Raw genomic sequence first — 72,089 nt, 5'->3', positions numbered from 1 at the left:
CGGTACGATTAGGTGAAGGCATTCCCAAATCCTGAAGAGGTTTATTTGCCTTACATATGCACAAATCTTCTATAATAACTAAAGTGTAGTTATAAATTTCTGATGTAAAATCAAAAGTCATATCTGACGTTTCTAACCGTTTCCGATGGAGTATATCTTCGGACATTTTCGATTTATATTTTCCCCATAACTCTGTAGGAGCTGAAGGAGAGCAAGTTGTTAGAATGATTCCAAACAATGCACGAATTTGACTTTGAGTTGACGTTTAGCACGCGTAATTGATGCAGTATAACAGTGTTGGTCATTCTTCAATAAATTCAGAGCTTGGCATGCACTACGGTAAGTATCATGTATAGTACCGTTTACAGTTCTCAAATGCTCAAAAGACGTCGGACCGGGTACATTCACCAAAAGCAGGCGTAGAAAGAAGCATTCATGTTGATTGGGGAGAACGGTGTAGAGTCTTCCTATCGTTGGCCGTCGACTGACTTAACCTGTTTTCGACGTCCACGTGTAATACGAAGGCACTTCTATATACAGCAGTTTTTTTGCAAAAGAATCATTTTTGCATAGCGAAAAGAAAGCAGTTATCTTTGTATCCGGTGGGTTCAGGGCTCTTTGTTGCACATTGGATTCCGAAAAATTAACACGTTGACCATTCTGTAAATGTACCGCTAAGTGAACAACAGCTGGACTACGTTCATGTATCGGAAATGAAAGAATTTGCCAATCAGCTTCATTACTGCTTATGTATCTTCCAGCCTGATATTGCACAATTTCGTAGATATCTTTGATTTCGGACTGCAAGCCAAAAACTGCCATATCACTGCCTTTGTTGACGTATTTACATATGTATTTGATTGCCTTTACGGAGTTACAGTATTCAACCTTTATGTGTGCATTAAATGTTTTTGATAATAATGGGAAATATGGAACAACCCACTGGTTATCTACTTCGATGGTGGTACCGTTACGCTTTATTATTGCTGTTTTACCGCCATCTTCAGTAGATCTTCTTCTATATTGTGGGTAACCATCATTGCCAGTAATTGTGTTGGGTACTAAAAGTCGAGGATATTGCTTTGTGAATTTCGTTAGAAGTGATTTTATAATGTAGCCAGGTTAGTATATGTGCGTGTGGCAATCCTCGTTTTTGCCATTCCACTGAGTACATCCAGCATCGCACTGACCCAGGTTGCTCTTGTGATTCCTCGGCACGCTTTCTTTTGGTGATTTCTCTTTGAGACACAAGCCTAATTTCACACTGTTGTTGTGATATCTAGGCACGCTATCTTTTCTTACTTTCTCTATCAGCCGCAAGCCTGTTTTCTTGCTGTTCTTGTGCAGACAAAGACAGATGCAGAGACAAGCAAACTAACAGGCATAGTGAGAGAGAAAGATAAAAAACACACAAAAATACACAGAGTTAGACATACAAGGACACAGAGATAGACACAGAGACAGGCACATACACAGGCAGGGTGAGAGAGACAAAACCATACACAAACACGCACAGGGTCAAACACACAAACACACAAAGATAGACACAGAGACAGGCAAAAACACAGGCACAGAGGCATGGTGAGAGAGAGAGACAAAACAAAACAATCAAACACACAGAGTCAGACACACAAACACCTGAAAATAGACACAGAGACAGGCAAGTGCGTCAACATTTGTAAAAACAGTGAATTATCAGAAAAACAATCATATAGAAGAGACAAAACCATGACTGAAAAAACAATACCCCAAGCAGGAATATATATCTATCTATATATATATGTATATATATATATATATATATATATATATATATATATATATATATATATATATATATATATATATATATATATATATATATATGTATATATATATATATATATATAAACATATATATATATATATATATAAACATATATATATATATATATATATATATATATGTTTATATATATATATATATATATATATATATATATATATATATATATATATATATAAACATATATATATATATATATATATATATATATATATATATATATATATATATATATATATATATATATTTATATATATATATATATATATATATATATATATATATATATATATAAACATATATATATATATATATATATATATATATATATATATATATATATATATATATATATATATATATAAACATATATATATATATATATATATATATATATATATATATATATTTATATACATATATATATATATATATATATATATTTATTTATATATATATATATATATATATATATATATATATATATATATATATATATATATATATATATATATATATATATATATATATATATATATAAATTCTCTTTAGATGGCTATACCGTTGGAGACGTCGTCATGTTTTGGCGAGACACCCCAGTTTTTGGCGTAGAAGAAGCAGAACTCCCTCAATTTACCATTGTCGGCTATAACGCAAACGATAGAAAAGAGCGATTGGCAACTGGTGAATACCAACGTCTATCCTTGTCCTTCAAACTGGAAAGGAATATTGGTTATTTTGTTTTTCAAACCTACTTGCCATCGATTTTGATTGTGATGCTGTCATGGGTTTCTTTCTGGATCAACCATGAAGCAACTTCTGCAAGAGTTGCCTTAGGTTTGTATTTGTAAGCTTGTACTAGTCATGGTTCTTCAATTTATTATCATTTTTTTAATCAATTAGACAGTTTGTATTTTTTTGAGAAGAGGAGCACAACTTAAGAAATTGTCCAAAATATCTTTACAAATTTTTTACAAAGTTTTTCTAATAATAATTTTCCTTAAGATAGAATGGAAATCTTCGGGCCGGGTTGGAATTTTTTTGTGAGTGTTTACCTTGTGCACAGCATCTCTTGTGGTTCTTATCGGCTGGTTTTGAATTGTGGTTGACAGTTTCTCATCCGAATATAATTATAGAATATAATCAGTCCTTAATTTATTTTCATGTCTTGGTTTAGTTGTGTAGTTACTGCCTTTGTATGTCCAGGGCATAGAATCTGTTTTGGGGCGAGAAGTGTGAATTGCGATTTTTTGTGTTTTGACAATAGATTCATTGATTGAAAGACTGACTTACCTTGAAATTTAAGTGTAATAGTTCTCAGAGAAAGTTCCTTTTAGTTTAAATATTTTGACCCAACATTCAAATCAATTATAAAAGTTTGCGATTTGTTTTTTACCAAAATTGGCCAATTTTATGCCTCTCCAGAAGGCTCGAGTGTGTGGCTGCATATTTTGATCACTCTTCAAGTTGGCTCTGCTAAAGATTCTGAGCAAAGGAATGGGCATGAAATGGGCTAAGCACTAGCTTTTTGCGTTGTTGGTCTTATATGTATTCACAGAAGGAAGAATTTCTGGGCGTGAGAATTACCAAAATCATGCTTTTATGCCCCCCCCCCCTTGTTGCCTTAAACATGTTTAACTACAGTAAAATTGATATAGATCTCACTTCTAGGTCCAGGATCACTGATGCAACTAGGATCAAACATTTTTCTTCTTCCCCAATGATAAATCGTGCACACACAAACAATGGGCACATTGCTTCAACTATTTCCCTGGGGGCTGGTGGGGATGTAATAGCCTAATAGGGAGAGTTATTAGACCCGTTGACTATTTTTAAAAGTGGCCGTTTCAGAATCTTTATTCTTTTAAAAGAATATTTAGTGGCTCGTTTCAGTATTGAGAAGAGGGCATCTAAAGAGTACAAGCGGGGCTTTTAACCTTCAAGCACTGTTCAATGTGGCCTGAAAGTTTCAGTTTAATACCCTCAGCTGTTCCTGAGATATTGCTGATGCACCCTTTTGACAATAAGCATACAACTAGCGTGTTTTGATTTTTTTTTTTTTTTTTTTTTCATCATCCCCCTCAGAATTTCTTAAAAGTAGTCATAAGTAGAATTAGTCGAAGTCGGAATTAAGTCGTAGTTGCATTCAATCAGATTTGCTACCATAGTAGAAGCATTGGCCCTGAAATTTTATAGCTAATACCCTTAGCCATTCCTAATTGTATTGCAGATTCCTTTTCTTGCTGGCCTGGATGCACACATTGTCTTTTGATTCAGCCCAGAATCCCCCAAGACAGTCCCCAAAGTTTCACCTTATCGCCCTTAGCTTTTTTGGACACATCTACGATCAAATATTCTGCCTTTCTCAATAATAAATCCTGTATATAAACAATGGACAATGACTATTTTGAATAAAATGCTGTGTTTTTCAAAATTGTGATCAGTTTTGGAGAAGAGGCGTCTAAACAGGGTAAGTTGGGAGGTGCCGGCAGCCCTTGAATCACTTTCAAGAATTCCCCGGACACACCGTAAAAGTTGCATCGTAATACCTTTAGCCATCCCTGAAATATTGCTGATACACCTTTTTGACAACCAGCATGTATATAGTATGTTTTAATTTTGTCCAGTATCCCCCTCGAAATTCCCCGAAAGCAGTTTCAAGTTAAAGCAGTCGCGGTCACAAGTAGTTGCACTCACATTCACGAGCAGTCACAGTCGCAAGTTTTTGTAATCAAAGTTGCATGTTGTAACCGTTGGAAATAACCGTAGTAAGCCTATAATAACCGTAAGCCTTGTCGCAAGTAGTCGCAGTAGCTTTTGGAAGTAGTTGCAGTTGCAGTCATAGTAGCAGTTGTAATGGCCATGAAAGCTTTCCGCTAATACCCCTACCCGTTCTTATATTATTGTAGATACGTCTTTTTGATGAAGTCGATACACATATTGTCTTTTGGTATAGCTTAATATACTCCTCAATATTCCCCAAATTTCGTTTCAATGCTCTAAGACTTTTCGGACACCCCTGAAAAGGCCGTGTCCAGGGGGGAGGGGTTACCAATTTGAGCCCTCAAGGTTGACCTAGCATATTGCATATAAATAAGTTTGTGAAGTGTTTTTTTATGTAAATACCCCCCCCCCAAAAAAAATCCTAGATGCACTCCTTGCCTAGAGGCCTGTGGGGGTATGGTTTCTCTGGAGGAAAAAACTTTAGTCCTTTTGATTTTTTTTTAGCTTCTGTCAGTGTCGAGGGGGAGGGGTCTTCTGAAAGGGCAATGGGAGAAGTTGGGTACCCTTCGATCACCTTTTTAAGTGCTCTTCAACATGCCATGAAACTTAATAGCTTCCGCGTTTCCTTAGATGTTACTGCTACGCCCTTTTCACAACCAACCTGAATATAGTTTGTCTTGATTTTGTTCGACATCCCCCAAACCTTTTTTGAAAGTTTTCCCTTCTGATCCTTTTTGGAGATCAAGGATCAAGCATGATCCTTTTTTCCAATGTTCAGCCTTATATATAATCAGTGGGCAACTTGCATAACTTAAAACCCTTGTCCCTCGATTCTGAGAGGGGGGGGTGTTTCATTCTCATATGCATAGTTATTCAACGTTTAGACTATTTTGAACAAGATAAATATTTCAGAATTTTGATCGGATATTTTCGGGTGGAGGGTAGCTAAAAATGCATTAGAGAGGGTGCTGGTAGCCCTCTGACTTTATTTCAACATCCCCTAAAGTCCTGAAAGTTTCAGCTTCAATTTCCTTAGCCGCTCTTAGTATATTCCAGATCTGCCTTTGTGATAAACTGGATGCAGAGTGTTTTTCGATTTAGTTTAACGCACCCCTCAACATTTCTGAAAGCTTCAAATTAGTACCCTTATCCTTTTAGGGCATACCTAGAATCAAACATTCCCTATTTTGCCCGTGATTAATCTTGCATGTAAACACTGGGCAATTTTTAAAATTTACAACCCTTGCCCCTGGGCTGTAGGGGGGAATGATATCCCTGGCGGTGTGGCTATTGGACCTTCTGAATGTTTTGTGTAAAATCAATATCTCAAAGTTTCGGTCGGTTTTGAGGAGTGGTAGTACCAAAAATGGAAATGGGGTGGTGGTGGTTGACCTCTAGTCACCCTTCAACTTCCCCCAATCCTTCCTAGAAAGTTCCAAATTAATATCCCCAGTCATTCCGTAGGTATTACTGATACGCTCTTTTGGGATCCAACATACACATTCTATGTTTTGATTGTGTACGACATCAATCTTAACATTTCCTGAAAGCATTTCCTGAAACAAAGTATTTTTGCAAATGTTTGTTTGTTGCTTGTTTATTTACTTTTACTAATATATGACTTTAGTAATAAAATATTATTGACAACATTTATTGGATAATACAGTTTGCTTAGAATCTGTGGTTAAGAAACTGTTTTTGCTTACTTTTTTTGAAGGAAAAAATTCTTTTCGATTTATTTTTTTGAAAATATTTACTGTCGCCTTCTAATTTTCGTCCTATCTCATTCTCTTGGTGTTTCCCAAAGTTTTTGAAAGACCTATGAAGAATTAACTCGAATACAAGTTGTAATAAAATACAAGCTGGTCCGTATCACTTTTTTATGATTTCATTATTTTACCTTTAAACAGGAAAGTAATTGTAAGCCTTCTTGGAGACCCACTGGAAAACATTCCCCCTTTTCTAAATGTAAATCTTAAAGGTTAACAATTTGCAATTTGTATAACTTGAAGCCAGGAGAATGGAGTTTACGTCAACCCCGTAGACATAGTTATTTGACGTTTGGACTATTTTAGACAAAATGGCTATCAAAATGCCTTTTTTAAGTTACCAAAACATTGGAGGGCACCTAGGCCCCCTCCCACGCTCATTTTTCCTAAAGTCAGCGGATCAAAATTTTGAGATATCCATTTTGCTCGGCATAGTCTAAAGCCATAATAACTATGTCTTTGGGATGACTTACTCCCCCACACTCCCCGGGCGAGGGGCTGCAAGTTACAAACTTTGAACAGTGTGTACATACAGTAATGGCTATTGGGAAGTGTACAGACGTTTTTCAGGGGGTTATTTTGGTTTGGGGGGTGGGATTGGTGGGAGGGGGCTAGATGGGAGGATCTTTCCCTGGAGGAATATTTCACGGGGGAAGAGAAATTCAATGAAGGGGGCGCAGGATTTTCTAGCATTATTATAAAAAAAAACAAGAAAAAATTAATATGAAAAAGATTTTTCAACTGAAAGTAAGGAGCAGCATTAAAACTTAAAACGACAGAGATTATTACGCATATGAGGGGCTCATCTCCTCCTAAATACCTCGCTCTTTACGCTGAAATATTTTTAGGAATCTCAACTATTTTTTACGGCCGTTTTGATTCAGGCTTTAAGTGTAAAGTTAAGGCTTTAAGTTTAAGTGTAAAGTTTAATTTCAGCTTTAGTGTAAAGATTGAGGTATTAACGAGGAGACAAACCCCCTCATATACTAGACAAAAATATAAGAATATAAAAGTTCGTTATGCAAGTTAATTCTTAAGTTACGTGTATTTTTACTAATAAAAACGTTCGTTTAAAATCAAAAGTTCTAGTTGCCTTTTCAAGTAACCAAAAACTTGGAGGGTAACTAGACTTCCGCCCCCACCCTTTTTTTTCAAAATCGTCTGATCAAAACTAAGAGAAAGCGATTTAGCCAAAAAAAAGAATTAATATGCAAATTTCATTTTAATAATTTATGTGCGGAGGGCCAAAATCAAACGTTCAGAAATTAAATAATAAAAAACTAGTTTTTTAATTGAAAGTAAGGAGCGACATTAAAACTTAAAACGAACAGAAATTACTCCGTGTATGAAAGGGGCTGTTCCCTTCTCAGCGCCCCGCTCTTTACGCTAAAGTGTTTTACTGATTAATAAAGTAGAACTGAGAAAAAGAGTCAAACTTTGGCGTAAAGAGCGGGGCGTTGAGAAGGGAACAGCCCTTTCATATACGGAGTAATTTATGTTCGTTTTATGTTTTAATGTCGCTCCTTACTTTCAGTTAACAAAACTAGTTTTTTTATTTAATAATAATAATATACTAACGCCTTACTGTTCTTCATTGTAAGCAATGCTAGAGCGTTGCCTCTGATATATAATTGTATATAAAATCATCATAACTGCTTTTATTTGACAAATTTTACTGTTTTTTTCTCTTTTTCCGCTATTTCTATTTCTATTTGCCTAAAATTCGTATATTTAACAGGCATAACCACTGTCCTCACGATGACAACTATAAGTACCGGTGTAAGATCAGCTCTACCTCGGATATCGTATGTTAAAGCAATAGACATTTATCTAGTGATGTGTTTTGTATTTGTTTTTGCCGCGCTGCTTGAATATGCAGCTGTCAACTACACGTATTGGGGTGGCAGGGCAAAAAAGGTAAGAATTATAGAATTTGTTCTATTAACTAGTATATAAGAGTCACCAGAATAGTGCTAACATGAACCAGTCTTAAAAATAATTAATTTCCTGTTTTTCGGAAAAATTTTGTTTTTTTAAATAAACGTTAAGAGCTAAATTAAAAACTAAAAGGATCATAAACGACACCATAGGCAGCGCAATAGCTCTGCCTAGATAAAGAGTGATGTGGGCACAATGGATTTTTTTGTGAACGAGTCACTTCGTATAGAAGGAATTGTCGTAGAAACTTCAAAAGGAGACAATTTGATTTAAAATTGAAAGTTCTAGTGCCCATTTTAAAATTCAAAAGCAATTGGAGCGCAACTAGCTCCTCGTCCCCCACACCCATCATTTCCCCAAACATATTCAAGCAAAACTTTGAGAGACGGAGGCCCCCTAACAACCCTCAGGGAAAGTATTAGAGGGAAAGTTATACTAGTCGCCAATTACTAGAATATAAGTTTTTTATGGAAGAAGTAAAAACCTCGGACGTGGTTCATTCGATCGAAAATCAGAAATTCTAGTGTCCTTTTCAGAGTCAAAATTTATTTTAGGGCAACTAGCCCTAAATACATCTCATCGACATTTTTGAATAGCCATTTTGTTCAAAATAGTTTAAAGATCATATAACAAGGTCTCTGGGGATGACACAACCCCCTATAGCCTGACATCTAAATTACAACTTCCTGGTGTTTCACGACCCTTTATGGCAGTGTTAAAAAGTCAAATTTATGTAAAGCTGTTAGTTATAGAAATTCTTCCTCAGATAAATCCATATGAAACTCGCTATGATGTTCCAGTGCCCCACTAGCTGCTGAGAATAAAAAAGAAAGCAAGAAGAAACAACGTTAGTGCTTTCCTTGTAAAAAGTGACTTTTCTGGTTGTTCTAGCTGGAGGGCCTTACGTTTCCTTTATGTAACTTTCAAAAATAGATGTTGGAATGGCGTACTTTTTATGGCATTTGGTATTAACCAAGTGACATATAGCGATTGAAAATTTCTGTCGGTCTGTCGGTGTGTCTGTCTGTTGATACCGGTTTTGCTTGTTTAGGCACTTTCAGATAAGCTAGCACGATGAAGTTTGGCAGGTTTATCAGGGACCAGATTATGCTAAACTAGAAATAGTTGTTTTCCCGATTCGACCATCCGGGGGTGGGGAGTGGGGGGACGGTTAATTCGGAGAAATTAGAAAAATTGAGGTATTTTTAACTTACGAACGGATGATCAGATCCTAATGAAATTTGATATTTAGAAGTATATTGTGGTTCGGAGCTCTTATTTTAAATCCCGATCGGAGCCAGTGACATTGGGGGGAGTTGGAGGGAGAAACCTAAAATCTTGGAAAACACTTAGAGTGGAGGGATTGGGATGAAACTTGGTGGAAAAACTAAACACAAGTTCTAGATACGTGATTAACATAGTCAGAACGGATCCGCCCTCTTTGAGGGAGTTGGGGGGAGGGTTAATTCTAAAAATTAGAAAAAATGAGGCATTTTTAACTTAAGAAAGAGTGATCGGATCTTAATGGAATTTCATATTTAGAAGGACCTCGTAACTCAGACCTCTTAATTTAAATCCCGACCGGATCCAGTGTCATTGGGGGAGTTGGTGGGGGGAGGGGTCGTAAATCTTGGAAAAGGCTTAGAGTGGAGGGATCGGGATGAAAGTTGGTGGGAAAAGTAAGCACAAATCCGAAATACGTGATCGACATAACCGGAACAGATCCGCTCTCATTGGGGGATTTGGGAGGAGGGTTAATTCTGAAAAATTGAAAACAATGAGGTATTTTAACTTACGAAGGAATGATCGGATCTTAATGATATTTCATATTTAGAAGGACCTCATAACTGAGATCTCTTATTTTAATTCTCGACCGGATCCAGTGTCATTGGGGGGAGTTTGGTGGGGAGCGTCGGAAATCCTGGAAAACGCTTAGAGTGGAGAGATCAGGATGGAACTTGGCGGGAAGAATAATCACAAGTCCAAGATATGTGACTGACAAAATCGTACCGCATTCGCTCTCTTTGGGGGATGGGGGGCTGGTAATTGACAAAAAGTAGAAAATATGAGGCATTTGTAACTTACGAAGGGGTGATCAGATCTTCATGAAATTTTATATTTAGAAGGATCTTGTGCTTCAGAGCCGTTTAAATCACGACCAAATCCAGTGAAATTGGGGGGGGGGTAGTTGGAGGGTGAAACTCGAAATCTTGGAAAACTTGAAAATTGAGGTTTCTTTATCTTACGAACGGGTGATCAGATCTTAATGAAACTTGATATATAGAAAGATCTTATTTATCAGATGCTCCATTTTCAATTCAAATCTGATCTGAGGACATAGGGGCTGGAGGGGGGAAAACAGAAATCTTGGAAACCGGAAATCTTGGAAAAAACTTGGAGTGGAGAGATCGGGATGAATCTTGATGGAAAGAATAAGCACAAATTCTAGATATGTGATTGACATAATTGGAAGGGATCCACTCTCTTTGGAGGAGTTGGGGGGAGGAGTGTTAGTTGGAAAAAAAATAGAAAATTTGATATATTTTTGACAGAACGATTGGCCAGATCTTAATGAAATTTGATATTTAGAAGGAACTCGTGTCTCAGAGCTCTTATTTTAAATCCCCACCAGATCTGGTGAAATTGGGGGAAGTTGGAGGGGGAAACCGGAAATCTTGGAAAAGGCATAGAGTAGAGAGATCGGGATGAAACATGGTGGGTAGAATAAGTAAATGTCGTAGGTACGTGTTTGACTTAACCGGACTGGATCCACTCTCTTTGGGGGAATTAGGGGGTCCAGTGCTTTGGCGAGTTTGGTACTTCTGGATGTGCTAGGACGATGAAAATTGGTAGGCGTGTCAGGGACCTGCACAAATTGACTTGATAAAGTCATTTTCCCCGATTCGACCATCTGGGGTGCTGAAAGGAGAGGAAAAATTAGAAAAAATGAGGTATTTTTGACTTACGAGTGGATGATCGGATCTTAATGAGTTCTGATATTTAGAAGGAGCTTGTGTCTCAGAGCTCTTATTTTAAATCCCAACCGGCATTAAGCTTCTGATTTTCCTTTTAAATCAATCTATTGATTCTTAGAATTTAGCTACAGCTCATCCAATATGTGCTCTTGGCTCTTCGCTCTTCCGACCTCGTCACAAGGGCCATATGAGCTCTTAGCTCTTGTTTTTATTTGCAAGCATTTTGAAGGATATTAAGCTATTTTCCGACATGGCTTTTTATTCAAAAGTAAACTTTATAATCAAGATTAATCGACATGGTAACTATCATTACTGAATAAACAACAAATGATAGTTTTTTTTCACTTTAAAGTATCTTTTTAATCGCGTTTTTAAATAATGGCTACGATGAAACTTGGTTCATTCTTTACTAAGTTACATCTATCTTTCCAGCTTTGAAAATTTCTGTCTGATTGTAAAAAATAATTAGTTATCCTAGAATGATGCCAGGTGTAATCCTTTATAAATACTCAAGAATATTAAAATATCCTTTGCGTATACAACGGCACCAATTCTTGTTCTTGATTTTGGGAAAAAAACTTTTCGGGGATATGTTTTATTGAAAACGTCTTTTTTAGTATTTTCATTGAAAATGTCCGAAAAAAATGTAGCCTGCTTCCCTAGATTTTGAAAAATACTTCTCCCCATCTCCGAAAATTCTCATGAATTGACGCCATTGATAGCCAGAACACAATAAAAATGCTGCTTGTTTTAGCCCACATAAAAACACTTTACTTGTCGAGGAGGACCTAAAATTAAGTAAACTTTATCTTAAAGCAATTAGAATCAGTCCAAGATAATCCCCGAAACTACACAGTTTTTTTTTTGTAAATTTAAGCAAAGAACAATCCATCCTCACTTACACTCTTAAGTGGAAGATAAGTAAGGTGTAATCCTAAATGGAAAATTTTTCCAGCTAGGACCTATTGCTGTAATGAACTAGAGGTGCTTCGAAGCGCTTTTTTTGATTATTTTAGGTTATGTAACGACTTTTTATATAAGAATTTCTAAACTTTGCGCCTAGATTCTGTTTTAATCTTTCCTGGAATTGGCAGTTCTTTGGTAAATTCTGTGTCGTGTAAAAGCATTTTCGATCAAAATAGCGGAATCAGGGCAATAACAGGATTAAAACTAAATTTCTGTCATAATCTCTTTTACTCCTACTGAGAAGTTCTTTAATGCTATAAAGTTTTCCCTATGGGATACCACAATTTTTGAAAAAGGACTTATCTGTTTATTCATTTTATTTTCTGCTCTATAATTACGTTTCCTCGAAAATCAAATTAAGTTTTGCTTAGATGAATGCCAATAAAAATACTTGGAGTGATATGAATGAAATATAAGCGTTTTCATTTATATTTTTTTTTGCTGTTCTTGCAAGTTTCTTGACTCGTCAAAATAGGAAAAAATAGAGATTTAGAACTGGGTGGATAGTTTTGTTACTTTGGATGCGTATCACTATTTAATTAGTATTGTTTATTGCTGAGTTAAATGTGACAAATTATACTACTACTACTGACTAGTAATTGCAGCATCTATCTCCCTGCGGACTGTAGAGCTGTACATACTCCTCTCCAAAGTGATGTTAATTTGGAGGGAACAAAGGTGAGGTGGAGGAGGAATTGACCCTACAAAATAACTTTTTGCCCTCTTCTTGTGTTTTAAAAAGTGTTCTTTTTTTCGGAATCAAACAGTAGTTTTTTGTAGTTAATGTACCACGTCACGTTTGACTCGGGTTGCTGGTGTTCCTTGACTCATGGGGTTCGGTTTAATGCTTTTAAGATGATTTTTTGTGATGAATATTTATGTGATATGTATCCAGGAACTAAATTAAAGTATTATGGAAAGGTTGTGATCCATTAAGTCTTGGGAGATGGCAAGCTTAGGAATAAATAATGTTAACTTCTGTTTTATCTTCAGATCAAAATACTAACTGGATCAAAACCCTCAGTAAAATTTAGATATAAACTCAACTTAGCAATTCACAAGATTTTATGTAACTTTCTTTTAGATAACTTCCTTTTTTAGATACCTAAAGGTATCTACAAGTTTCTAATTTCTGTAAACTGTTCTATTTCTCATTCTCTTGGATATAAGATGGTAGGAAAATGGAAGTATCAATGTCAATGTTTTTTTCGGACGTGATTGTTTTTAAGTAAACAATTAAAATTGTAAAACGGATTTTAATAGAAATTGAAAAACCAAAAATATATTTTCAAGTTTTTTCGCTCTACTGTAGAATTTATGCAATATTGTGTGACCACCTTCTGAGCAGCAACTGCCAAGCTATAGAGCAAATAATCTGGCTAAAAAATCTAAGGCCGAACTGACCAACCATAACAAAACCAAAGAAGTAAATCTTGAGAACTGAGGGTGTGAGACCAGCATAAAAACTATGAATTCCAAAATTCAAAAAGGAAGTACTCGATGTAAAAACAACGGAAATAGAATAGACATGAAGTAGCTATTTCATATTTTGCTTTGATTTTTTCATTTTCTGTTTTTTTTAAGATTTCTTGTTTTTTGAATTTAGTTTTATTGCTTTAATTTTATCGAATTTTTTTCAGTACCATTCTTTTTATAAAATATTATTTTCCTTGTCAGTGCTGAGAATGCCTTGTTTTCATTCAGGCAAAGCGATCGTTTGGCTGTATGTGTTTTTCTTTTTCTTGCTACTTCCCATAGACTCATTGTTATCCAAATTTACTTTTAGTAGTCCTATTTATTTAGACCCTATAAATTTAGTTTATTAGTCCTATTCCTTACAAATTTTATTTCGCTTTTTGAGGAAGTAATAATTTTACTTCCATATATTTTAATATTTCAGGCTAAGAAGAGAGACATCCGAGAAGCTGCCGATGGTTGTCAAACACAGGATTGCAAAGAACCCCCCAAAGACCTCGGAATAATTGAGCTTCATGATTTAGCAATGTCTCCAATAGCATCATTGCGTCATAGACAAGGAAAAAGTTACAAGGATCCTCCTATAGCCCTCCCTAGTTTCAGGATACATCGTCCTTGCAACCCAGTTCGTTCAAAATCATCCAATTTGTTAAATAATATACCTAAATCAAATCAACGGTTTCTCCAGTCTTTAAAACGAACGCCATTGAAAATAAGCTTTCCCAGAGTAAAAGATGTGAACATTATTGATAAATATTCTCGATTAGTATTCCCTATTTCATTTCTATTGTTCAATGTGACATATTGGTGCTATTATATATTGTAAATGAATGCGCTTTACTGCAGTCTGTTTTGAGCCAAACATACTCAAAGTATGTTCTCAAATGATGAGAGAAGAATTCGGAGAGGATAAAAAAATGACAACCATGGAAAGAAGTAAAGAGGGGAGTTCTGAGTATACAGTGTTGGAGGAAGAGCTTGCATAGATTTTTGTGCCTAAGGCGACTTAATTCAGTGAGGAATCATCAGTAACAGTAAAAGTAGTCGAATCTACAGTACAGGGTAAAGATAAATAGCCAAAACCTATACTTTTTGAAATATTTAGTTATATTTTTTGGCAACAATATTCTATTTTTAAGTTTAGCTGTGATAAGATATTGAATCAGTTTCTAATTGGCGCAATGAAAATATCGACTTTATTTATTAGCTTCCTTGTGTTTTTTTTTCTATTATTCAGAATAAAGATTTAGCTAGGTAGATATAGCGCTCTTAAACCCGTAATCGCCTTTGCGTAAACAGAAAAGGACCTTGTTTGACGAATATTAGCAATAAGATAATACTTATTATTAAGTGTATAAGCTTTCTAGAGTTTTTTTCTATTATTCAGAATAAAAATTTTGCTATCTTAAACCCTTAATCGCCTCTGCGTGAACAGAAAAGGACCTTGTTTGTCGAAAATCAGCAATAAACTAAAGGTACGTTATTGACAAATGACTGTCACAAGTAAAAAAAAAAAAGTTTAAGTTGTGTTTCAAGTCAAATGATGTCAAAATCAAAGCATAGATGATAAGTATAAAACGAATGAAAAATCAGTATTGAGTCCAACAGCATTTAGAGACTATTGAAACAAAGAAATACAATTTCTTGTGTTGAAGAACAGAAAATCAAAACTTAAAACAAAAAATGGTGTCGCAATGAAGGAAGTATAGAAAACAAGTTTAAAATCAGGAATATTGTGTGAAGTGACAATTATTATTATGACAGTATACTGAAAGTAAAAATAAACATAGAGACTGTTTCTATTTCAGGACAGATATCCAAGACATAGTAAGGTACTCCGTAGTAAAGGGAATGAAACTCTTTCTAAGTAATGCGGTCTGAGCAAATGTTTTTCAAAGGAAAGAAATGAGCCACAAAACTTAAGACGAGAAGAAACAAATAAATATAATAAATAAACTTATAACAACCATCACTTTATTAAGAACTAGCTGCAGCTAATCAGTTTGAACTTGTATCTCTCATCGGTTGTATAAAGTCTCTTGCTCATCTCTTTCACTGGCCGGGTCATACCTTTTTCCCAACACTTTCTTTCTCCTGCTTTTTTCCTCTGATCTTATAAACGAAATCTAAAAGCTCTTAAGATAAACGATTTGTTGATTTTATTAAAGCCTTTTCAGATAAAAGTGCTGGGCTTTAGCAAAAGTTTTTGACCAAATCACATGACATGGTTAATTCCCAAATGTAGAAAACGCATGGTCTGAAAATTCCTCCCCTTTCCTTGAAAAATATATGTATACTTCTTATTAACAAATGCTAAACGTAAACAACGGGTAAATTTACTAATTAACAGCCCTTTCCTCAGGGTATGTGGAAGTTTTGTTATCCCAAAAGGCATAGTTATTGAACCTTCAAACTATGCTGAATCGAAGAGTTAGTTCCAAATGGTCAATGGTTAAGGTCAAATGGTCAATGGGAAGACTAGCCGTCTTCTAATCCTTTTGGCTACTTACAAAGGGAACTAGAACTTCCGATATCTGATCAAATGAGCCCTCTCTCTATCTTCTAGAAACGCTGGTTCGACGTAATCACCCCTGGAAAGAAAGCAACAACAAATAAACACAAATCCATTATCTTTTTTTCTCGCAAAAATGCAAACGTCCACGTTATTGTATATTGGAGCTTGCAGCATTGACGGCAACCTAATGAAAAACAAATCTTAATCAATGGTGACCCGGAATTCAAAAATACTTTTTGAAATAGTCTGAAAACCCTTAAAAATAGTGTCGCACCGGGAGGAAAACTGAACCATTAGAATCGTCATTATCATAAATCCCTGACTGGAAAACTTATAGCCCCTACTTTTAACAAAACGGAAATCACCTTTAACCATGGGCTGCACCGATGTGCCACCTACTTTGTTTTTTTTTCGCCTCTAAAGAGGCTCTGGAAAAATATAGAAAGTTATTTAAGGGCTCTAGTACCTTTTGTAAGTATTAAGAATATACAAACAAAACAAAATACAATTTTGACGGTGAAAGAATGCCTTAGTATTTATGCTTAATAAATTTGCTTCTTTTTAGTAACTCAATTTTAGTAGAACTTCTCTTTGTCCAATATTTCAAATACAAACCGGCTATCCTGGTTAGCCAGTAATTTTCAAGGTAAAACTTCACAATGCCTTCGCTTTTTATATCCACCTTTATAAATTATCAAGTTTTAAATGCAATGACATCTCTTTGTTTCAAAGAATAGCATCTATTGAAACATTTAAACCGTAATAAATAATTTAAGACTCAATTCTGACGAGTTTTGTAAATTACTAAAAAATATATCGTGAGATCTTACGACATTGTAAGTTTTTAAAAGCATAAAAGCAAGACCCAAAAATACAGGGAAAAAACTACTTATTTATAAGAAGCTAGGGATTGCCTAAAATTTAGAGGGGGGGAAGACAAAACTAGTCTCTGGACAAATCACAATGAGGCACTAAGTAAAGAAAAGATAGGGGGTTGGAGAAGATTTGGATTGTCTTGTTAGTTAGCAAGGAAAGGAACTTTTGGTAAGTAGCCTTTCTTAAACGAATTACGGCAACCACCTCCTTGTCTGAATTTCTTCGAATGTATAGTCAAAAAAATAATTTAAAACCTTTTCGTCACTTTGTTTGAGCCGAGATATTCTATTTTTGTGTTGAATTAAGTTGTCATTTTAATCTTCTGAGTTCCTTTTGTCCCTAACTTTGGTCAGAGCTGTATCTTCCATTTTTTTGAGAATTTACCCATTTGGTTTATTAGAGTATTGAGTCTCTCGGATAATTTGAAGTAGCCTTTGGATTTAATCTGATTGATTAAGAAATTTTATAAAAGTCTATTCTGATCACGGCAGAAGGCTAGGATTGCCCTTTAAATTACTCAAAAGTCTTGTTAGATTTTACTTTGATTTGGGTGCGAGTTTTCTAATTTTCTTTTGTTCCTTCTAATTTTTAAGGCTGGGTCAAGTCTAAAACAGCATTACTGAAACATAGCTTAATCTAAATACTGTTTACTTTTAAGATTTTTCCGTTTCCTAAAATTACTGCTAATTAAGCAAGAGTGAGAGCTAATTTGGAATAACCCAGGGGTAACATAGGGTAACTCACAACAAGGGTTTAAATGCTAATTGAATCATACCCCTTTTTTATTCTTACCCTAGTGTCTCTTGGAACTTAGGCCCAGTATTTATAATAAATCTTACACATATAAACTGAAATTTCCCTGGACTCTGGGTGTTGCCTCCTAGATCCACTCTCTGGTGTCTATACGATGAGATTAGATGGGGGTTTCTTTTTCTAGCTCGTTTTTTACCTCCCCAGTCCTTTCTCTTCTGTCTATACACCTAGGTAGCGGTAGACGTTAAAAAATGAATATCGCATCGACATTTTGACTGACGAATTCAGACGGTTTGAACTGGATTTATTAGGAGTTTCAGAAACTCATATCCCAGGGATAGGAAGCATGAAATTAGGTGACATAGAATTTGTTTACTCAGGCAGGAAGGATGGGGTACATAGACAGGGAGTAGGGCTCATGATGAATAAGAAAGCTGCTAAGTCTTGTTTAGGCTGGGAGGGTATTAATAATAGAATACTAATTGTTCATTTTATAACTAAAAAGTTTAGGGTATCAGTTATAGTAGTATATACCCCCATTGAACCAACTGATGGAGATACTAGTGACTCAGATGAATTTTACTTACAGTTACAGGAGCAAATAGACAGGGTACCAGGTAGAAATATGGTGTTTTTGCTAAGAGATTTAAATGACCAGGTTGGTAGAAATAGGGATAGATGGTATCCTAGCCTAGGTAAATTTGGTGTAGGAAAAGAAAACAGTAATGGCTAGAGGCTTTTGCAATTTTGTAGGTATAACAACCTAGTTATAACCAATACGGTGTTTGGTCACAAAATGACCCATAAGTTGACATGGTATTCACGTGATGGTAAGACAGCAAACCTTATTGATTATGTTATTGTAAACAGAAGACTAGCAGGATCAATACAAGATACTAGGGTGTATAGGAGTGCCCATATTGATGTTAAAAGTAAAGATCACCATCTAGTAGTGTTTAAGGTTAATTTACAACTGAAATTTCGGAAGGGTAACTCCCTCCCGGAAAGTTATGATGTTGGTAGACTTCAGGATGAAAATTTGAGAAAAAAAAATTCCTGGAACAGTTGATTACTAAACTTCAGAGTTTAAAATTTGACAATGTGGAAGATGGATGGAATAATTTCAGAAAAACAATTTGTGAAGTTGCTGATGGTGTCCTAGGGGGCACTCTAGGACAGCGCTAAGACTGCAACTAGGAATATTAGTGAAAAAGCTTTAGGTTTAATAGAGAGTAGAAGGGGTTTGTATAAGAACTATCTGAGTGATAGGTCGTATGAAAACAAAAGGAATGTAAAGAAAGTGGAGAAAGCATTAAGATATGAACTAAGGAGATGTGAAGTGAAGGCGATGGATAAAATTGCTGAGGATCTGGAAGATGCGTCTAGACGGCATAATAGTAAAATATTATACTGGCATGTTAATAAATTGAAAGGGAGTAGCCAATCCGGACTAGTCCCAGTTAAAGATAGAAATGGGGCCACAATTAGTGATAAGGAAAAAGTTAAAGAAAGATGGATGGAACATTTTGAGAATCTGCTAAACCGAGATACAGTTGCAGGAAAAGATATAGATGAAAATGAAAAAGTTTGTGATACCTTGGATGTGAAGGAAGATTTGTTTAGTGAGGAAGAATTAGCGACATTACTAAAAGGATTAAAAAATAATAAGGCCCCAGGTGCTGATAGTATGATTAATGAGTTTCTTAAATATGGTGGCTCTGAGGTTAGGAATAAGCTACTGAAGATTATGAGCATGATTTTTGAAAAAGGGGAAGTACATAATGATTTTAGGAAAATCTTAATTAAACCACTGTATAAGAAAGGTGACAAAAGTGAGTGTCGTAATTATCGAGGCATTAGTCTGGTCTTTGTCGGTAGCAAATTACTGAGTAATATGATACTTTTTAGACTGAGACATGCTGTAGACAAAGTTTTAAGGGAAGAACAATGCGGTTTTAGAAAAGGTAGAGGGTGTGTCGACCATGTTTTCACTCTTAATTTAATAATTGAGAAGTCCCTTCGTTGTCAAACACCTTTGGTCCTCAGTTTTATCGATTATGAGCAAGCTTTCGATTCTGTTGATAGAACAGCGTTAACAAAGGTCTTATCGTTATATGGTATACCTGAAAAATACATTAAAGTGATTTGCACTATGTACGAGAATAACACTGCTGCCGTTAAGGTAGGAAATGAGGTTAGCAACTGGTTTTTTATTAAATCAGGAGTTAAGCAGGGTTGTGTTCTATCCCCCTTTATATGGACCATTTTGATGGACTTCGTCTTAAGGAGCACAGGAAAGGCAATTGGAGACCATGGAATCAAATGGGGAGGAAGAACGCTCCTGGACTTAGATTATGCTGATGATTTAAGCATATTAGATGAAAGTGTGAGCAAAATGAATGAATTTTTAGAGGTTTTACGAGTTCAGTGTGCCAAAATAGGCTTGAAAATTAATGTTAAGGAGACTAACTCACTAAGGCTAGGAATAAGTGAAGATGAACAGGTGACATTAGGTAACGAAAAGAATGATCAGGTTGGGAGCTTCAGTTACCTTGGTAGTATTATTAGTAAAGATGGTGGGAGCAGTGAAGATGTTAAAAGTAGAATAGCTAAGGCCCAGGGTGTTTTTTTACAGTTAAAAAAGTTTGGAAGAATAGAAAGATAAGTCTACAAACCAAGATTAGAATATTGGAAGCTACAGTGATGACAGTGGTCAAATATGGCTCTGAAGCATGGGCACTCCGAAAAGCAGATGAAAATTTAATAAACGTTTTCCAGAGAAATTGCCTACGGATTGTTTTGGGTACCCGGCTGACTGACCGTATTTCAAACAGTAGGTTGTACGAAAAGTGTGGTTCAATCCCGCTTTCTGGGGCTATAATGAAAGAAAGGTTGAGATGGCTAGGCCACGTTCTACGGATGAAGGATGACAGATTACCGAAGATTGTCCTTTTTGGCCAACCGTCTGGGGCTACACGGAAAGCAGGTCGTCCTTTTCTGGATTGGGAGGATGTCATAAATAAAGATTTAAAGGAAATGGGAACTTCCTGGGAGGGTGTAAATAGGGAGGCTTCAAATATATTAGGTTGGAGGAGGAGCGTGCGTAGCTGTGTTGGCCTCAGGCGGCTTGGTGCTGCAGTGAGTTATTAGTAGTAGTAGTAGTAGGGTAAAGGGAAGTGTTAATAGACGAGCTAAGAATTTAAAGTTCTTTCCAGTCAAGGAAAATTCAGTCAAGGGTCTTCCTTGTTGAAGTTAAGGTTTACCTAAGGTTCAAGGAATATGCATTCTTGTTAAAAAAGAAGGTAAATTTGTGTCTAATCAATAAATGTTATTCCAGGCTCGTAGCTTACCTTAAAAGCATTAATTTACTCTCTTATTCTATTTGAAATATGTGAACAGATCTAATAAAACTTGTAAAAGTAGAACCAAGATCTCTAATCTAATCAGCAGAAATTACCTAATTTGATAATTTGGACTACGATCCGAGGCTTAACCAGTTATTCCAGTGTGTTCTATTAGAAATATTCATTAGTCATAAGCTTTACGATATATCTTTTCTTCTCAGTGGTGACGATTAGGCAATAGAGACAACCTCCTTGGAGTTGTTGGAACTACAGACACACACCAGACCACACCAATAAAATCCGAAGAAAACCGTTGGGGAAGGTTTATTTAGTAACACAACGTTTTCTCCTCCTTTTTTACTCTTATCAAATCTAACAATCTTGTGCTTTTACCTCCTCTGTCCTTTCTCTACTGTCTATACAGCTAGGCTAGCCGTTATGTTAATACAGAGGGGCTAGGGAGAGGGGCTTGCTATTAGTTGAGCTAAGGATACTTAGAGAATTTAAAGATATCACCACAACCTAGGGGAATTCAATTGAGGTCTTCCTTGTTGAAGTTATAATCCCTCTAAGGTCCAAGCAAAACTTCTTCTTACTAAGAGAAATAATTGGAACTATGTTTCGAGTTGAACGGATTAATTTGTATCTAATCATTTATGGTTATTTGGAGTTCTTAGCTCACTTTTGAAGCCTTTAAATTCACTTTCTCACAACCCATTTGAACCCTTTTGACTGATCAAATAAAATTTAAAATAATAGTGGCCCCATTCCCGACCCAACTAGTGGAATTTACCTGATCAGGTAATTTAGATTGAAAGATTATAATACCACAGACTCGAGCCTTAACTAATTGTTCAAGTGTATTCAATCAGAAACATACAGTAGTCCTAGATTTTACCAACAATCCTTTCTTTTCTTGGTGACGACATTTGGTAAATAGAGACGATCTCCTTGGATAACTGCAGCACATGCCATACCACATCAATCAATTCCAACGAAAACCATTGGGGAATATCTATTCAATAGCACGGAATTCAACCTTTTCTTCTCCTTTTATTCTTATCAAATTTAACATTAAAATAAAGTTTTCTCCGAATTTTTAAATACCGATACGAATATATGGCCTCAATTAAGTGCTGCCAAAGTTTAGTTGCTTCCTCGGAGCCATTTGGTAAATTTATAGATTAAATTCAATATGTTAAGGAAGATCATTTAGTAAGGCAAGTTACCCAAAGTCTGCTTAAGGCAACAACTATAACTTAGAAAAGATGAAGGAACAAACCTCCTATATACCTCTTTACCTTTCTAGTCCTCAGAGGAGGACAGCCTTAATTGTGAAATTTTAACTGTGAAAAAACACCCTGAGCCTTGGCTATTCTACTTTAACATGTTTTACTGCTTCCGTCGTCTTTACTAATAATACTACCAAGGTAAGTGAAGCTGCTCACCTGATTAATCTTTAAGTTACGCAGCGTCACCATTTCGTCTTCACTTATTCCTAGCCTTTGTGACTCAGTCCTTTTAACATTAATTTTCAAACCTATTCTAGAACCCTGAACCCGAAAAACCTCCAAAAGTTAATTTGTTTTGTTAACACTTTCGTTAGGATGCTTAAATCATCAACATAGTCTAAGTGAAGAATAGTCCCCACCTCTTTAATTCCGTGATGTCCTTTGCTCCTTTGCGTCCTTTCATGGACGAAGTCCATCAAAATGATCTATATAAAGGGATATAGAGCAGAACCTTGTTTAACTTGTGATTTATTACAAAACCAGCTACTAACCTTATTTCCTTGTTTTAATCGCAGCCGTTTTATTCTTCTACATAGTATTAATCACTTTAATGCATTTGTCTGGCATAACATGCAAGGATAAGACCTTTTCTAAATCTCTTCAATCAACAGAATAGAACGCTTACTCATAATCTATATAACTGAGGACCAAAGGTGTTTGCCACCGAAGACACTTCTCAATTATTAACCTGAGAGTGAGAATTTGGTCGACGTATTCTTTACCTTTTCTAAAACCATACCGTTCTTCTCTTGAAACTTTTTCTACATCATCTCTCAGTCTCAAAGTATTATATTACTAAGTAATCTGCTACCTATAGAGACCAGATTAATGCCTCGATAATTAAGACAGTCACCCTTATTAGCTTTCTTATACAGTGGTTTAGATAAGGTTTTCCTAAAATCGTGAGGTACTTCCCTTTTTTAAAGCATCATATTCATAATCTTCAGTAACTTTCTAACCTCAGAACCACCATATTTAAGAAACACATATACCATACTATAAGCACCTAGAACATCATAATTTTTTAATCCTTATAGTACTGTTGCTAATCCTTCCTCACAAAACAAATATTCCTTCGCTTCCGAGGTATCACAAACTTTTTCATTTTACTCTATATCTTTTCGTGCATATGTATCACGGTTTAGCATATTTACATAATATTCATCATCTCTCTTTAACTCATCTCTCTTTAACTCTTTCCTTATCATTAATTATGGTCCCGTTCCTATCTTTAACTGGAAAAAGTCCAGATTAACTAGACCCTTTCAATCTATTAATATGCCAGCACAAGCTTCCAGATCTGCATCTTCCTGATTCTCTGCAATTTTATGCATGGCCTTTACTTCACACCTCCTTAACTCATGTTTTAGTGCTTTCTCCACTTTCTTTACATTTTATTTTGTTTTCATATGATCTATGACTCAGATTATGCTTGTATAAACCCCTTCTCCTCTATATTAAATATATAGCTTTTCTACTAATATTCCTAGCTGCAGTCTTAACTTCCTTCCCTAAAAGTAGTAATATGTTCAAGATGGGTATAAGCGCAAAGGTACCCTATTAATTCAAGCGACCAGCACCCTAATTACTTTCAGTGGCCAGTATAGCCACTATTCAAACGACACAACAAGATGTCTGTACACACGGCGTTATCTCTACTTCCAATTGATAAGAAAAATTCTTGGAAATGATTGCCAGCTGTTTTTCTCGGTGAAGTGGGTCTTCGGATACAAGCGGCCAGGTTCAGAGTACCCATTACGTAATCGTTGCTATAAAAGTTTGACGATAAGCTATTTAGGACCACAATTCCACATAAAAACTTGATTAGTTTACCATGTTTCAAGTTGGAAAATCCACTCTAATATTCTTTTAAAAAATGGATGGTTTTAAACTATTGCAACTGGATGGAGTTGAAAGCCACTGTGTGAAGACAAGAGCTCTGAATTTAGCAGTTGACTATCATTTGAGTGGGAGAGATGTTTATTAGATATATTCTATCACTGAGAAAATTTCAGTGGGATGACAAATACGTTTCGTAGTAAAAGTTATTATAATGAATATATCCAGACTACAACAAAGATTGAATGCAATCATGAAGCATATTGAGGATAACGGTTTGACTCTGCTCAAGAAAAAAGTGAGTATGTATTTTTATTTCATTTTTTGACAATAGAAAATTATTTATAATGGGTTTTTTTCTTTTGATTAGATATTTGAGTTGATTGTTCACTCCTTTCTTTAGGAAACCAATAGGCATTGAGAGTATTCACAAAGTAGAAACTTGCAAATTTTAGTTTAATCCATAATCAGCATTGGCAGTGTGAAGAATTACATATAGAAACAGAAAATCTTTAAGAATCTCGTAACATTGGAAAAGGGTCTGAATCAAAATGATCAATTTCAGATGTTAACCGTACAAAAGAAAATATTCTATAAAAAAAAAGCTTAAAATTAACATGGAAATGTTTCTCCAACTTTGGATTACTGTATGAGGCTTTCACGTTGTAAGTCAAATTAATTTACTTAATTTTTTACACATTCATTGAAAAAAATACCAATTGGTATTCCGGATTTGCTTCTAACACCACCTAAAACCATTCAGATTTCCTTGATGATTTTTCAGTCTCCATTTTTGTTAGAGCAGTCGACAATCTTTAAAATCCTGTCCGAAACAGACATAATTTATCTTAACATTACTCTATTACTCCTCTCTCTCTCTCTCTAGAAGTAAAAAGAGCATTTCAATTGTTCTTAAGTTAGTTTTGTTTGCTGGTGTGGGAGTCAATACATCGAAAAAATGTTCTATACATGTCTACTATGTTTATATACATTGGGCGGCTGGTGGTCATGTGAGATCTGCACTAAAGTTGATGACTTTACCGAAAGGTGTTTATCATGCAATCCATGTAAATTACATAGAAGATACGCTATACAGATGAAGGATTGCAATTCCTGTCTTGAAGTTGCCTTGTGACTCTCGCCCAAAAAGATATCTATGCTCCAATTGTTACTATGATAAGTGTGATCTGGCATGATTGAAAAAATCCGAAACGTGATTTCAGTTTATTTTCAAAGGAAAGGTATCGTCGTGAATTAAAATTCCCTAAGGAAAAAGAACTTGGAGCATGTTTAAATTGTAAAAACATTAAGAGAGTATAGTTTCTATGTCATCGTTGTCAGGACATTGATAGCTATAATCATAAGCCTACTGATTTTTACTTGGCTATTACAGAAAGTGATTCTTAAGATGAGAATATCATTTGTGAAATTACTTCAAATAAGGAAATAGAAACATGATGAATTTTACAATATGAATCATAATAGTATCATTGACTTTATAAAGATTTATAATAAAAATGAAGTTACTTTATATTGTAGAAAATGTAACCCTGACTTTGCTCGCCAGGATCTGTAAAAGCTGAATCCCAATGGTCAGTAACCACTAATCGTTGTCGATGACAACCACCTAAATGACAAAGAAGAAGAAGAAATCTAAAGGATAGAGGAAAAGATTTTTGTTCATATATGCTTTATTAATAAACAAATTCACAAACATTATAAAAATATTTTATTCTTAGAGCACTGAAGTCATTTTTCTACAGATATTACAGGATATTTTCTACAATGAAGTCATTTAATCGAGGCGTGTCTACATGAATGTTGAGAAATTCTTCGTAAGTATAATCAGGACATTGAAAAATAAAATATAGGAATGAACAAAAACCACAGCTTTTGGTTGACAAATCTTGTACTCGCTTATGATTCTGAATAATTGATTTCCCACTTCTTTCAAGCCAGTTTTTGATGTGATGTGTGTAGAATCCATTGACCAAGAGGATCAAAAAATTTTATTTTCTTCGCTGTTTGAAAGATTCATAGCCAATGCCCCATCTGTACAGTCGATAGACTACTGTTAAAAATGATAATGATATTGTTAGCACTATGAATATGTTTTAGGAAATTTGAGGGTATGCAGTAGGATTTGTATTTGGAAATTTATGGATACAAGTTACATTATTTATTTGATTACTGCTAATGGTGCCAAGTCTAATGGCCAAGTACCGTTAGGGGTAATTTCCCAATAGATTTCAAGTTGATTTCATGAGAATAACGCTACACTCTCCCTTTACGCTTTGGCAAAGGTAAACTCTAAACGTTCAGTGCCTGTTCGGACAAAACTCATATTTTGAGTACACAAAACTATGATACTGTGGCTTTTTGCGACCATCATATATGTTGTACCATTTCAAATAGTTGTGAATCTCGATCTGGGGATTGCGTTGTCCATTCCATTGTCAATTTTTCAAAGGATAAACTTTAAAGTGGAATTGCATTTACTTTACATACAAGAGAGGAAGGTCCTTGACTTACTTGACTTGAGTTTCCTGCCGGGCACCGCTCGGCGTAGAGAGTGACGTCTGCCTCCTCCATCCACTTCAGTCCATGGCGAGTATTTGCTCTTCACCCTGCCTGATTTTTGCCATCGTCAAGAACTCGGACAGGCTGTCAGACCAACGTTTCTTCGGTTGGCCGCGAGGTTGCTTCCAACCAGTTTTGATAGGGTCAAAGTTATTAATCATCTCTGCAGTTAGACGTGGTGGCATTTGAAGCAGATGCCCGAACCATCGTTAAGTTCGCTCGGCTGCTTGAGTCAAAAACCAAGACATGTTTGTGAGCTGCAGAAGCTTCTCATTGCTGACGAGGTCAGACCATCGTAGGCCCTCAATCCTCCTCAGGCTCTTTGCATGAAATACGTCTATTTTCTTGAGGGTTGCAGCTGATGCTTGCCATGTCTCAGCTCCGTAAAGCATCATAGAGCCGACTAGAGCGTTGAATATCCGCAGTTTCGTTGTGCGACTGATGTTTGGTTTTGGCCAAAGGTGAAGATTCAGTCTACTCATGACAGAAGACGCTTTAGATAATATCGCCTGCAGCTCGGGGAGAAGTGAGCCATTTGAAGAAATCATGGAGCCCAGGTAGGTGAAGTCTTTAACAACCTCGATGCAAGTGGTGCTATCCAGGCTAACTGGAGAATTAACAGCAGGAGAAGACAGGTCTATGGCCATAATTTTAGTTTTGTTTCAGTTTATATACAGTCCCACTTTGGCAGCCTCTTCTCGCAGAATTCGTAGCGCTTCCAGCAACTGCTCCATGGAGTCCGGTATGATCTCCAAATTTGAGCCCGAAGCTGAGATGTGAAGTTGTTTTTGTCATAACATAATCTATGATGACATTGAAGAGCTCTGGGGCCACTGCACATCCTTGGCGCACCGCTGTCGTGATTTGAAAGAACGGGCTGTGCCGACCATGTTTTTGTACACAGCTCTCTTTCCGATGGTGCTGCGCCTTGAGAAGTCTGCATTATTTTTCGGGTAGGCCAGTAAGCTCTAGAATCCACCAAAGAGCTGTCCGATCGACTGAGTCAAATGCAGCACGGAAGTCAACGAAGGCAATAAATACTTTCTGTTGGAACTCTGTGGTCTTCTCCACTATTTGACGAGTCGTGAAAATCTGCTCGATGGTTGAACGATCCGACATAAGACCAGCTTGCTCCCGTCGGTAGATTTTTCGAATGATGCTCCGACATCGATCCAGCAGGACTATTGAAAACAGTTTGCTAGGGACTGACAGTAGGGTTATTCCCCGGTAGTTGGAGCAGTCGCTTCTTGAGCCTCTTCTTTTACATAAGGGGATGATAACACCCTTCCGCCAATCCTCGGGAATTATCTCTGTTTTCCAGATTGTGGAGAACAGGGTGTGTAGAAACAGGAGCATTGCAGGACCTCCATATTTTAGCAGCTCTGAGTTTAAGCAACAGATACCAGCAGCTTTATTATTCTTGAGACTTTTTACTGCATGTCCAATTTCTGAGGGGCTGAAAGCCTCATCTGGAGGAACACTTGTTCCAGGTCTTTGACTGCAGAGTTGGCTGGGACTATCATTAGGAAGCGCAGACGGACCAGAATTGTTGAGGAGTGAACAGAAGAACTTACCCCTGATCCTATGCCGCTGGCATTATTTTGAAAAGCTATAGCAAGTTTTGAAGGGATTTAACCGTTGGTAAATGAAGAGTTGCTGTAGATACTTGAATCGTTGGCACTATCTTGTTGATTGGGGATTGTTTGAGGAACGAGCAGTTTGATACTATTTCAGAGGCTCTTAATTTTTCTATTGCCAAAGCAACAGAACTCATAACCTATTGTTTTCGCAAATGCAGTATTGCTTAGGCGAGATCGAGATTTGCATCGAGGGAAACATCAAATGTTTTCTCAAGATGAAATTGGACGGAGAGAGTTGTAACCTTATGTCAATTTTAACATTGGGAGGCATCCATTGAGTTATATTTGATATTTCATGATTCAGTTTACTAACTAAATTATGCTCCTTATTCACCATCCAAGTGAGTTCACCATCAGTATTCCTTCCTGCCATTGACTGACTCAGCTATAGCACCACTATCGGGTGTCTCACAAAATAACTAAAGTTCTTTCATTATCAGCACAACTTACCTTGCCAAAATATAATTATGCCGTCTAGCTACCACCGTTGGCTGTTTGAAAGGTTGAAGAACCTCAATGACAGCTTCCACAATGGACCACTCATTGTTGTTAAGTTTTAGCTCTCTGATTTTAGCGCCACGAATGCTTCGGTTGAAGAATTCTTGCAGTGTTTCTCTTCTGGCACAATACATTTCTATCATAATGAAAGTGCTATTCCATTGAATATTCATGTTCTTTGTGAGGGATTGGCCAAAATTAAATGTCCTGCAGATAGCTTCTAAGAGGTCATGGGATTTGGAAGGCACTTTCAGTATTCTAATTAGCTTTCGTATTTTTACCAGTGCTGCTCCCAGCGTCAATACTTCAGTAGAAACTCCTTATTGTCTTGGTACTGAGTTCTCATAATCACTGTCAGGGTCTGAATCATTTCATTCTGACCAAATTTTACTGTAATTACTGCAGTCAGTGTAACCCGTTTCTTCAATGTTATTATCTTCTACAATCAGGTCGGGAAAGTCACATTATTCAGCAGTGTCTATGTTATCATTAGATCCAGAACTGATCCGGAATTCTTCAGCGGGGTAGCTAGTTAACTTGGTTTCTGGATTCCTATATGTTAAGGGCATTCGACTTTTGTGCAAAGCATTAGTATCGCATAATGTTATCTTCTCTGCGGGTTTTTACTATATTAGCTCTTGAATCAGAAATTCTAAAGTAAACTTTTCGAAGAATTTTGAGCTTCTGTAGGTAAGTACTTACTGCACGAAGGATGTTGGCGCTATTGTGAGCAACTTTTAGTCTCTTAAAGTCAAACATTATAAATACTAAAGTCAGCGTGCCATTAGCATTTTTATTATGTAATGGGCTCTAATAACTGTAAAACCACACCCTGTTCTTAAAGATCAGCAGTCTAGGGTTAAATTAACTTTCTCGACTTTCTGGAGTTCAGCTTTTAGCTGATTGACTTTGACTTTCTTTGCTGTAACTAACTGTCTTGTAACAGTACGAGCTGGGGGGGGGGCTAGTAAGATCTCCAGTAAGCTTAGAAATTAGAGCCTTTGCTCCCAGTTTTTCCAATGTTGAGATAGGAAGCTGGTCAATACAATTTTTTTGCTGCATCATTTATTCAGCTTGTTGGTTCAGATGACTGTTTTTGTCTACTGAAGCTTCAACTTGAGTTCGAGTGGTTTCACAAGATGTGCTTGTCATACTAAGCTTAGGAAAGGCTGTGGAGTATAACTTCTAGGAAACAATATTTGTTTTAGGTTGTTCAACAATTTTGTGATAAGCCTTGAGGTGATTTTCAAACCACGTTGGAGACCTCCTTGTTGACTCTATGTCTTTACATTAACTACAGGTAATTGAATCCGCTGCCTTATTCATGTTCCCATACTGCTCCCAAAACTTGACTTTCTTCAATGGAGTGCCCACATCAAGTTTGGAGTCGGAATTTGACAATTCGCTACCAGATTTGATGCTATTTTTGACATCAGAAGTAGCATCTTCTGTAAAGTATATCATTAGTAATTGCATGGATTGGTATGGGTTTAACTAGATGCTTCTGTGATTGCAATGACAAAAATATTAACGGAAGAATTAAATCAGAATGATCGACTAAAAATAAGTATGAAAGGAGAAGGAAAAAATGCACCTTTTACGAAGTATAGTTTTATTCAATAAGCAAGCCGCAACCTCCCAAATCCTGGATCTGCCATTGTTTCTGAGTTGTCCAAATGAGAAAAATACACCTTTTAGTGAAACAATTAGATAATTCCAGAATATAGGGAAATGAAGATGTGAAGAATTTATATTTGATTCTCTTGTTCATCTGCTTGGTAACATGAGAAATGATTTCTTAGCTTACCTTCATGGATTGATGGATCTCCCAATGATGAGTTTTCTAGCAATAATTTTCAAATCTTTTCATCTTTCTAGTTACTCTCAAATTATTTCTGTATTTTTCAAATACCTGAAGTTTTTACTAGGATATTTTTGCTAGGATCCACTCACAAGACAGATAGCATGCCATTTCTTCGTATCTAGACAATTAACTGGGATGCTAGCCCTTAAATCTTAGTTAATAGAGCTTTCGACTATTTTTAACATTATTGTTATCATAAAACCTGCAGAGTACTGAAAAGTCGTTACAACTACAATGAGAGGATATCACGGCTATTGTCCCGCTCTAAGACTTCTGGTAAGGGTTTGTTGATTCTCTATGTCCCACATCTGGCCCTGGGGGAACTAAGGTCTAAGGTAAGGTAACATATCACAATACGGGAGCTTCTAATAGCCATTAAGCAAAGAGCTTAATTGCTACAAGAATTTATTCTGTTGATTTCAAGTTCCTTATTTGCGTTAAGACCAAAAACTAGGAGATCGATTTTTCGGAAAAAAAATTGTTTAATGTACTTTTTTCTCTTCAGCCTTTCTAAAACTCTTTGCAAAAAAAAATGTCCATTAAATTAGGCTTCCGGTTTAGTCTCAACGTGACCCCCTCCCTCCAAAAACTCTTTTAAAGGCTTTATATGAAGTTTTAATCAGATTTCATGAAATTTACAACTTATTGATGGATTTAAAAATATAAGGTGGAGTAAGAGAAATCAATTAAAATCGTTTTACTGCTGATGAATTAGGTTTGAATCGCTTAGAAGCTGCTGTTGAAGCAAATGTGGGTTTTTCCATTAAATTTGTGACAAAAAGCCGTTAATCCCCTTTGTATCCCTGACCATGGAGCCTTTCGAGGGGGAACAAGTGTATTGTTATTCCATTTTGAATTGTATTTTGTATTATATTGCATTGAATAATGAACTTCTAAACTTCTAGTCAAAAATTTACACACTTCACTTAGCTGTGCTTTGGGTGCTGCTAAGCTATTCATCAATTCTGCTTTTTTAACTGGTTGATGGAAATTAAAATATGGACTAAGAAGGAGTAATTGCACTCTACAGACTGTTTGCAAAGAAAACAAATGAATTCATTCATTACAAGCCTTTATTTACCATTGAGGCTTTGGGACACGCGTCACCTGAATCACACTTACACACAAAATTTTATATGGCAGAATTTATATTTTTGTTCATAATAACAGATGGATGAAGGCATTTTCACAGAAATTGATTCATACTTGAAACGATCGAACAAGTATAACGAAATACTAGAGGTTAAATAGGGTCTGAAAAGAAGCCAAAAGTGGTTTGGAGAAAAATGCTCCGCTGTCCCATAGCACATGCCTAGGGTAATTCAATGTTGAATATAGCGACATCTAAATAAATAATACTATAGATACCAACATTAAAAGCAAATATTTAAAACTACAACATAGGTTTTTCTAAACACACAAAGACGCTGAAATGGAAGGAGATAAAGGATTGCATGAGAGGAAAACAGCTGTAGATTTTCTTTATAAAACTATGGGTAATTTTATCTAATGTTGCGCAAGTTATCTAGATCAAAACACGCTCCAGATTTTTTCTCATAGAATGATTAGTAGGGTAACTCCCAGTAGGCTACTCAGACATTGCCTGTTCTTTGACAAATGTTTTTCATAAGATGGAGTTTATTTTTGGCCACATTAAAAGGAATACTATCAAATTCTGAAAACTAACTGTAAGAAAGTCTAAAATACCATAGGCTACTTATACCATTCCTAAAAGTATGATCTGGGCTCTAGGCCTATGTTTTTTTTACATTATTAGATTAGGAGTAAAATGAAATTATACAATTTTAGAAGGAATAAAAGTAAGAATTTCTAAAGTGATTTTCAGACTTTACAGAGTTGCCTTTTGAGGGGGGCAAATTCTACTTGCACATGGTGTTTTTGAAGTTAGTTAAAATTCCCCCTAAATATTATGTCATATTTTCACATTTGCCACATAGCCTTAATATTACTGGTATCAAACAGTTCATGGTAATGAACTGTTGCAAGAAGTGACCCAGCTCAATAGTAAATGAAATTCTAAAAAATAGAATTTTGATATTACTAGATATATCAAAAGAATCAAATTTTTATGCTGATTTTAAATTTTTTAAGTTTCATCAAATTTAGTTTTCATCATCAAAAGTTACAAGCCTGAGAAAATTTGCCTTATATTGGGAAATAGCAGAAAATGCCACCTAAGAGTCATAGGATCTTGACAAAAATCAGACCATTGCATTCAGCATATCAGAGAATGATATTGTAGAAGTTTCAAGCTCCTATCTTCAAAGATGTGGAACTTCATATTTTTTGCCAGAAGACCAATTATGGGTCCATGTTTATTTGTTTGTTTTGTTTTTTTTTTCTCAGGGGTGATTGACACTGAGGAGGGAACAGCCCCTTTGATTTAAGTTTTAATGTTGCTCTTTACTTTCAGTTTCAAAAACTTGTTTTATTTTATTTAATCATGGTAGTAGCAGTAGTAGTAGTAGTAGCAGCAGTAATTATTTGTATTATTTTTAATAGCACTACTAATACTATATCAGTAATACTACTATACTAATACTGGCATTGGTAGAATCAGTAAAAGTAAAAGCAGCAGTAATAATAGCAGTAGTAGCATGTATGTATTGCCTTTTGGTCAGTTGAACATCCCAATGTATAATATTGCTAATATGTCTAAATCTGGAATCTGTATATATTTTCTATCTTTTGATTTAGTTCAACTCTCCCCTCAATGTTTCCTCAGATGTTCATTTCAATATTCTCAGCCTTGACAGTACTTGCTACATAAGCAGAAGTTTTAGTTGTAGTAATGGCAGTAGTAATGCAGGTAATTGTAGGTAATAGAAAAGTTGATACATTAGGATAGAGCAGGGCTCTGGTCTTATCAGGTAAACCATGAATTTTGGGCACAGAATAGCCTCTTGGTTAAAACTCATTATAAAATTGTTAGGTTTTGTGTAAACTCTTTTTCATTGCTTCTAAATTAGTTTTTGTTGCCTTTATGTATTTGTCAGCAGGATCAAAATTAAGTTTTCTATAAGATGTGGTATCCAAAATGATGATTTTCATTTGTTGTTCAAAATCACATTCATTTCAATATCCTCAGCCTTGGTATTACTTGCTACAGAAGCAGCAATTTTAACAGTAGGTAATAGTAGTAGTAGCAGTAGTAGTTATAATAGTGGCAGCAGGAGTGGTAGTTGTAGTAGTTGCAGTAGCATGCAAATATTGCCTTTTTTGGTGAATTGATCATCTCCCTTATCATTTCCTGAAAGTTTTGTATTGATATGCTCAGTCATTCCTTGGTTATACCCTTTTGACTACTCTTTGGCACATAATGTGTTTTGATTTAGTTTAGCATTATCTGAAAAGCTCACATGATTTTTTTTTTTTGTCTTTTTGGAAAGTAAAGGCTAAACATGCCCACCTTTCTCAATAACATATAGTACAGGGAAACAACAAACAAATTGCCCAACATACAACCCTACACCTGAGTTGTGTGTGGCTGCCCTCCAATAACTTGTGTCTTAAAAAGTCAAAAGAGACTTTTTAGTGTCCTAAAATGGGAACTTCCAGTTTCTAATTAAATGAGCTGTATCAGAAATCTACAACCACCCATTCTGCAAAAACCTTATATGCCCCATGCATAACTGTCAACCCCTGGCTATGGAGGGTTGTGTCAACTGTGTGGTCATTTTGTATGTACTTAGGACTATTTTGAGCAAAATGGCTGTCTCAAAATTTTGTATCAGATGCATTTCGGGTATCTAGGGCATCAGCAGGGGGGGGGGGGCTAGCTTCCCATCATCACTTTTGACTCTTAAGAAACTAGAGCTTTCAATTTCCAATCTAACGACCCTCCTGTAAAGTTTATATGACCACCCCTTCCATGATAACCTTATGTGCCCCTGGAGCATAACTTACAGCCTTTGTCCAAAGGCTCTTGAGGCTGTTTCATACGTAAATGCCTTGTTATATGGTCTTCGGACTATTTTGAACAAAGTAGCTATCTCAGTATTTCTATTGGATGCATTTGGGGAAAAGAGAGAGTGGGGGGCTAGTTGCCCTCTGATTACTTGACTCTTAAAAACAACACTATAACCTTTGATTTCTAATTGAATGACCTGCCTGCAATGTTTATACTACCTTCTTCTCCATGAAAACCCTTGCATGCTAATAATGGGCAACTAGTATAACTTATTGCCCTTGCCCTGAGGGATTTGGAGGGGGTGGCTGTCATCCCCAATGACAAAATTATGGGGTCTTTTTGACTATGCTGAATAAAATGGGTTTCTAGAAGTCTTCTGTTGTTTGGGGAAATGATGGTCAGGGGGAGGGGGCTGTTAACCCTCCAATCATTTTTGACTTAATTAGGGCACTAGTATTTTGAATTTCTAAGCAAATCAGCCCCTTTTGAAGTTTTTACAACTGCTCTTATACAAAGTGCCTTAGTCACAAACAAAGCACACATTTTGCATGAAACCTTAAGGTTTTAAGTTAATAGACTGACCATTTTTACAGACCCAGGAAGAAACATTTGCTCTTTTGTCAATAACATATATGATATTTAATGATGGGATACCTGCATAATTTACAGCCCTTGCCCCAAGGTCTATCCTCAATCCAAGAAGCATGTTTTTTGACCGTTGAACTATTTTGAATGAAATCAATGTCTCAAAACTATGATTTGACGTCTACGGGGGGAAAGGGGGGCAGGGTGGTTACCCCCCAATCATTTTGCCTCTTAGAAGGGATACTTGCTTTTTAATTGTGAAAGAAACTTATTCTTTTTTTAATGATTGAAAGTATAGAATGCTACTAAGATTTATTGCACAGAAATTAGATGTATATAAAGCCATATCAAGCTCAAAATACTGAGAAATCAGTTATAATAATAATAGTTATTTATTTATGCCCTCTATACATACATGAATGTACACAGAGAAGTATAGAAAATAAATGAAAAGAAAACTGAAAACTGCATATTACACTCTTGACAAAAAGAACAACAATAAATAGATTGTAATAACTCATGAATATATAATAAATATTGTATAATGTGTAGTGACATATGTCATGTGAAATAGTAGCAATTAAGGTAAAGACGTACACAAATATCCTCCACAACAAAGGTGCTACTGTCCTATAACTCTTTGCTCTGTTTAGTACGTACACAAGTATCCTCCACAACAAAGGTGCTACTGTCCTATAAACTCCCTGCTCTCGTTAGTACGTACACAAATATGCTCCACAACAGAGGTGCTGCTGTCCTATAAACTCCCTGGTCTTGTTAGTACGTATACAAATATCCTCCAAAACAGAGGCGCTGCTGTCCTATAAACTCCCTGCTCTTGTTAGTAAATTTTAGCTTCTTCTTTAGAGAGAGCAATTGTATAATTGATCTGTTTGACAACAGAAATTCGTAACCCAGCTGAATTGATTTCTTTCAGTTTAAAATTATTTACTAATCGAAACTAGGTTTAGCATAAAAAGCAGAGGATGAAAACCCTTGTAATTTACACATGTATAGGCTTGAATGTTCTTCTTTACTTTCATAAGAAAAGATTTTGATTTACTAAAATGTAAAGTAATCTATTTGATATTATGTTTCCATGATTCAGCAAGTAATGTCTGGAAGTTATTGCTTGCTTCAATGATAGTTGAATGCAATTGTTGAAAAAGAAATTGCAATAAAGGCTTTCAAGTAAATAATCCTGATATAAATTCTGCTGTTGGAAGTAGGAGCAGAGAAAAAGCAGTAAAATCAAAATAAATACTAAACTAAATACTGTAAACAGACATTTTGGCTGATGGGAATGATTCACAGCCGAAAATTATGTAGCACTAGTGATTCAAAATATTCCTGCAATTTATAGGAGTTAGAATTAGCTGCTATTTTGGGAAGCGATGTCATCCAGGTCATTTGTCTTGTCCAGTAAGAGGAAGGCAGGGAGTTAATTTCTCAAGGCGGTGCAAAATTATTTCATCCAGAAATTTCTTTTGCAAGTCTTTTTTCTCTCTTTTTTCTTCATCCTCATCTATATGCACATGAAAAAAAATAGGTTTTTTATGTCATCTTTTAGCCAAATGGTAGAAAATATGATGACGTTTTGATGACACAAAGATAACAATGTAGTATTATTTGCTACCTTTATGAAGTCTGAGGAAACTCAGAATTTTTATTGGATGTCTTTAGAGGGAGGGCATCTAAAAAGAGTATGTAGGGGGTCTGGTTGCCTTCTGATCACTTTCCAACATGCCCTGAGAGTTTCTTACAAACCTTGAGCCTTTCTATTGTTCAGGGCTTGGAGGGTCTGTACACCTAAACTAGTTAATAAGTTCAATGTCAGACCCCTTCCCCCCTGTTTTTCCTTAAACTTGCAAATAGCGACCAAAAACATGCAAATACTCCAATATTATGTCATTTTCTCTTTTAAATAAAGTTACATTTGCAGCAATACTTTTCTCAGAAAAAAGGTTTTCCTGTGCAAACCTTAGTTTATGCCCCCATAGAATATCTTGAAAATATGAAAAAAAATGAGTAATACAAAATGTCATAAAATCAGACACTATCGGCTACAGAGCACTTTTCACAAAAGTTTTTGTTATAATCTGGAACAATAAGGATATCCAATAGCTCTAAACGTTGTCTAAATTTGCAGCTGAACGTGACCCTAGTAAAAGAAGAGTAAAAATTGTCAAAAATGCTGAGCTCCTCAACATAATTGATGCAGGTGCGGAATCAGATGACTCAGATTTTCAGCTTGAAGAAGAAGCAGAAAGTGAAGAAGATGACTCCTCATCTGAAGCATCTTCAGACAGTGAATCAGGTAAGCAGTGTCTTTTCGAATAATTTTAATTAATTTTAAGTCCTATTCCTCTATATTAGTTAAAGAAAATAAGTGTGGTGGTACTAAACCTTCAGGGTGTAAACTGTTGGTACTGACCTCTGTTTCGTGCCCCTCCATCCAGGAAGTCCAATGGGGGGCTGGGGGCCAGCCATCCTGTGCTTTCGCAAACCCTTCCAACTTACCTTCCCTAGATTTCTCCAGGTACTTACTTAGAGCTGGGCCGACTTTGGCTGAGCTTACAGAGTCAAACCACTGACCCCCGTCGCAAACCAAACAACCAGCCACGCCAGGGATCGAACTCGTGCCCCCTGGACAAAGGATTCCCAACCCAGCGCGCCAACCACTAAGTCAGGACAACTGCAATATTAGTTAGAAGGAAAGTCCATTGTTTTTTTCAAACTAAATGGTTGTTTGAGAACTATGTGCTTTAACTTCTTTCTTTACCTGTAAATAAAAAGAAACATTTCGTTGCTCAAAATTTAGAAAAAATAGAACAACAATCAATTTTTCCGGGAAAACTGTGTATGAAGCAAAAAAATATAGATTACTCTTTGAACAAGCTAAAACTAATGTATTAGTTTCATGTACAGATAGGGAAATAGGAATAAATTTATGTGGAGAGGGTTCAAAACAAAAAGTAAATCTACTAGACCGCTGTTGGTCAATTTGCTTGGGATCAGCATGCCTCCTCCCTTTTCTCAGATGTGTCAGGCCCTTTTTCCAGATGTCTATCTACCTGTCTGTCTTTCCAGTTTGGACCTGGAACACATACCAACACATGGTTGTAATAATTTACCCAACTTTTATCGGAAATATGACTATGCACATCAGTATCAGCCCTGTTTGATTGGAATCGCCATCACAGGATGTTTGGGTCATTTTTACAATCATTTTACAATTTCTCCACTTGTTGTGCTTGTATATTCTCGACAGTATGATAGAATTCTTTTTTGGCATACCGAAAGCACTGACAAACCAGTCCAGAGCGGGGCTTGTCGCAATCCTTCTACATTGGTACCAGAATTTGGATCTCTTCTTAAAGAATTTGACAAGTGGGTTATCGCATCCTTTTTTACGAGTGTAGGGGGGAAACACTTTTGCCACTGACACAGAGGCTGATTCCGCCAACTTCATCAAATGTACGAATTTGGAACAAAAGATATTCAAAGCTATTCTGTCTTCACTTTGACCATGAGCAAGCAGGTGGAACGGTACTTTAATTTTAGCAAGAGGCAAGTCAAAGGTATTTTTGTACAAGGATTGATCTACTCTTTGCCAATAATTATTTGTGAACCATGGTCGAACGGCGTATCACTTGCGTATCGAAAATCGTACTAATAAGCTACTTCTAAGATGATTGCTACAGTTGTATATTTGATTGTGGATAATTCGCCCTTTTTTCTGTCTTAAAAATTTTTATTTTCGACTGTATATAACATGTTCTTTTTTTTTTCTATCCTCTTCTCTGACCATGACGGATAGCACTATTTGTATTTTCTATGTTTGTGTCTAGATTTAAGGTGTAAATTCCGTGAGAAGTTAAAGTATGGGTACTAATATTTTATCACATAAATTTCTTAACTAAGTATGTTTTCTTTAAGACCAAAGAGTGCGTGTTGCTTAAAAGAGTGAGCACTCGCGCTATTGTCGACAAAAATATCCTAAAGGCCATCTAGCATTCAGCTAAACTTAGCATTTTTTTAAGTGAAATAATAAGAATAATTAATTTTATTTGTGGAGTTGCTAAAATTAGTGTTATATTAAGTGTCTGATCTCGTTTCCCAATTGAAGAACGATTACAAAACTTGAAAAAATACTAAATGTCACCAAACGCTAGGTGGCGATGATGGTTTTCCCCGAAAATGGTGCCAGTTTTCGCTCTTGTAAGTTACCCATTCTCTTTATTTTAAGACCTTAAAGTACCAAGGGTAGTGAAAATCGGGAACTTACACAACCGTATATCATAGGCAGCGCAATAGCGCTGCCTTAGTAGGAAACGATGTTGGCACAATGTATTATTTATTTATTTTTTGCTTGTTGTAGACCAAGGTACTTAGTATAGAAAGAGTGGTTGAAGAAACTTTGATTTTATAATAGTCAAAAGTGGTAAAAAAAAATTAAAGATTAAATAGCTATTAATACTGCTTCTACTATTGTTACTACGACTACTAATACAGCATTAACACTTCAACTACTTCTCTTACTAAAACTGCAACTACTGTGATACTGTTACTATTAAGACAAATTCTACGAAGGTAAAATTTGAGAGAATATTGATGGCAAATTTGAACAAACAAAAGACACTATGTCCATTTACATTATCGGAGTAGCATATCTTAAACAGGTCCATCAGGTATCTAAAAAAACCCATAAACTCAGGTATCAGGTTAAACAGGTATCTTTAACAGGTCCCCTACATATCTTACCATTGGAACCAAATTCGTTTTACCATCAAATACACTGGAAACAAATAATAGATACACCAAGTAGCAAAAGTTGCTAACCCTTCATTGCCGAAGGTGATTATTACCTAACAGCCGACTGTTGCTTCCAAGTCCTCTATATTTCTCACAATTTGTATCGACCTAGATTTCGTTTCAGTGTGTACCTTACTACTGAAGTTGTCAACCCCTTGAAACTTTCAAACTGGTATACCTCATGAAGAAATTTTTTGTATCAAAAAATGGATGCCACATCAGCTCATATCACTGGATCTTTCTAACGTCACCACTTAGAAAGAAGCAAAAGATAAGCTCCAATTCCTTTAGCAATGAGAGAACTTTTAAAGTTTATTAGACGCATCTGATACCATTTCTCTACCGCAATCCCAAGTCCGAATAACCGAATGATGAACTCAGCTGGAATCACGAACAGAATTGGGTAGATACAATAGATGGCAGCACTTTTTGACCCATGGGAAAATGCCACATTTTTGTGTCAGTAAATTTTTCTATTTATCACTCAAAGAAGATATATTCGCTGTGGGGCCGGGTAACTGCCGCATATATTTAACACTTATAGATTTAGTCCATCTTCAATTTGAAAGTGGTGCCTGCCTGCTTGCCTGCTAGAACGGACCTTTCCACTCGAAAGCAGAAACATGGTTTGATGAAACGAAAGCTTGCCTGCACAACTTCAGATACTCCTCTCTGACATAAGCTATACAACTCCACTTCACTTCGCACACCATAGGTTTTGGCTCGTGGACAAGCAAAAACCATTCTTTTTGGCGCCAGGCAAGAGTTCTGTGGAGCTTTCCAAAATGTAATATCATATTCGTCAATCTGGTCCACACTTTCCGTAAAAACCCCACAGGTTAGACCTTTACCAGTTTCCAGGAATAAGCTGAGATCGGCCGCATGAAAAAAAAAAAAAAAAAAAAAAAAAGGACAAAACCAAAGTGTTTCTCTCGCAATACAATTAATTTAAAAAACTTTCTTCACAAAATAGGTTTTCAAAGAAAAGCAAAGGACTCCATTGAACTAAAATTGAACGAAAATAAAATAATTCACCATGCGTAAAACTACCACAAATCAGCATCAATAAATAAAAGAAACTAAAAAAGAACAGAAATCAGATTAAATAACCGAGTCAAATTCAACCGAGCAAAAATTAAAATAGTAGAGGTAGTAATACATTAGAGTAGGGCTCAAAGCCCTTACGCCTTCTCAAGACCAGAAAATAATTCACACTTTACTGAAAAAGTACAAATGAATGTTTATTGTCAGTTTAATAAATATATGCTGATATTCATTCCTTAAAGTCTTAATAACTTTTGATTTATTGAAGGTAAAAAATCTAAAACATTTAAATGTATTTTTTTCAATGAAGTGCAAATTATTTTATAGCACTGAGATGGCATAGGGGCTGTAAGCCCTATTGATGTTAATTTGTGCCCCTTTCGAGTTTACGCTTGGTAGATTATTTTATTTTGTCACATTTCTAGTTTAATCGAGTTCTTTACTTTTCTTTGAAAAACTTGTTTTGTGGACCTAAATCAACATCTAAAAAAATTGTGAATTTGCTTTTTAATGAAAAAGACTTCTATATGCAGTTATGCAGTTTTATTAGTAGCAGAAACCAAATTCAAAGAAAAGAAAGATGGGTAAAAATCAGCCAAAAATAAGCTAAATCATGTGGTGCCAAACAGCTTAAGAAGGGCTGGATTTCCTTCAAAGATATAGTTATCTTCTTGAATCAAGATATGTCTAATGTCGGTTACTATGGATAAAAAGCATTGTCAGATTTATTTAATTAGTTTTGCTTCATTTACTTTTACAACTTAGTGTGGCAACACTGACAAAGAAGTGGTTCTGCCTTAAAAAGCTTCATAATTTTGAAATAACGTACAAAACAAAATCTTCGGAAATCATAGCTTGGAGGTTATAACTAAGATGGGCTTAGGGGGCAGACTGAATGGTTTTACTTTGTGGTCTTTGATATCTTAAACTACTTTTATACCTGTATTTGCTACTATTTTTAATATTTTACGTTTGTGAAGTAAATTGACATAATTTAAGTCGCGAGAATCTTGATCCAACTATTGCAGGGGAGTTTGGCTCCCCTGTATGTGTGAGAGCTGTGTGCTAACTTATATATAGGGATCAATAGTAGGGGAGTTTCTCTCTAATATCAATATAAACCTGGTTCAGTCTGTGATGAAAGACCAGAGAAGAAGCACCCATATCCAAAAATATACTTTCTCCAAAGGTTTAATCCTCCCCATTATCCCCTCTAGATAAGTCCTATAAATCCTCATCCCTCCTAAGACTCCGAGCTATGTACAGCTATATTCCTGGAAAGGTTTTATAAACTGTTCGTACTTTTAGATGAAGAAGAAGATGAATTGGAAGAAGAAGAAGTAGAGCCAATAAAGGAAAAATCTGAAGCGCAGATGAAAGAGAACTCTGAAAAGCTTGTAAGATATTTAGTACATAGATCCTGTTATGTGTTGGGCAAATATACTAGTTCAATCATTTCAAAACTTCAAAAAATATATGTTTAGCTTCCTAATTCGAGTAAGAGGTGTCACAATTCACCCCATGTAAAAATTAAATAAGAATTATGCTACTTGCCGAATGATATAATTTAATATGAACTTGACCAGTGAACCACTTTTGAACTTTTGAAAGTTTTGGTCTTGAACTTTGGGATACTTCTATTGGATGCTAATTTCCCAACAATAATCTTCGTAGCCCCTTAGAGAGATCATTTTGAGTGGATTTTAGTTGCAATTCAAAATTCATATTTCTTTTCTCAAAATAACTGGTCGTTTTTTTTTCATTTTTTGAATATAAATATACTTGATTTACTGAAGGTTTATAATCCAACTGGTATTTCCTGAAATATTTCTATGCATAAGTTCCTACAATGCTTTATAAGGCTCGTACTTACTCTTATCTCTCGAGCTAGTAATCTTATTTAAGTCAAGTTGTCAAATATTACTTTCTAGTCTTGTTGTTATTTGTATCTTATACACTTAAATCACAGAGAGAAAATATTACATATTATTTTTATATATATAGATTTGTGGTAGCAGTTATAGTTGTCGTTATAAACCTTATGCCGCTCCGAGGTTCATATTGTTTTAGATCTTAACCGTTTTGTTTTTAATTTTATCTTGAAATTTTGATCTGATACTAAACGGGGTCAAAAGGGCATGCAAGAACGAGAAAAGTCCGTTGGTTGCCCTCTCATGGGTTTCGACACTGACAAATTACTTCTGATCTCGGAGTTTTTGGTTAAATGAGATCTCTTGCATCCTTTTTTGATCAGCCATTCATTATGACGAAGCCAGGGAAGAAAATTGCGCATTAGTCACTCATAGCTCTTTACTAAGTAATTAGCAAAACATAGTGTTAGAAAGAAAGCCAATTTTTTGACAAAACACTGCACCTAAGTATATAAGATCATATTATATTTATATGATGTCAGATGTGAGTGATTTATGTCTACCTCCCTTGGGTTCATCCCTTATTACATCACGCTAAATTTGACTGAGATTTGGTAACCCCTTCTGCTAATTGCCCTAGTGATGCATATTTAGGAGGCCACTTGGCCGAAGGCCAAGACCGAGTCCGTTAAATTTTTAATTAAAATGAAGTTGCCATCAAGCCATGTTAAATTGGAGAAAAAACCAAGACAGACAGTCTAAGTGAGAGGCAAATCTGGCATAAGCCTTTATTAGGATTGCATAAAAATGATGTCATTTCTCGTGTTGATAGATAGTCTATCATCCATCCATCCATTCTACGGAAGAAGTAAACGACAGTTCGTTTAGTTTCGCAGCCTTTTTTCTGGAGCTCTGAACCTTATTCCGCTCCCGGGATCATATTGTTTTAGATCTTAACGGTCTTAATTTTAATTTTATCTCGAAATTTTATTCTGATACTATATGGGGCCAAAGGGGCAGGAAAAGACGAGAAAAGTTCGCCGGTTGCCCTCCCGTGGGTTTTTACACTGACAAGTTACTTTTGATCTCAAAATTTTTTTGTTAAATGAGTTATCTTGCAATTTTTTTATCAGTCATTCATTATGACGAAGCCAGGGAAGAAAATAGTGCATTGGTTTCTCTTAGCTCTTTACTAAATAATTAGAAAAACATAATGTGAGAAATAAAATCAATTTTTTGGCAAAACACTTCACTTTAGTTTACAAGATGATGTTATACTTGTATGATGTCATATTTGAGTGACTGTTGCCTCATTACCTTGGGTTTCTACCTTACTATATCCAGCTAAGTTTAGCTGAGATTTTATAATCCCTTCTGCTAAATGCCGTTATGATGGGTATTCTTTTTCTTCCACTCTTCTTTTTCTCCCCTAAAAAGTTCAGATCCCAAAAACCCTAAGTAATCCATTAGCATGCAAGATGATATTAGTAGCTGCAACCTAGTCTGTTGAGAATCAGATATCAAAAACTCGTATAAATCAATTTTGGTGGAAAATTTTTCAAATGATGTAAAAACTTAATAAATTCAATTAAACTTTATGGGAAGTTGAAGCTACTGTCTTAGAAATGAATTCCTTTAAAATGAGCTCTTAAACAACTGTATTATGTTCCAGTATTTTGTGCTACACTACATACGTTTTGTTATGTTGATCTTGTTTTCTTGTCTTGTGAAGGATCTCAAAATAAATTATGAAACATTAATAAACTTCCAACAAGAATTTACGACCAAATATCCTAGGACCAAATAGCACAGGAGAAAAAAAAGGAAAAAAGAGGTCGCATAAGTGCTCACAATGCAAAATAGTGATTTTCCTTGTTGCTCAAGCCAGGAGAACTTAAGTTTCATGCTCAGGGTTTTCAGTCATTAGGATTCCAACGGTGTGCTTTTTATTTCGATCTAATATTGTTTCTAAGTTATTAATTTTGGGTTACAATCGGCTTAGGTTCGTCCTTTACTAGGTTGCAACTGCCACTGCAATCACGTTATGCTACTTCGTTGACTTAGTTTTTTTCTTATAAATAAAAAATCGGAACTTCCAACAGATGATATCAAACTATGAGACTTCAAATCGACTGGCTACTATGTATGTGAGGTTTTTAATTTTTACCCTTTAAGCATTGGACTCAACTTGTCTTGTCATTTTGTATGGATTCAACCGAAGATGTGCTTCTCTCTAATTTTTTTTTGAATTGGAGGTATTCTCTCGACTTAAAAGACCAGAGTGGTTTTTTTAGTGTTCCATTTGATATGGCCTTTCCTTCTTTGTTATTTTTTTGTACTTTGTTGAATTTCAGAAGAAAATAGTAGCAGAACAAATGGTTTGCAGTATTTGTCTATCTGGGCAGGCAAACATGGAAAATGAGGTTATCGAATGTGATGGGTGTGGAATCCTAGTACATGAAGGTTTGTTATTTTTAACTTTCTTACACCCTACGCTTCACTAAAAACTTGCTTATTTTGTTACTGCAGGCTGACTGATAAATTCATATTTTGGCAAATTGAAAATTTAGTTTTTAGTTTTTATACGTTATGATTAACAACAACTTACAATCATTTGATATTATCAGAGAAATATGCTTCATTTGTGTAGATTTAAGCACATTTCTGATTCAGTAGAAAAGTCTGCTTTCTGCTCAGCCCTATTTGAATCATTAAGGTAATAGTCAAAATAAATGGAAAGCAATGTCGTAGCCTTAACTAAATTTTAGTTTTATGGTAAGAAGCAGGCGTGTCTTTATGTAGATCTTGAAGAAAAAGAAACGAAAATAAAAATACATTTTTTGGTCACTTAATATAATGACCATTAAAATAAAAGTAATAATCATAATTTTCATTGCTATCTATATCTATCTATATATATAAAAATAAATTGTCTGTCTGTTATGTCTGTTACACTATGTCTGTTACGCCAGATTATATCTTATCTATATATAAAAATTAGTTGTATGTATTTTTGTGTTGAGGGTGTGCATATGACGTCTGAAAAATAAAGAAGAAAAAGCAAACTGAAAAAAGAAAAATGGTAAAAAACTAAAAAAAAGCTAAAAAGAAAAAACTAAAAAATAAAAAAAAAAATAAAAAAAGAAAAAACCTAAAAAGAAAAAATGTAAAAAAAATAAAAAGGTAAAAAACTAAAAAGAAAAATAAAACTAAAAAAAGCTAAAAAACTAAAAAAGATCAAACTAAAAAAAACTGGGAATTGCACAAATATTTCAATATATTTTGACAAAAGATTTTGACAGATACCCAAACTTTTGAGGTTTATTATAAATTGTTGGAGCTTTAGCTGGCTTGGCACGTAAAGATTTTTCCAAGTGTCAATGTTAGAATGAACATTGACAAATTGAAGAAAACAAATCAATAAAAAGAAGAAACTTAAAAAAGAAAAACTAAAAAAGAAAAAAAATAAGAAAAGAAAAAAAAAAAACGAAAAAGAAACTGTATCTATATATCTATATAAATGACGACCGGGACACTCAAAGAGAGATTACAGATTGGGATACCGGGACACAGGGAATATAAATGACGACCAGGACACAGGGACACAACTACAACGGGGGCACAGGGGGATATATAAATGACGACGGGGACACAGGGAATGTTCGATTAGCAATCACCATCAACAAAGCTCAAGGGCAATCGTTAGAAAAATGCGGTATAGATCTGAATACGGATTGTTTTCCCATAGACAATTATTATGTTGCATGTTCAAGAGTTGGTAAACCTGACAATCTATTTATATTGACAGACAAAAGGACAGCAAAGAATGTATGAATGTATGTTCGCAAGTTTTACGTAGTTAAATATATATATATATATATATATATATATATATATATATATATACATATATATATATATATATATATATTATATACATATATATATATATATATATATATATATATATATATATATATATATATATATATATATATATATACTAGCTGTTGGGGTGGCGCTTCGCGCCACCCCAACACCTAGTTGGTGGGGGCGCGCAAGTCGTTACGCGCCATATTAGTTACGCGCCATTGTAGTTGTGTCCCTGTGTCCCACCTGTCAATATAGATATATATATATACATATATTTTTAACTACGTAAAACTTGCGAATATACAACATTCTTGGCTCTCCCATTGTCTGTGTATATAAATAGATTGTCAGGTTTACCGACTCTTGAACATGAAACATATAATTGTCTATGGGAAAAATAATCTGTATTCAGATCTATACCTCATTATTCTAATGATTGCCCTTGAGCTTTGTTGATGGTGATTGCTAATCGAACATTCCCTGTGTCCCCGTCGTCATTTATATATCCCCCTGTGCCTCCCGGCGTCCCCGTTGTTGTTGTTTCCCTGTGTTCCGGTGCCCCAGTCTGTAATTTCTCTTTGAGTGTCCCGGTCGTCATTTATATTCCCTGTGTCCTGGAGTCCCGGTCGTCATTTTTGTCCCGGTCGTCATTTGTGTTCCGGTGTCCCGGTCTGTAATTTCTCTTTGAGTGTCCTGGTCGTCATTTATATCCCCTGTGTCCCGGTCGTCATTGGTGTCCCGGTGATTTGTTGATGGTGATTGCTAATCGAACATTCCTTGTGTCCCGGTCGCTTTCTCTTTGAGTGTCCCGGTCGTCAATTATATTCCCTATGTCCCGGTCGTCATTTGCGTCCCGGTGTCCCGGTCTGTAATTTCATCAGTCGACAAACATGACGTCAGTCGACACACAAACATGACGTCACTCGACACACAGACACACCGACAACTTATTTTTATATATATATATATATATATATATATATATATATATATATATATATATATATATATATATATATATATATATATATATATATATATATATATATATATATATATATATATATATATATATATATATATATATATATTTAACTACGTAAAACTTGCGAATATACAACATTCTTTGGTGTCCTATTGTCTGTTCATGTAAATAGATTGTCAGGTTTACCAACTCTTGAACATGCAACATAATAATTGTCCATGGGAAAACAATCCGTATTCATATCTATACCGCATTTTTCTAACGATTGCCCTTGAGCTTTGTTGATGGTGATTGCTAATCGAACATTTCCTGTGTCCCCCGTCGTCATTTATATATCCCCCTGTGCCTCTGGCGTCCCCGTTGTAGTTGTGTCCCTGTGTCCAGGTCGTCAATTATATTCCCTGTGTCCCGGTAGTCATTTGTGTCCCGGTATCCCAGTCTGTAATTTCTCTTTGAGTGTCCCGGTCGTAATTTATATAGATACTAGCTGTTGGGGTGGCGCTTCGCGCCACCCCAACACCTAGTTTGTGGGGTGCTTCGCAACCCCCCCCCCCCCCCCCCCCCCCCCCGCGCGGCGTAAGTCGTTATGCGCCATTGTAGTTGTGTCCCTGTGTCCCACCTATGAATAAAGATAGATATAAATATATGTTTTTAACTACGTAAAACATGCGAATATACAACATTCTTCGCTGTCCCATTGTCTCTGCATATAAATAGATTGTCAGGTTTACTGACTCTTGAACATGCAACATATAATTGTCCATGGGAAAAACAATCCGTATTCAGATCTATACCTCATTATTCTAATCATGTGTCCGTGTGTCTCGGTCGTCATTTGTGTCCCAGTGTCCCAGTTTGCAATTTCTCTTTGAGTGTCCCGGTCGTCATTTATATTCCCTGTGTCCCGGTGTCCCGGTCGTCATTTGTGTCCCGGTCTGTAATTTCTATTCGAACAATCCCTGTGTCCCGGTCGTCATTTATATATCCCGCCTTTGCCCCCGGCGTCCCCGTTGGTGTCCCTGTGTCCCGGTCGTGATTTGTGTCCGGGTGTCCCAGTCTGTAATTTCTCTTTGAGGTTCCCGGTCGTCATTTATATTTCCTCTGTCTCGGTCGTAATTTGTGTCCCGGTCTGTAATTTCTCTTTGAGTGTTTTTTCTTTTTAGTTTTTTACCTTTTTTCTTTTTTCAGTTTTCTTTTTCTTCTTTATTTTTCAGCGTCACTATGAAGTACATATCGCCGAACCTTTGTTTTTTTAACTTAAATCTGGTAGGCATTGATGACCTTATCCAAGTCAAAATCCCAAACCCAATCATCATCGCTATCATTTTCAGTTTTGATATGTTTTGACTCTCGCTGTCCAGGTGGATTTTCATCTAACTGCTCGGTTTTGCGTTCTTTAGCCGCAAGCCTGTTTTCTTGCTGTTCTTATGATTCCTCGGCACGCTTTCTTTTCTTAGTTTCTCTATCAGTCGCAAGCCTGTTTTCTTGCTGTTCTTGTGATTCCTCGGCACGCTATGCGAATATACAACATTCTTCGTTGTCCCATTGTCTGTGCATATAAATAGATTGTCAGGTTTACTGACTCTTGAACATGCAACATATAATTGTCCATGGGAAAAACAATCCGTATTCAGATCTATACCTCATTATTCTAATGATGTGTCCCTGCGTCCCGGTCGTCATTTATATTCCCTGTGTCCCGGTCGTCATTTGTGTCCCGGTGTCCCAGTTTGTAATTTCTCTTTGAGTGTCCCGGTCGTCATTTATATTCCCTGTGTCCCTGTGTCGCGGTCGTCATTTATATATCCCGCCTGTGCCCCCGGCGTCCCCGTTGTAGTTGTGTCCCTGTGTCCTGGTCGTCATTTATATTCCCTGTGTCCCTGTCGTGATTTTTGTCCGGGTGTCGTAGTCTGTAATTTCTCTTTGAGGTTCCCGGTCGTCATTTATATTCCCTCTGTCTCGGTCATCATTTGTGTCCCGGTCTGTAATTTCTCTTTGGGTATTTTTTCTTCTTAGTTTTTTACCTTTTTTCTTTTTTCAGTTTTCTTTTTCTTCTTTATTTTTCAGCGTCACTATGAAGTACATATCGCCGAACCTTTGTTTTTTTAACTTAAATCTGGTAGGCATTGATGACCTTATCCAAGTCAAAATCCCAAACCCAATCATCATCGCTATCATTTTCAGTTTTGATATGTTTTGACTCTCGCTGTCCAGGTGGATTTTCATCTAACTGCGCGGTTTTGCGTTCTTTAGCCGCAAGCCTGTTTTCTTGCTGTTCTTGTGATTCCTCGGCACGCTTTCTTTTCTTACTTTCTCTATCAGCCGCAAGCCTGTTTTCTTGCTGTTCTTGTGATTCCTCGGCACGCTTTCTTTTCTTACTTTCTCTATCAGCAGCAAGTTTTTTGGCATAGACTCTTTGAGCAGCTTCCTCGGCTGTTGCCATTGTAGGTTCTTCAGTCATTTTACAATTAAACATTTTTCCATGAACGAATGTCTTAAATACCTTTAATGACGTCATCGTCATAACCAACATGACAACAACTAACTTCATGACGTCAGTCGACACTCAAACATGACGTCACTCGACACACACACGCACACAACTTATTTTTATATATATACTAGTTGTTGGGGTGGCGCTTCGCGCCACCCCAAAACCTAGTTGATGGGGCGCTTCGCGCCCCCCCAAGCCCCCCCGCGCGCGTAAGTCGTTACGCGCCATATTAGTTACGCGGCATTGTAGTTGTGTCCCTGTGTCCCACCTGTGAATATAGATAGATTTATATATGTGTTTCAAACTACGTAAAAATTGCGAATATACAACATTCTTGGCTTTCCCATTGTCTGTCCATATACAAAGCCGTATGTACTAATAATGACGTCATATTCAAACGCTCTTTTTACAAACAAACAAACATGCATACACACAACTCGTTTTTATATAGATAGATAGATAGATAGATACAATACAAATTAACTACGTAAAACTTGTGAATATACAACAGTCTTCGCTGTCCCATTGTCTGTGCGTATAAATAGATTGTCAGGTTTACCGACCCTCAAAGATGCAACATACAATTGTACATTGGTAAAGCAATCTGTATTAAGATCTATACCGCATTTTTCTAGTGATTGCCCTTGAGCTTTGTTCATGGTGGTTGCAAATGCTAATCGAATTGGGAATTGCAATCTTTTAAATTGAAAAAGCAGATCCGTTGGAATCATGGGAATGCGAGGAATAAGAACAGCCTCACCCTCATAAGGCCCTGTCAAGATTGTGGCCTCTATTAGGTTTTCCATTGTTTTTTTTACGGCAAGTCGCGTGCCATTGCAAAGCTTTGGTGGGTTGATATTCTTAAAAGTATTATTGGTACGCCTATTTTTAGTTGTAGCACGTGTGGTGGAACATGAGTTGTATTGTCTGATTTTTGACAAAAAACGCTTAGATTCTGACGTAGTTCCAGTAAGGAAAGTCTTCAATGGCTCTGGTGGTGCAGCCAATAGAGGAAGTTTAACTTTTCCTGAGGCGCAACACATTCCCATTGTTTCACCATTGAATTTCAAGGCCTTGCAATAGGGACAAATTTTAGACATTGTCCCGATTTTAACACATCTACTCAAGCTATAATCATCGACTGGGTTGTACCTGAATGCCAGGCGATAACTTTCAGGTTGCTCTGATTCCTGGCCACGCTTTCTTTTCTTACTTTCTCTATCAGCAGCAAGCCTGATTTCTTGCTGTTCTTGTGATTCCTCGGCACGCTTTCTTTTCTTACTTTCTCTATCAGCAGCAAGCCTGATTTCTTGCTGTTCTTGTAATTCCTCGGCACGCCTTCTTTTTTCACATTCTCTTTTAGCAGCAAGTCTGCTTCCGCGTTGCTCTGGTAGTTCCTCGGCATGCTTTCTGTTCTTTCTTTCTCTATCAGCCTCAAGCCTGTTTCCCTGCTGTTCTTTTGATTCCTCGGCACGCCTTCTTTTTTCACTTTCTCTTTTAGCAGCAAGTCTGCTTTCGCGTTGCTCTGGTAGTTCCCCGGCACGCTTTCTTTTCTGACTTTCTCTATCAGCAGCAAGTTTTTTGGCATAGACTCTTTGAGCATCTTCATCAGTCATTGTAAACTTAAACATTAATAGATTTCTACGTGAACATATGTCTTATATAACTTGAATGACGTCACCGTCAAAGCAAAAATGACGGCAACTAATTTCATGACGTCAGCCGACACAGAAACATGACGTCACCTGATCCACAGATCCACAGACAGACAACTTATTTTTATATATATAGATATAGATACAGTTTAATTTCAGTTTTTTTTCTTTTTTAGTTTTTTCTTTTCTTAGTTTTTTTTTCTTTTTTAGTTTTTCTTTTTTAAGTTTCTTCTTTTTATTTATTTGTTTTCTTCAATTTGTCAATGTTCATTCTAACATTGACACTTGGAAAAATCTTTACGTGCCAAGCAAGCTAAAGCTCCAACAATTTATAATAAACCTCAAAATTTTGGGTATCTGTTTTAAGGTTTTCGAATTACCTTAATCTTTTGTCAAAATATATTGAAATATTTGTGCAATTCCCAGTTTTTTTTAGTTTGTTCTTTTTTTAGTTTTTTAGCTTTTTTCAGTTTTATTTTTTTTTAGTTTTTTACCTTTTTTTTTTTTTTTTTTACATTTTTCTTTTTAGGTTTTTTCTTTTTTTCTTTTTTTCTTTTTTTTAGTTTTTCTTTAGTTTTTTCTTTTTAGTTTTTTTTTAGTTTTTTACCATTTTTCTTTTTTCAGTTTTCTTTTTCTTCTTTATTTTTCAGACGTCATATGCAAACCCTCAATACAATAATACATACAACTTATTTTTATATATAGATAAGATATAATCTGGCGTAACAGACATATTGTAACAGACATAAAAGACAGACAACGTATCTATCTTCTATATATATAAAAATAAGTTGTCTGTCTGTGTGTCTGTCTGTCAGGTGACGTCATGTTTCTGTGCCGACTGACGTCATGAAGTTAGTTGTCGTCATTTTTGCTATAACGGTGACGTCATTAACGGTATTTAAGACATTTGTTCACGGAAAAATGTTTAATTGTAAAATGACTGAAGAACCTACAATGGCAACAGCCGAGGAAGTTGCTCAAAGAGTTTATGCCAAAAAACTTGCTGCTGATAGAGAAAGTAAGAAAAGAAAGCGTTCCGAGGAATCACAAGAACAGCAAGAAAACAGGCTTGCAGCTGATAGAGAAAGTAAGAAAAGAAAGCGTGCCGGGGAATCACAAGAACAGCAAGAAAACAGGCTTGCGGCTAAAGAACGCAAACCGCGCAGTTAGATGAAAATCCACCTGGACAGCGAGAGTCAAAACATATCAAAACTGAAAATGATAGCGATGATGATTGGTTTTGGGATTTTGACTTGGATAAGGTCTTCAATGCCTACCAGATTTAAGTTAAAAACAAAGGTTCGTCGATATGTACTTCATAGTGACGCTGAAAAATAAAGAAGAAAAAGAAAACTGAAAAAAGAAAAAAGGTAAAAAACTAAAAAAAAAACTAAAAAGAAAAAACACTCAAAGAGAAATTACAGACCGGGACACAAATGACGACCGAGACAGAGGGAATATAAGTGACGACCGGGAACCTCAAAGAGAAATTACAGACTGGGACATCCGGACACAAATCACACCGGGACACAGGGAATATAAATGACGACCGGGACACAGGGACACAACTACAACGGGGACGCCGGGGGCACAGGCGGGATATATAAATGACGACCGGGACACAGGGATTGTTCGAATAGAAATTACAGACCGGGACACCGGGACACAAATGACGACCGGGACACAGGGAATATAAATGACGACCGGGACACTCAAAGAGAAATTACAAACTGGGACACCGGGACACAAATGACGACCGGGACACAGGGAATATAAATGACGACCGGGACACAGGGACACATCATTAGAATAATGAGGTATAGATCTGAATACGGATTGTTTTTCCCATGGACAATTATATGTTGCATGTTCAAGAGTCAGTAAACCTGACAATCTATTTATACGCACAGACAATGGGACAGCGAAGAATGTTGTATATTCGCATGTTTTACGTAGTTAAAAACATATATTTATATCTATCTCTATTCACAGGTGGGACACAGGGACACAACTACAATGGCGCGTAACTAATATGGCGTGTAACGACTTACGCGCGCGGGGGGGCTTGGGGGGCGCGAAGTGCCCCACCAACTAGGTGTTTGGGTGGCGCGAAGCGCCACCCCAACAGCTAGTTTTGTATATATAGATTTTTATATATATAGATACAGTTTCTTCTTTAGTTTTTTTTTCTTTTTTAGTTTTTTCTTTTTTTAGTTTCTTCTTTTTATTGATTTGTTTTCTTCAATTTGTCAATGTTCATTCTAACATTGACACTTGGAAAAATCTTTACGTGCAAAGCATGCTAAAGCTCCAACAATTTATATTAAACCTCAAAATTTGGGGTATCTGTTTTAAGGTTTATATTTGAAAATATATTGAAAAATTTGTGCAATTTGTTACCTTTTTTTTAGTTTTTTATCTTTTTTATTTTTTTATGTTTTTTCTTTTTAGATTTTTTCTTTTTTTAATTTTTTTAATTTTTAATTTTTTTTTTTAGTTTTTCTTTTTTGTTTTTTTTTTAGTTTTTCACCATTTTTCTTTTTTCAAATTACTTTAATCTATTGTCAAAATATTTCGAAATATTTATGCAATTTCCAGTTTTTACATTCTAGTTTGTTTTCTTTTATATATATAGAAGATATAATCTGGCGTAACGGAAAAGACAACTTATTTTTATATAGATAGATATATATCATGTAAAGAGAAATCACCAATGCAACAGCACAAACACAAAAAAAAGAGAGACAGAAGGAGAAAAGGAAGACTGTTTTCCTAAATTAGTGATTAATATAGACCAGCACTTGAATGAGGCCTTAACCCTACTCATCCATACAATCACATAGGTCAAACAGCATAGCCACACACAATCAACCATAAAGAATAATCCATGGACAGGCAGTCATGTCGTCAATAAGTATAAGTCGTCATTTACCAAACAATAGAAAAAATAATATAGACAAATAATTCAGAGGCAACACCCAACATAAGGGCTCATCAGGAGAATGCACTGGCCTATATAGGGTTTCGCCACTCTAAATTCTCTACCCAGCACAGTGTTGTGGCTACCACAGAATATCCATGGCATCCCCGCGTCAGGTATCACCCCCAAAATACATGCCTATGAAAAAACAAACAGCAAATGTAAAACAACCAAGTAAAACCAAAACAAGCTTATCCTGTTAATATATCCCTCCCTTTAGCAACAATAGGTAAACTAAATATTATAAATTTTACCAAATCACAAATATTAACACATTGCAAAAAACCTGAATGAACTAAACAATTATAGAATTCATCTTTACCATGTGGCTAATTTTTAAGAAAATCCGCTCAATTAGAAACACAATTCAAAATAAATGGCGCTGCGACAACATTTCTCGAACCTCCGAAATTAGTTGAAAATTTCTTTAAGTATTTCTAGATAATTCTTTTGATATTTATTTAAAAGTTCGTTATAATGAAAACTAAATTTTTTAAATTGCCAAGTTAATTTATTTGCAGAAAAACCTCTTGATATCAATTTTTGGCTTAAGATTTTACATCTATTTTTAAAATCAATATAGTTACTACAAATCCTTGCATAACGAAGTAACTGTGAGAAAAACGCTGAATATGTGATATTTGAGTGTATATTACTTTCAGGGAATAGGAAACTAATGACTTCAAAATCAAAATCATCCGTTTTTTTATACATTTTAAAACTTAATTTATTATTATCACAAATATTAATATTTAAATCTAAGAAATGATCTTCATGACCAGCGCCATGACTAGGCTCAAGAATAAGCTCTGATGGATATATATTTTTAGAAATATCAATGTAATCCTTACAATTTAAGACCAAAATATCATCTAAATATCTTTTATTATTTGACAAAGCATGTTTTAAATTAATTGGATTATTCTTATCCATCATATATTTATATTCTAGGTGACTTAAAAACAAGTCAGCTATAAATGGGCTGGCATTCTCCCCATGGGAATTCCCACAATTTGCTTGTACAAATCACCCCCAAATCTTATATAAGTATTGTATAAAACAAATTCCAATAACTCAAAAATCATATCCAAGCTGTAACATCTCAAGTTAACTGTAGTATTAAAGCTGTTTGTCCATATAGCTTTTTTATTATAAATGTCTATTTTTAAGAACCTTTTACCAGATAAGAGGAAAGATTTCTTGATAACAGTTTTTAAATTATCAAACACTACATTAAGTGATAAATTAGTATACATTGTCGCAAAATCGAAAGACTCAATTCTTTTAGCTGAAACCATTGTTAAATAATCTATCACCTGCAGTGAATTATTAACACTCCAATATGGATTAAAATTCGAAATTTTTTAATACCAGAACAATAGGTTTTAAGTTTATTTACAATTTCCTTTAAAATTAAAGAGAGGTCAGCAGCAGCAATGCGGGTTGGACATTTAGCTGCTCCAGCAATAAACCGTGGTTTAGGGGGATTCTTATGAAATTTTACAGTCCAATATAGGAAAGGGAACTTTTTATCATTATCATTTATTTTAATATTAAAATTTTTAAAAAGTATTTCTTCAGTCTTTTCAATTAAATTCTCATCCTCTATATTTACCTTTTCGTAAACATTAGTTGTGCATAACTCCCTTTTTAAGATATCACAATACAGCTTCTGACAAATTATGGCAAAATTATTATTAGCTTTATCCACTGGTACAATTACAAATTCATTCTTTAGATTAGCAATTGCTTGTTTAATCTTCGCATTATAAAATAATGATTTAGTGTTACTATTTTTTAAGTTAGAATATATTTTATTTCTTATTCTACTAATAATTAAATTCTTCCAACTTTGAAAACTCTCTTTATTTTTATTCTCTTTCTTACACCACTTATCAATAAATAAATCAAATCATTTTCCAAGCCATCAAGAACACTCGATGGTTTCAGATGATGAGAAAGACGGAAATTAGCCCCTTTATTCATTATAATTTGAAGATCATCTTGCTTTATTATTGACAAGTCCCCTTTCATAACATGTTTGTAAGTAGGATTTACAAATGGGCCAAGTTGCTTACAATTACAAACCGGTTTCCAATTTATGTCACTATCTAGTCTTTTTAGTATTAAATTATAATTAAAAATAATTTGCCCAATAGTTTTTGAAAATTTATAAGTTAAAACTGGACTATTATAATTCAAATTACTAGGAAGGGCCTGTTTCACATGCCGCTGATTTAAAATTTCTGGTAAATTAATATCTTCAATCTGCTTAAAAGTAAAATTAATAGGTAAATATAATCTGTTATCCTTATTACTAATCTTATCGAACTTTTTCTGTTTTGAAATAAATTTCGTTTTAGTTAGAATGCAAATTGTATCACATATTACTTTAAAATTATAATCAAGAGCTGTATTATTCTTAACAATCCAGAAAAGTTTGATTAAATTCCTCTTGGATAAACTATTTAGACATTTTATCACAGAAATCATACCCCTAGATTCAAGTAGCTGGCATAGATCTATAGAAAGCATATGTACATCTAATTCATTTTTTCTATTATTTTTCCTATGTCCTCTCGATCGTTTTTTACGTTTAGTAGGACAAGTAAAAGAAGGATGGTCCATAAAACCATCAATACATTTAACAACAACATGAGACATGTCACCATATTTTGATACACGATTATTTAGCCCAAAAGGATAAGCTGTACCAAGATTATGGATCCAGAAATCCTCCTGTTTACGTAGTCTATTATTCTTCTCTTCTTTATTTAAATTTTCTAATTCTAAATTTTCTAAAATTGTGACAGTTATATCTGATATGGAACATTTACCATTATTACAATGTTGAACTAGATAGTTATTAGTTTTTTCATTAATAACTGTTGTCTTATGTCCAGAAAATCTTTTATATATATTATTAGTTGTTTCCCCCACATATTGTAGGCAGCATTTATTACATTCTAATAGGTAAATTACATTGGTTGTTCTACAATTAACATTACCACGTAACTTGCATGCAAATTTTTTATTATACAATGTACTTTTAACAGAAGTCCGTGGGACAAAATGATCTTGGCAAAGAAAACAACGACTTTTACACTTACTAACTTTCAAAAAATCGTTCGGAGTTCCGAGGCTAATATTTGTGTTTTGTTGCATAAAACGTTATTGAAAATAAATCCAAAACAAATCAACATCCAAATCAAAATCCAACAATCAAAGTCCAAAAAACATGCCAAGGTCAATAGGTCAAAACTAGCTGTTGGGCTGGCGCTTCGCGCCACCCCAACACCTAGTTGGTGGGGGCGCTTCGCCCCCCCCAAGCCCCCCCCGCGCGCGTAAGTCGTTACGCGCCATATTAGTTACGCGCCATTGTAGTTGTGTCCCTGTGTCCCACCTGTGAAAATAGATGGATATATATATATATGTTTTAACTACGTGAAACTTGCGAATATACAACATTCTTCGCTGTCCCATTGTCTGTTCATATAAATAGAATGTCAGGTTTACCGACTCTTGAACATGCAACATATAATTGTCCATGGAAAAACAATCCGTATTCAGATCTGTACCGCTTTTTTCTAACGATTGCCCTTGAGCTTTGTTGATGGTGATTGCTAATCGAACATTACCTGTGTCCCCATCCTCATTTATATATCCCATTTATATCCCCTGTGTCCCGGTCGTCATTTGTGTCAGGTATCCCAGTCTGTAATTTTTGTTTGAGTGTCCCGGTCGTCATTTATATTCCCTCTGTCCCGGTGTCCCTGTCGTCATTTGTGTCCCGGTGTCCCGGTCTGTAATTTCACTTTGAGTGTCCCGGTCGTCATTTATATTCCCTGTGTCCCGGTCGTCATTTGTGTCCCGGTGTCCCGGTCTGTACTGTTACTTATAATGACGTCATATACAAAGCCTTATATACTCATAATGACGTCAAATGCAAACCCACAAACTTTTATATATATAGATACAGTTTCTTTTTTTAGTTTCTTCTTTTTATTGATTTATGGGGTCATCAATGGGGTCACAATGGGTCATCTTATAATGACGTCATATACAAAGCCTAATGCAAACCCACAAACAAACAAACATGCATATACACAACTTATTTTTATATATATAGATACAGTTTCTTTTTTAGTTTTTTCTTTTCTTAGTTTTTTTCTTTTTTAGTTTTTCTTTTTTTTAGTTTCTTCTTTTTATTGATTTGTTTTCTTCAATTTGTCAATGTTCATTCTAACATTGACACTTGGAAAAATCTTTACGTGCCAAGCATGCTAAAGCTCCAACAATTTATAATAAACCTCAAAATTTTGGGTATCTGTTTTAAGGTTTTCGAATTACTTTAATCTATTGTCAAAATATATTGAAATATTTGTGCAATTCCCAGTTTTTTTTAGTTTTTTTTTTAGTTTTTTAGCTTTTTTTAGTTTTATTTTTCTTTTTAGTTTTTTACCTTTTTTATCTATTTTTTTTAACGTTTTTTCTTTTTAGGTTTTTTCTTTTTCAATTTTTTTTTAGTTTTTTTTTTAGTTTTTTCTTTTTATTTTTTTAGTTTTTTTTACCATTTTCTATTTTGAAAATATTTCGAAATATTTAGGCAATTCCCAGTTTTTACATTTTAGTTTGTTTGCTTTTTCTTCTTTATTTTTCAGACGTCATATGCAAACCCTCAACACAAAAATACATACAACTTATTTTTATATGTAGATAAGATATAATCTGGCGTAACAGACATAGTGTAACAGACAACAGACAGACAACTTATTTTTATATATATAGATAAGTTGTATGTATTTTTGTGTTGAGGGTTTGCATATGACGTCTGAAAAATAAAGAAGAAAAAGAAAACAAACTAAAATGTAAAAACTAGGAATTGCATAAATATTTCGAAATATTTTCACAATAGAAAATGGTAAAAAAAAACTAAAAAAAATAAAAAGAAGAAACTAAAAGAAAACTAAAAAATAAAAAAAAAAAAAGAAGAAACCTAAAAAGAAAAAACGTAAAAAAAAGAATAAAAAAGGTAAAAAACTAAAAAGAAAAAAAAACTAATAAAGGCTAAAAAACTAAAAAAAAAACTAAAAAAAACTGGGAATTGCACAAATATTTCAATATATTTTGACAATAGATTAAAGTAATTCGAAAATCTTAAAACAGATACCCAAAATTTTGAGGTTTATTATAAATTGTTGGAGCTTTAGCATGCTTGGCACGTAAAGATTTTTCCAAGTGTCAATGTTAGAATGAACATTGACTAATTGAAGAAAACAAATCAATAAAAAGAAGAAACTAAAAAAAGAAAAACTAAAAAAGAAACTGTATCTATATATATAAAAGTTTGTGGGTTTGCATTTTACGTCATTATGAGTATATAAGGCTTTGTATGTGACGTCATTATAAGATGACACTAGAGACCGGGACACCGGGACACAAATGACGACCGGGACACAGGGAATATAAATGACGACCGGGACACTCAAAGAGAAATTACAGACCGGGACACCGGGACACAAATGACGACCGGGACACCGGGACAGAGGGAATATAAATGACGACCGGGACACTCAAACAGAAATTACAGACTGGGATACCTGACACAAATGACGACCGGGACACAGGGGATATAAATGACGACCAGGACACAGGGACACAACTACAACGGGGACGCCGGGGGCACAGGGGGATATATAAATGACGACGGGGACACAGGGAATGTTCGATTAGCAATCACCATCAACAAAGCTCAAGGGCAATCGTTAGAAAAATGCGGTATAGATCTGAATAGGGATTGTTTTCCCATAGACAATTATTATGTTGCATGTTCAAGAGTTGGTAAACCTGACAAGCTATTTATATGGACAGACAATGGGACAGCAAAGAATGTTGTATATTCGCAAGTTTTACGTAGTTAAAAATATATATAGATATATCTATCTATATTCACAGGTGGGACACAGGGACACAACTACAATGGCGCGTAACTAATATGGTGCGTAACGACTTACGCGCGCGGGGGGGGGGGGGCTTGGGGGGCGATGCGCCACCCCAACAGCTAGTATACTTATAATATATAATATCGGGAGACCGGGCCCCAGTGCTCGGCATGCAGCAGGTTTGTTTTTATTTGATTCTCTCTGTTGCACATCTTCTAACATCAGATAATGCAAACTTCTTCTTTATGTCATGGTGTCACCATAGGCTCGATACTACCACCCTGGAAAAATATGAATTCCAGCAACACGTGGGGTGTCAGTGCCAACATTTACTTATCCAACGCAATGTCTGCGAGAAGGTTTGAAAACCGAAAATTTGCAGTCGCAGTTACTATAAATGATGATTCTTTGGAACCAACGCCTGAACTACCACATTTTTATTTTTTTGTTTTTTTTTTTAGTTTTTCTGGTGTTTTCTTTTTCTTTGTTTTTAGTTTTTTTTATTATTTTTTTTTGAATTGTTGATCGCTTAAACAAAAATCACAGTAGATTTTTTAGAGAACACAAGGACAGAAGTACAGTAGACTAACATAACTAAGATGCTTTAATCCATTGTTAAAATATGTTCAAATATTTTTGCAATTACCATGTTTTTACTCTTTAAGCAATTTAATATAATTTGATAAGAGCCTCAATTTTCATATCGTGTTTCAAGTAACTTATCTTGTTTTTTAAGCCAATTGATTTTTCTCGTTATTAAAGCCAATGAATGATAATTTTCCTATATAGGGGTTTTGGACACGGCAGTTCTAATAGCGTACTTCTTGTTTTGATCTGACACGACTTTCATGCGTTTGGGGCTATTAATTTTCTTAGTATTGGATGAATCGTTTCTTTTTAGGTTGCTAGCCACCACTGCAACCCGGATAAATTACAAACAGGAAAAAGTCAATAGCTTTTTCTAAATTTGAACAATAAGATACGAACCTCAGAGAATCAACCAGCTAAGTAAGTCAAATATGGTACCGTACCCCAAAAGAGTTTACCGATGATAATACTACCATTAAAGCTAAGGTTACTGCTATTATTTAATACTAGCTGTTGGGGTGGCGCTTCGTGCCGCCCCAAAACCTAGTTGGTGGGGGCGCTTCGCCCCCCCAAGCCTCCCCCCGCGCGCTTAAGTCGTTACGTACCATATTAGTTATGCGCCATTGTAGTTGTGTCCCTGTGTCCCACCTGTGAATAATATATATATATATATATATATATATATATATATATATATATATATATATATATATATATATATATATATATATATATGTTTTTAACTACGTACAACTTGCGAATATACAACATTCTTCGCTGTCCCATTGTCTGTACATATAAATAGATTGTAAGGTTTACCGACTCTTGAACATGCAACATAAAATTGTCCATGGGAAAAATAATCCGTATTCAGATCTATACCTGATTATTCTAATGATTGCCCTTGAGCTTTGTTGATGGTGATTGCTAATCGAACGTTCCCTGTGTCTCCGTCGTCATTTATATATCCCCCTGTGCCCCGGCATCCCCCTTGTAGTTGTGTCCCTGTGTCCCGGTCGTCATTTATATTCCCAGTATCCCGGTCGTCATTTGTGTCCCAGTCTGTAATTTCTCTTTGAGCGTCCCGGTCTTCATTTATATTCCCTGTGTCCCGGTCTTCATTTTTGTCCCGGTCTGTAATTTATCTTTGAGTGTCCCGGTCGTCATTTATATCTCCCGGTCGTTATTTGTGTCCCAGTGTCCCAGTCTGTAATTTCCCCTTTGAGTGTCCTGGTCGTCATTTATATTCCCTGTGTCCCGGTTTTTAGTTTTCTTTTTCTCCTTTATTTTTCAGTTTTTTTCCTTTTTATTTTTTTTTCTTTTTTAGTTTTTTATTAGTTTTTTGTTTTTTTCTTTTTAGTTTTTTTTTGTAGTTTTTACCCTTTTTTTAGTTTTTTTCTTTTTTAGTTTTTAGTTTTTTGCCGTTTTTTTAGTTTTTTTAGTGTTTTCTTTTTAGTTTTTTTGTAGTTTTTACCTTTTTTAGTTTTTTTTTTCTTCTTTTGTATTAGTGCTAAAGCCAAGGTTCGAACCTGGAACCTCTCGGACTTGGAACCTGGAACATAACGCTTTACCAACTCAGCTATTTTGGCTTGAATACATTCGTTTTTGAATTGGTATATGATGAAACAATTCAGACTTCATATAATGACGTCACTCGACAGACAGACAAACAGACATAACACACATACAACTTATTTTTATATATATAAATAGATTTCAATTACTATTAGCAACCGTTATTGCTTATTATAAAACTTTATAAAAGATGCTTTTAATAGTGTATAATATAAACATCGACTACAGTGTTGTGGGAAAATGCAGTTTTTAGTGGAGAAATTGATTCTACTTTAAAAATTATTCTTTTTTTTATTATAAAGTGCACTAGATGTTGCAATTTCCTTTAAAATAAGCAATTAAACAACTCTCTACGATATTCCAGTGCCAAGGTATCTTCGGCGAAAAAGAGCAAGAAAAAAAAAATGTTGTTTATGCAGAATATCGTAGTTGCTGCCACTTTTCTCGATTTCCAAGCCAATATTTTTCCCTTGTTGTTCAAGCCAAGGAACGGTAAGTTTCCTATATAGGGTTTTTGGACAGGGCGGCTCTAATAGTTCACTTTTTCTTTTGATTTATTTTTAGGCGTTACTGGCTATTAAATTTCTTAGCATTGGACGTATTCGTCTCTTACTAGGTTGCTAGCTACCACTGCAACCCGGATATTAATTCTTCCTTCCTGTTTATGTGCCATTGACTCACACATGGTTAACAAACATATTCTGTCGTTCCATTGTAATTTTGTTATGTCGTCTAACCGCTTGCGGACGCTAAACTAACACGTCCCCTCATTCTGTTATATTGTTTCTTTGTTTTCTAACCGCAAATTTCGTTGAGCAATTTATTTGTTTGCAAATTTGAATTTCTAAATTCTTCTCATCAGACACTCTCAGAAGGGATTGTCAAATCTTTAAGAAGTATATTAGTTTCTTTATAGTTAAATTTTGTAACGGAAGAACTAATGGTATCTTTAGGCTTTTTGGAGATCAAAGCATGATCTGACTTTTCTAGGTGAGGAAAAAAGATGGGCCTCCTAAATTTATTTTTAGGGGATTTAGCAGCAAAGGTTATCGAATATGAGCCAAACTTAGTTGGGAAAATTAAAGAATGAGCCAGCTACGCCCTTTGTTCTTTGTCACTACGACGAAGTTGCATTTGCTCTTTCAATTTATCGATGTAACTGGAGCTTATTGTTGTTTCAGGGTGCTACGGTGTCTCAGACACGGAAGTTTTGACTCCTTTTGCTCAGCTACTTCTATGGAGCCATGGTTCTGTGAGGCGTGTAAAGCTGGCGTAAAGAATCCACACTGCGAATTATGTCCAAGTCAAGGTAGTATTGGGTTGATTTCTTTACTGGAGGCATTACCCAAAGTTCAATTGGAGTTTTAAATTATTATTTAGCTTATAGAGTAGTAAAGTTAAAAACAGTGTCAACAGAAAAATAACTACTGTAAAATTAGTTTAAGCACTTATTAACAATAATATAAACGCAAAACTGTCAAGATCACATTTTAAAACATACACATCGTCCATTTTGTGCTAAATTTTTTTTTGTGTTGCTTCTAGATGTGTAAGCTCTGTCTGGATGCCTTTTAAAAAGGCTTGAGCACAGTTTTTTGCCAAATCAGTTCAATGCTATTCGATTTCTTACAGGTCGGTCACTACATGAATCGGTTACCAGAAAAATATCAACACTCCCTTTTTATTTAGAGATTTGTACTGTTCGAAATTTTTTAGTTGAATCGTTTCAAGGGTCATTTGATAATATATTATTAAACTTGTACCATGTTTGGTACAAATATATTAAAAAACTTGTACCATGATACTAGTTTTGTAGTTATTTTAGTCGTCTTGAGGAACTAGAGATTTAATTTTAATTTTTTTTTATTTTAAAGGAATTTTTAAAATAAATTTTATTTAACTTACAAATTATTTTGGATTGTTATAGATTTAGAGAAGGCGAACATTTTTGTTCTATATTGGTTTTTGTTCATTTGTGGGGCTGCTGGCATATTTTTGAGTGACAACAATAAGTTTTTTCTTTGTCTGTTAATGTCGTATTAATTTTCTTATTTTGTTTGATTTATGATGATTACCATATACAAATCTTAGGACAGGTTTTACCTACAACTATTTAATAAATATTCTGTTTCTCCTTTTAGATATATTAATCAAGTTATTTTCTGTCTGAAAACGGAAATCATTACAAACTAAATATTCATTTAAGATCATGGATGTAGTCTGGTATTTCAGCAGTTTTCTCTCATTGGGAAGTGATAACATGCTGAGAACTAATATATTCGAGTATTTTGACAGTTTTTCCGCCATTGAAAACTGGTTAACTGCTGAAGAAGTTTCAAACTAAATAAATATAAATGTTACAAACTAATGCATAAAATGCTGAAAATTGATATATTGATTCATTCACATAAACTAATATTTAAAATATTTAAAACTTCAAATTAATTAACTTCTAATATTTAAAACTTCAAATCATGTTTGTAGTTGGATATTTTGCGAGTTTTCCAACCATTAAAAACTGTTGTAATGATTCAAGGTTGTCCAAGAATGAAGTTGAGTGAGAATAATCGTCAAAAGTCAGCTTTATTCTAATCACACTTCAAAGAGTCAAAACTACAAAAAAAAACGAAGAAAAATACTACTAACAACTCACCGCAGAACCAAGCCGCCTGAGGCTAACACAGCTATGCACCCCCCCTCTTTCATACTTTCTAATCAAAGCCTCTCTCTTTACACCCTCTGAGGAAGTTTCTATTTCCCTTAAGTCTTAATTTGCAACATCCTTCCACCCCAAACGTGGACGATCTCCTTTATGCTTAGCTCTAGACAGTTGGCCAAAAAAGACAATCTTTGGCAATCTGTCACCCTTCATCTGAAGAATGTACCCTAGCCATCTCAACCTTTCTCTCACTATAGTCATAGAAAGCTGGATTAACCCCCGCCCCCAGAAATGATATTATTAGCTTGCAAAAATACGTCATAAAAAACAATTGAAATTGTTATTTTTAACACAGAAGGATAGGACAGTAACATCTTCTCTTTTATTGTTGTGTTCATTTTATATTAAAACGTAATGTCTTTTTGTCTTGTTAAAAAAAATTTGCGAAAATTAATGATTCTAAATAAATTCCTGAACTGTAATTTTGTATTTTGCAGATGGTGTATTCAAACAAACTGTTACTGGAAGATGGGTACATCTTGTGTGCTCGCTATATACTCCTGGGATGTCTTTTGGTGATGTGGACTCCCTCAGTAAAGTATGTATTTTACCTGAAATCTAATACCGACCTTCAAGTTATAACATTAACCTAATACTATCTTCAAATAACACCGTTCTTGAGTTCTCTTATTTTTGTTTGTCCTTGATTGTTTTTTAAACTAATCGGAAACAGCTTTACTAAAAATCTCGTGAGGGGTTTTGACAAAGGTTGAATGCCCAACGCTATGGAGCCACGCGACAATTTACTGGCTAAATTCTTTGGTTATATCTTGGAGGTAACCAGAGCAGAAGCTTCGAGCTGCGTGAAATGGAAAAGTAGCTTGTTTGGGGTATGTTTTTTTATATTGATGGTCTTACATTTGTTTAGTTTTAACCGAAAGTAAACGAATCAATTTTCGAACAGCTTACTGAAAGTAGTGACTAAATTTTATTAGACACTCGTAAGTATAAGACACATAAAGGCTACTTCAGAGTTAGTGCTTACTTTTAAGATCATTTTAAGACAAATGATAAGATATAAAATCCTTATCTCAAACAGTAGGCCTATAGAAAAGAAGAATCTGACAAGGAATTTTCTTTTTTACCTAAGGCTTTTTTGTAATAGCTTTTTTGTTCTTTTTTCAGAGAAATTTCGTCAGAGTTTTAAAGATGTTTTAAAACAGTAGGTCTATATGAAAAGAAGAATCTGACAAAGAATTTGGTTTTTTACCAAAAGTTTTTTTGTACTAGCTTTTTTGCTCTTTCTTCTGAGAAATTTTGTCTGAGCGCGTACCCTCTCTGATCTGGTAAAATGGGGGGGGGGAGTCAAGAAGGTCCATAAAGAAATAAAAAAGAAAAAATAGAAATATATATCTATGTTCTAGACCATTTCAAGGTAAAGGATGAGATGTAAAATCATGATCTCAAGCAGCAAGTCTATAGAAAAGAAGAATCTGACAAGGGATTTTGTTTTTTTTTTTTTACCAAAGACATTTTTGTAATAGCTTTTTTGTTCTTTTTTTTCTAAGAAGTTTTGTCGTCGTACCCCAGGATATCCAGGGTATCAGGGTAACAGTGTATCTGGTAAAAATCGGGGAAAGTGGAAGAAAGAAAAAAAACAAGCCAGAATCTTCTCATCATGGTAGATGTCACTTAAGCCGTCGGGCAATAAAACATCTTACCACAGTTTAGCTCTATATTTGTGGGCGAAAGTTTTTTCTTCATAGTGAAAATTATATTGACTTATGCAGCTTTTTCAAATCTATTTTTTAGTACTAGAATCACTCCTGTTGAAGCCGTCCCTGTGCCAAAAACTGACCTAATAAAGTTATGTTTCATTTCCACCGTTTAGCGCCATCTGTCTGGACTACGCTAAATGCATTTCACTTACTGCGAGAAGTTAAAGATGGCTCATTGTCCGCCAGTGGAAACAAACCGACACGAAGGAAACGTGGATGCCGGGAAGGAAAAATGAAAGGAGAAGGCATACAGGGTGTGTTATTTCGGTACTAGTGACAAACCGTGACAATTGTCTTTCGCCGAAACAAGTGTTTGAGCGAAACCTGGTGAAAATCAAGATATCCAGAACATCTAAAATACCCAGTCTGAACAAATTTGACCAAACCCCCGTGTGCCCCATCCAGGACTGCCCGCCTGTTCTTAAGCTGATAGTGTCCCATAGGCCCACCTTGCCTAATTTCTTCTTTGCTAGCTGTCAGTCCCTTTTTGGAACCTCGATGAGACTACAGGACAGATTGCTGGATACTACTCATTTCTAAGTACTTGAAATAGTCGAGGTGACAACAGGCTCGGCGGTGGTGTAGGAATCTATGTGAGGAAAGACATTTCATGTAAACTTTTACCTGGACTAACAAATCCAGATAAGATAAGATAATATTTATGTTCAAAAGACTATCACAAGCTCTGTAGAGCCGAATTCGCTTTATATGTCAGTAAAAGCTAAGAAAAAAAAATTCAAAACAATAAATTAAATTAAACACTTAAAATTAAAACGAATTAAAAAAGCAAAATCATCAAAAGATAAAGGGCAAATCAGTAAACTTAACAATTAAATTACAAAAACGTTGCAGTAAATCAAAAAAGAATAAAAACGGCAATAGAGGAAAAGGGGAATTTGGCCAGTACATAATCACGAATTATTATTAAGGTGTTCCAGAATAAAGGGTATAAAACTTTTACGAAACCTTTCTGTAACAGCATAGATCGGAGAGTAAGTTGGGATTGCTAAGGAGGCTGACCGGGCGAGTCGGAGTCTAATGGGATTGTGAAAACCAGGGAGTAAGTCCTCAGTACGGGGATTGGAAATGACTGATTTAGCGAAAAGCAGGCAAATTTTTCCCTCCTTTCTTTTAAGGTGGTAATGCGTTCAGCTTTAAGGAGGAAGGAGTATGGAATTTTGCCTTCTTTGCAAATGATCCTGAGCGAACGCTTTTGGACCGACTTGATTTTGTCACTAAGTTCATTTGAAAGCTGCGAATGCCAGACCGGACATGCATATTCCAATTTTGGCCTGATAAAGGATAAGTAAACACGGAGGGAGTGTATCTTAGGACAATTAAGTTTGTTTAGCAGCTTAAAAATGGATAGTGAAACATTTGCTTGTTTAACAATGTTGGAAACATGTGTGTCTCACTTAAGATCATTAGAAATTGTAACACCAAGAAGCTTAGCATGTTTCACTAGCAATTCGCGTGGGATCGGGTCGCAAAAAGCAGGAGTAGATTTCAAGAAGTTGATCGTCATTATCTGTGATTTAGTGGAATTTACTGTCATATTTGGATTCTTAGATTCATCCGAACATTGGGTTAGGATTTCAACGGGGTCACTTTTAATATTCCTATGACATAATTCAAGGATCGACAAGTCATCCACATATTTCCATCTTTGGGGGAATTCCTTGCCAATATCGTTAATCATGACAAGAAATAATAGTGGTCCCAATAAGGTTCCTTGAGGTATTCCACAGTACCTAGGGAGGGGGTTAGAGAAGGTATTTTTGTATTTTACAACTTGTGATCTGTCTGAAAGGAACGATGTAACAATATTTACTAAAAGTGGGTCAATTCCAAAGTTATCATGTAGTAGACGAATTAGGATAGTGTGGTCAACTAAGTCAAACGCTTTTTGGAAATCGAATAAAACCAGGTTTAGCCAAACATTTGGTTTCTCTAGTTCACTTAGGATCGTGTGAATCAAGTGTACAAGGTAATGGGTGGTGGAGGTTTTTCTTAAATTACAAAACTGTCGGATGTCAATGCGTGGTATAATTTTAATTTTAAGCCAGTCACAAAGGAACCCTTCGTAAAGCTTAGAAAAAACTGGAGTGAGTGTAATAGGACGCATGTTGGTTATAGTCAGACTGGAAGATTTCTTCGGGATGGGTGTTATAAAACCTAGTTTCCACCAACTTGGGAATTTACCAGACTTTGTAATTTGGTTAAAAATATCAGATAATGGTCCAGCAATTGTGTCTGAAAAGGCTTTAATCAAGTCAATTGGGATGTCTAATGGGCAAGCACTTGATTTTTTGAGCTTTCGGATTTTATTTATAACATCAGAGGGAGAAATTTGGGGGAAAGAGGTGGAGGGAGGAACAGTTTGACCTGAGCCAGTGAAAGGGGGGAGACTTTGAACTATGGACGCAAGATGCAGGTTCAAATCGTTGGCTATCTTGTAAGGGGGCTCAGGGAGATGAAAATTAACTTCAACAGGGTTTTTTCCGCAAATATCTTTAATTTTCCTGTACCATTGTTTGGGTTTGTTAGAATACAAATCATTAACCTTACTATTGTAATACTCAGAAGCTGCCTTTCTCAATTTTCTCGTCAGGAACTTTCTTTGTATATTACCCTGATAGCGCACAAAACAGGCGTGGCCTAGTTTTCTACCTCCAAACAACGATTGATACACTTAGAAGCCGATATAGCAATCCTGCTTTTATAATTGCTGGTGATTTTAACCAGACAAGGAAAGCTTAGCTAGCCTCCAGTCTTTCTCTCAATCAGATTGTGAACATTTCCACTCACTCGTCTGAAAGTACCCTCAATGTGATTCTTAAAAACACTGAACACCTATATCACCCCCCGAAATTGCTTCAACCAGTCGGCTTGTCTGATCACTACGCCCTATTTCTCAAAGCCAAAAGTTCTGTGAGAAAACCCAAGCTCTCACGGATCATTACTAGACCTATAACTGACTCTGCAATCCGTGAATATGGCAGGTGGATTGCCGAATATGACTTCCCATAGGTTTCAACGGGCGTTTCTGTTGAGCAAAGGGTGTGTACTTACAGTGAAATATTGCCTTTAAATATCGCCTTTATTCGAGCGGCAAGGGAAATCAAGGAGCGACCAAAAGAAACCTAATAGTTAACATGATCAGAAATGACAAATGGAAGTATGGTGTTGAAAACGTTTACCCCCTACTCAACACTGAACCTGCAAAGTGGCATCGCTCGGTCAAAGACATGATTGGAAATTTTTCGAAAACCAGTGTCAAGATATCTGACGATAATGGGCGAATACTGGGGTCTAGTGACGTTAATGCATTTCTCGTCTCCATTTGCAACACTTTCAGCCGTTACCCCCAGGAGAAAGCCTCGCTTCTTGATGATTGTCCAAACGAAGGCACAATAGCACACAGTGAATTTGAGGTGTATAGTGGAATCAGGAAAGTAAAGACAAACGTCTCTCCTTTCCCAGGCAAAATCCCTGCAATGCTCATGCTTGAATTTGCTTTATTCCTAGCCATACCATTCTTGGTTCTTATAAACCAGTTCTTTGCATCTGGGACCTTCCCTAGATTGTGGAAAAAGACCCACATCCGTGCAACTCCCAAAGTCAACCCAACCAAGTCGTGTGATGATTTATGACCAATATTCCTAACGCCATGCCTAGCAAAAGTGACAGAATCGTTCATCTTGCGGCGGCTACTATAGCAAGTAAGACAGACTATCGACAAATACCAATATGGCGGACTCCCAAAATGTGGGACGTCTATATTGCTAGTCAGAATGTACGATCGGATCCTGAAATTGCTTGAAAAGCAAGGCTGTTTTGTAGACATAGCAGCCATAGACTTTCGCAAAGCTTTTGATCTCCTATCACACCTAGTGGCCTGCCAAAACCTAAAACGAATGGGTGCTAAACGCCAAACGCTAGCCATTGTGCTCGATTTTCTGTCTGAAAGACAGCAAAAAGTATTTGCTTTACACGAAGAGGACTGTGACTCAGAGTGGAGTAAAATAACCTGTGATGCCCCGAAAGGGACGAAACTGGCAGGAAGAACGTTTCTTGCCATCATCAACTACTTGCTGGTAGAACATACCGACAAATACAAATTTGTCGTCGATTTGTCGCTCATACTCCCCTATCTTCCTTATGGTAATGTCCGCACCAAACAATTCCCCGAAATCACTTTTGATCTACTTAGTTCACAGTGCTCTGATACGAAATTCACTATTAACTCTGTTAAGTCAAAAATACTTAGACTGAACCCGCTAGAGAGAGACTTCGTCCCCCCTGAAGTTCCTTTCCCTGTTGTGAGTGAGATGAAAATACTAGATGTCATTTTCTCACGTGGTTGCACCTTTACTACCCATACTAATAGTATGATCCGTAAAGCAAACGCATCTCTGCAAACCCTTTCAAAAATGT

At 35.5% G+C, this 72,089-nt stretch overlaps 2 protein-coding genes across 2 annotated transcripts; both read left to right on the top strand.

The window, feature by feature from the left end:
• Positions 1 to 2,377: 2,377 nt before the first annotated feature.
• LOC136032507 (gamma-aminobutyric acid receptor subunit beta-like) lies at positions 2,378 to 15,422 on the top strand (the record flags this gene model as incomplete). Its single annotated transcript, XM_065712813.1, is given in 3 exon segments — positions 2,378 to 2,662; positions 8,057 to 8,235; positions 14,098 to 15,422. Coding segments are annotated over 3 exon segments (866 nt in total), but the record flags the coding sequence as incomplete, so codon positions are not given.
• A 16,824-nt stretch (positions 15,423 to 32,246) lies between these two features.
• On the top strand, positions 32,247 to 66,483 carry LOC136032290 (PHD finger protein 14-like). The gene is made up of 6 exons (XM_065712561.1): positions 32,247 to 32,370; positions 37,540 to 37,707; positions 42,558 to 42,646; positions 45,475 to 45,583; positions 64,397 to 64,524; positions 66,372 to 66,483. The coding sequence occupies exons 1-5, from the start codon at positions 32,307 to 32,309 to the stop codon at positions 64,489 to 64,491; spliced, it is 525 nt and encodes a 174-aa protein (XP_065568633.1). The 5' UTR covers positions 32,247 to 32,306; the 3' UTR covers positions 64,492 to 64,524; positions 66,372 to 66,483.
• Positions 66,484 to 72,089: the final 5,606 nt, after the last annotated feature.

The sequence above is a fragment of the Artemia franciscana genome, chromosome 10, assembly GCF_032884065.1.
Source record: "Artemia franciscana chromosome 10, ASM3288406v1, whole genome shotgun sequence".
Lineage (NCBI taxonomy): Eukaryota > Metazoa > Arthropoda > Branchiopoda > Anostraca > Artemiidae > Artemia > Artemia franciscana.
This window is presented reverse-complemented; position numbering and strand designations above follow the sequence as displayed.

Excerpts from the sequence above, each read along its gene's own strand:
- LOC136032290 (XM_065712561.1), top strand. The coding sequence starts at position 32,307 with ATGGAAGGAGATAAAGGATTGCATGAGAGGAAAACAGCTGTAGATTTT. Across the intron at positions 37,708-42,557 it reads ATCTTCAGACAGTGAATCAG|ATGAAGAAGAAGATGAATTG; the intron begins GTAAGCAGTGTC and ends TCGTACTTTTAG. Across the intron at positions 42,647-45,474 it reads AAGAGAACTCTGAAAAGCTT|AAGAAAATAGTAGCAGAACA; the intron begins GTAAGATATTTA and ends GTTGAATTTCAG.